Source organism: Clupea harengus, chromosome 13, assembly GCF_900700415.2.
Source record: "Clupea harengus chromosome 13, Ch_v2.0.2, whole genome shotgun sequence".
Taxonomy (NCBI): Eukaryota; Metazoa; Chordata; class Actinopteri; order Clupeiformes; family Clupeidae; genus Clupea; species Clupea harengus.
The window spans coordinates 28,872,567-28,930,249 of NC_045164.1; the positions used below are offsets into that span (position 1 = coordinate 28,872,567).

At 39.6% G+C, this 57,683-nt stretch overlaps 2 protein-coding genes and 1 long non-coding RNA gene across 6 annotated transcripts in view; all 3 read right to left on the reverse strand.

The window, feature by feature from the left end:
• The window catches only part of psme4a (proteasome activator subunit 4a), a 50,196-nt gene extending 44,808 nt beyond the window's left edge, over nt 1-5,388 (reverse strand). For 3 of the 4 annotated variants that reach the window (XM_031578507.2, XM_031578505.2, XM_031578504.2), the window contains exons 1-4: nt 4,784-5,388; nt 2,695-2,835; nt 1,955-2,071; nt 1,066-1,122 (exon numbers count right to left, since the gene is read on the reverse strand). In XM_031578507.2, the coding sequence (XP_031434367.1) occupies nt 1,066-1,122; nt 1,955-2,071; nt 2,695-2,835; nt 4,784-4,980 (512 nt within the window). In that variant the 5' untranslated portion in view covers nt 4,981-5,388. The remainder of the gene's footprint in view (nt 1-1,065; nt 1,123-1,954; nt 2,072-2,694; nt 2,836-4,783) is intronic. The other variant, XM_031578506.2, reaches the window with a different exon arrangement.
• A 9,464-nt stretch (nt 5,389-14,852) lies between these two features.
• LOC122133443 lies at nt 14,853-34,147 on the reverse strand. The gene is made up of 4 exons (XR_006152760.1): nt 33,865-34,147; nt 18,401-18,652; nt 17,749-18,027; nt 14,853-14,911 (listed from the first exon to the last, which is right to left on the reverse strand). It is a non-coding gene; the product is annotated as an uncharacterized LOC122133443 (long non-coding RNA).
• Nucleotides 34,148-40,377: 6,230 nt separating this feature from the next.
• Nucleotides 40,378-45,346, reverse strand: LOC116223148. Its single transcript, XM_031578732.1, has 4 exons — nt 45,082-45,346; nt 41,209-41,487; nt 40,638-40,683; nt 40,378-40,465 (listed from the first exon to the last, which is right to left on the reverse strand). Exons 2-4 carry the CDS (start codon nt 41,471-41,473, stop codon nt 40,441-40,443), a joined length of 336 nt encoding a protein of 111 aa, XP_031434592.1. The 5' UTR covers nt 41,474-41,487; nt 45,082-45,346; the 3' UTR covers nt 40,378-40,440.
• Between the last annotated feature and the right edge of the window lie 12,337 nt (nt 45,347-57,683).

The following is a 57,683-nucleotide window of genomic DNA, read 5'->3' on the forward strand; positions in this document are numbered from 1 at the left end:
AAGGCAGGCACTTTTTAAACACTGTGTGCAAACATTTTTTTTTTTTTAGATCACGTTTTTAATCGCGAACGTTGCGGTTAGAAAATCGCGTTCTATCATATCGCGATTAAATCGCCAATGCAATTAATCGTTCAGCCCTAGGTCAGAGCACCTTTCTGAGATACTGTAGCCAGTATAAGCTGCTATATCTCCCTGGAGAAACTAGTTGATTCAAATTGATGATGTGTTCACCTGTGAGAGTGGTTTCATTTGAGAATCTCATTTTAGGGAAAAGGGGTCAGTAGGAGGCGCCATTTTATATGTCATGAAGTCCTCCGCAGACCCAACATGGAGGGCCACAGAGAGGGGGGGGCCACAGAGAGGGGGGGCCACAGAGAGGGCGCCACGGGCAGGCAGACATGTGCACTGGAACTCTACACTGTGCTGGGAGGGTTAGTGTGTGTGTGTGTGTGTGTGTGTGTGTGTGTGTGAACACAGGTGTGTTTGTGTGTGTGAGTGTGTCTGTGTGTGTGTGTGAACACAGGTGTGTTTGTGTGTGTGAGTGTGTCTGTGCCAGGTATGTGAGAGATGTGTGTGTGTTACACAAACCCTGTTGACCCACCAGCATAAAAGTGGACAGCACCCACCAAAAGAAAAACATGTGCCACCCGAGTGCAACTGTTTAGTGACGGCGTTAGGGGGGAGAGTGTGTGTGTGTGTGTGTGTGTGTGTGTGTGTGTGTGTGTGTGTGTGTGTGTGTGTGTGTGTGGGGGGCCTTAAAAGCAACAAGTGTATTACCAAAGGCCAACAAGATGCTACAGGCCACAGCTGTTAGTGATGCTTCAAATCCAAGCAGGTCTGTGCCTATGAAGCTACTTGTTGATGTTGTTGTTAATGTTGTTGTTGTTGATGTTGTTGTTGATGTTGTGTGTGGTGGTGGGAGGTATCAAGTCTTGCGAGATTATTCCATTCACACATGCAGTGAGAAGGGGGGGGGGAAGAAACAACAGCAAAAAGAAGACAGACAAACAATCGCCTCGGAGGGGAAACGACAAACTGGAGGCACAGAAGACGTCTCATCCTTACCACCTCTGGGCAAGCTTAACCAATATATGTCTAGAGGTAGAACGTGGCCGCAGAGAACTGAATGTGAGAGGAGAGAGAGAGAGGGGGAGGAGAGCAGAAAACAAGAGCAGACTCAGCTTGAAAGAATATATTTTTATCAGACTTGAGTGATGACTGTGTGGGCTTAACAAAAACAAGACAGCGCAGCCTACATATCGAACAGCTCTCATCTGATTGCAAATGGCACTCCGACCCTCAGCGCTTTTTCTGTTTAGTGAACATACAAAAGGGGCCTTGTGAACATAACATGCTTGCATTCCCCACGTGAGCTGATGTCCCTCGCTTTGTTGTGACACTCAATGTCCCCAAAGTGTGATGGTGAAGGCCACCACTACTACATGGCAAGAGGGGGGGGGGGGGGGGTCCAATGCCACCTATGCATTATACGAGTGGCCAGTGTAATACTATCATCAAAGTGGCCAGCTGATGATCACTATAGTAACTACGCCGACGAACCCATGACAGGCCTTTACACGGCCGATGGCAGCACTGATCGAATTACACAAGGAAGTGCTTGGCCACGAACGTTACAAATGCCTTACTTCAAATGCCTTACTTCTTGGGATTTAAATGTATTTACAGAACAACCCACTCCACCAGCCTACTTCCTCTGACGTTATAATCAATAGAGGGACGTCCAGAAGAAATAAAGATGAGGGGGACTGAGGGACAGATTCGCTTGGTTGTTTATTATTATGCTTCATGTCATACTCGTACTCTCATTGACCGGGTTAGGCTTAGCCTAGTCTAACCCTAATTAGCCTAGTCTAACCCTAATTAGCCTAGTCCAACCCCAACCCTAGAGCCTGCGGCTCTCATTAACCAATTCTCCCTCAGGATGAACACATACCTGGGGAACCAGTTAAGGCCCAGGTGTTCCGTTTTGGAATAGAGGATCCTCTCATGAAGCTCGTACAAAGGTTGCCACGGCAACTCCAAATCCTCTCTTGAGAGCAGGTCTTTCTTCCTGTTGTGAAGAATTGGAAAAAAATCAAATCAAAAGGTAAATTCATCATTTCACGTTTGCTCACTCCTTACAGCAAAAACAGACAAAAATACCATAGCCTGCAATTGGTCCTATATATATAAAAAAAAAAAAAGTACCTTTGATATTTGTGATGAATGCCAACTCTTACTTTTTATGTAAATGGACCTAAAATATACTTGCTACATTGGGCCACAAACCTAAAAGAGGTTTTTGCACGGTCTTTGGCCAAAAATGCAAAGCTACACATATTAAAAAAACTACTTTCAGTTGAAGGAAAGAGCTGCTTCCAAAATGAACGATCATAAAACTGATAAAGCTGCCATAAAACTATAACACTACACTGTTTTGCACTATACACTCTACATCCTACACTGTACATAACTGTATTGTATTGTTTGTTTGTATTGTATTGTCTGTAATTATTGTAAATATGAGAGAGCTGTAAGACACCAGAATTTCCCCACGGGATTAATAAAGTATTTATCTATCTATCTATCTATCTATCTATCTATCTATCTATCTATCTATCTATCTATCAGGTTTTCTCAAGTCCTTATCACAAAGCCTTCTGGGAAATGAAGTCCAAGAGAGGGCCCACTTACTTGAGCAGGTTGATGAGGAGGCGGGCGAACCCCTGCATCATGCTGATCTCCAGCCTGGGGATGGTGACCAGCTCGTACAGCAGCTTGATGAAGAGCACATGGTCCTCTTTGCTGAACTTCCTGCCGTACAGCCGGAGGTATCTGTGTGAGAGAGGGCAGCAACAGCAGCCTAAGATGAGGTGGAATGGGACCAGCAAGCACTATTTGCACCGCTACACTACAGGTTTGAAATACTTAAGCAGCTCAATATAACATAGAAACAGGTGCTGCTCGCTAAACAAACACTCAAACTTGCTATAGCTGTACTCGGGATCACTGTGTGCGTTAGGGTTAGGGTTAGTGACTACATATTTTTGCATTTTAAATTTAGAAAAAGTTATTCAAGATGTTCAAAACACGTTCTACTACATTTTCCAATGAATTAATTGACATGCAACTACTGTGTCTTTAAAAATAAGGTGTTTATAGGCTTACGTTCTAAGATCAAGAGATTGTGGTGAATGCCGTGGTTAAATTGCTAAATAAGTATGCAAGGACAGCTCATCCCTCAGTAGAAGAGCATTCTAATGGATGTTCTCCACTTGAATCAAAGATGAGTTCCCTGATTCACGTCGTCCCCCCCCCCCCAAAGGGGTCAAAATCACAGCCTCTTAACCTTGGGGAAATGCACCACACAAAAGTGAGCTGAACAGTGTCTCTCAATAACAAAGCAAAACAAAAACACAGCAATACTGCGCCATCAAATCCCAGACCAAGAAATTGGGTCAATCTTCCAAGTTCATAGTTTCAACCTTTAAGCCTCTGATGACTCATTTATGCCAGCCAGGTATTAGTTGGGCAAGGGCAAGGGCGAGGGCAAAGGCAAGGGCAAGCCATAACGCACCGGCAAAATGTTGAGTCATGGCCAACATTCTCACCATGCTCTGGCACGGGGGTAGAGTTGTGACGCCACAAATGTTCCGGTTGGCATGGTAGCCTGTGATACCTCACTGCTTGTTATTGATGTCCCTTTCACAACAACAACATTTTCTGAGGACCACCCAATGGCAGAGCACATGACAGCGAGCTCATCCAGCACAGGCATCGGGTAAACTGTCATCACTGGAACTGCTCACCGATTGCATCATATCTATGACTTTTGTTTGTCTCATCTGAGATGTTTTGTGAGATGACCACGTGCAGGTGGTTGTTTACTTTCAGAAAACTATTTTCTAGAGAGCAGGAACTATAAGTAGCATGTGACCTCCTTTGAACTATTAATCGTGCTTGAGGTCTTGCTGTGCCCTTTCAACAAGATTATGAAATATACCTTGCGTATCAGTGGCAGTGACACAACAGCACATTCATTCTAGTCACATGGCAAAGCACATACAACTAGAAAATAGACCCCATACTTATCACTGGGACTGCACACTTGTTCTATACCTTCAAACATTAATTACAAGAGGACACTTTCTGGTATATGTAAGGACTAGTTTACAACTGCTTGTTGCAAACATTTTAGATTGTACACAACCGCGACAACTAAAGGCGACAACTACAACTATCAACTTCCTCAGAAGATTGAAAACAGTGACAATATGGGGACTCAATGCACGTCACCTCCATTTGACATCTCTCGAATACTCTCACCAATGAAAAACATTGTATAGTTGTATTCATTCTTATCTTACGTCTAAGAACCACGACTAACTCGTTTTGTTTACCAAATTCCTGTGTAAGGATAACAACCGCCAGCATGACGACCAAAAACAAGCCACTATTGACTGCATTTTTCGAGCTAGCCCGTTAGCCATCATTCAGGAAGTAGACACGGGTAGCTTACAGAAATAGCGGTCCTTGATTACGCTAAGAATAAGCTTAAGCACTCGTAGAATTAGACTTGCCTATTTTAACCAGGGCGAGATATTTATACAATTGGCCTGATGTATCCTGCTAAACACGACATTTGCACTTTGCCGTCATCTAAAATGACACAGCTAGCTAACGTTAGCTATTGCTACCCAAATAACCATAACCCTATTCATGCATGCAGGCAAAAGTATCCACCGACACTCTAGGTAAAAGCAATGGTAAAGATAATACTCACGTAGAAAGTTTTCTTGTCCAAAACAATACACCCGGCCATATTTCCCTAAGATAAACAGCTCGTCCCAAGTTTTCCTTGATTCTGGCGAGAAACTCGTTTGACTCTCCATCTAATTTGTCTGCATAAGGCAGAAGTTTGTTGTAAACAATGTCTTTTTGAGGGACAAAACCTAATGTGTCAGACACCTCTTTTTTCATATTACAGTTCCCCCAGACGAATTAATATTGTTGATTAGATATAGCGACAACTCCCAAGCCACACTCAAAATGAAATGTGTGCGATAGCTTAATGAGGGCCAAAATCAGCCAGCAAAATGTATCCGATCTTGTCACTATGTCATACTGTTTTCCATTTCTAGTCTTAGAAAATATATCATCTATCCCTATAAACTTCTATGCCAACTCGTTTAAAGCCAAATAACCCTGATATGGACTTTTTCGAAGCGTGCATTTGCACCGACTGTCTTTCTTCTGACCTCCAACACTAATAGTTGTTTGTCTGATACCTTTCACTCGTTACCTCCCCTATGTAGGCTGAGCTGCTGGTACACATGCATTCGGCTCACCCAGACACATAACTACGTCAGATTAGCTGCGCCAAAAGGTAGAAGCATCAGAATAAAAGTCCTGTTGTTAGCCGAATGTGTCAACTCGATGTGTTACCTTTATAAACAAATACCTTGAAAAATAGACTACTAAATGAAAGTTCCAGTGTGTGATTTTAATTAAATTAAATTATGAAATGGTCTCAGGGCGCTTTACAAAGCCAAGGGCCTGATCTCCCTTAGAGCAAGCACAATGGTGACGGGAGCCAGGGAAAACATCCTTGTTAAAATCTCCCACTATGAGGAATTTATCAAAGTTTATAACCAAGGTGGATAGGGAGTCGAAAAATCGGATACAAATTCAATGTAGGGGCCATAACAGTGTACATCGGTTTGGGCATAGTTTCTGTGGACGCAAAACGCTGCGCTGTGTTTTCACTATACACAGATGGTATGCTTTCTTTCATAATTGGCCACTTGGCACAATATTCTCAGTTTCATTCGCACTCAGTCTTTTATAACGATAAAGACACGTGTGTGTGTGTGTAACGGAGTTAGAAATGTAAATAGATAAGAGTGTGCGTTTCGCCATAATTAAGCGTGTTTAGTTAGTGTTTTAGAGCCACCTTTGGGGATGTGATGTACTGCAGGTCTGCAAGTTACATTCGTGTGCTGTTGCCATAGTAGTCCAGGCAAAGTAGCATTTTACGGGAGACTAATTGTAAAATATTTTTTTTCAGCATAGATCATTTCTATGAGGTGTCCAGAACAACATACTAAAAGTCCTAAGAAATCCTAATTGAGGAGGAAATATGTTTAATTCTCATCAATCTGAGATGTGTGCTAATAATGCCAGGCAAAAATACACCTCAAAAATTTCCTTTACTCCTATCAAAATGAAACTTTACACAATGAAAGTACCCATGAAAAGTAAAAATGTTTGTATTACAAGTTTCTTTGAAAATGAATTTTAATATGCAAATGAGCTATACACTAATCAAATAGTGTTATGTGGCACGGTGGCTCAGTTGCTTGCACTGCTTGCACTGCCGCCTCACAGCAAGAAGGTCATGGGTTCGATTCCCACATGGGGCGCTGTTGGCTCTGGGGGGCAGGTCCTCCCCAGAGTGCACAGTGCTCAAGTGGGCTATCTCCCCGGCCTTTCTGTGTGGAGTTTGCATGTTCTCCCCGTGTTCACAAGGGGTTTCCTCCACTAAGGACCCCAACAGAAAAAACATGCAAAATAACAGAACACATGTCCATCCCTGACCAAAGATGGACAGTTCATTTCACTTGGTCCCCGGGCGCTACAAGCTGCCCACTGCTCCTGGGGGGTCCTTGAGGAAGGACAGTCCAGGATGGGAAAAAGCAGAAAATAAATTCACCGCGACCTCAGGCTTACCTGCGTGTGTCCTGTGTCGCCTCCATATATGCACGTGTGTGTTCCAGTGTGTCGTGTGTGCCATTAAAAACCTGACAAAGGTCTTAATTATATGCCCAAAATACATCACAATAGGCTTAATTTTTTCCTTTACTCCTACCACAATACAACTGTACATAGTAAAAGTATACATGAAGAGTAAAATGTTTTGTATTACAAGTTTCTTTTGAAATTAATTTGAATATGCACATGAGCTCCACACTTATTGAATGTGTCCATAGGCAGAAACACCTTCATACAGTGCCCTCCACAATTATTGGCACCCCTAGTGAATATGAGCAAAACAGGCTATAAAAAAATATGTCTTTGCTGTTTATCCTCTTGGTCTTTCACTCAAAATATTCACAAAAATCTTACCTTTTCATTGAAGTAAAAGTATTGAAAGAAAAAAAAACTGTTGACATTAAATAAATATTTTTCCCCAAAACATGTGTGCCACAATTACCCTGTGAACCAGGGTTTGTCGTTGTTATAACTCACCCTGGTGCGTGATGGTAAACAGCTGTCCTCACAGAAGCTGATATATGATGTCACAGCTTCTGTGTACTCATCCAGACTGTTGGTAGCGGTCCTGAAGACATCCCAATCAGTACAGTCCAAGCACGCCTGAAGATCCTCCACAGCTTCACTGGTCCACTGCTTAGATGTCCTCACAACAGGTTTGCAGAATTTTAATTTCTGCTTGTATGCAGGGATCAAATGGACCATGACGTGGTCAGAGTGTCCCAGTGCAGCCCGGGGGACGGCATGATAGGCACTGCTAACTGTGGTGTAGCAGTGATCCAGAATGTTCTCCTCTCTGGTCGGGCATTTAATATATTGTCTGTATTTGGGGAGTTCGCGGGTGAGATTTCCTTTGTTAAAGTCGCCGAGGACAATAACTAGGGAGTACGGGTTAGTCCTCTCCACACACAGTATCTGGTCGGCGAGCATGCGCTGTGCAACCTGCACGTTGGCTTGCGGTGGAATGTAAACACCGACCAGAATAAATGAAACGAACTCACGGGGGGAGTAGAATGGTTTACAGTTGATAAAAAAAGATTCCGGAGCAGGAGAACAGTACTCTTGAATCACTGTCACATCCTTGCACCAGCCACTGTTAGTGTAGAAACAGATTCCTCCACCTTTCGTCTTGCCGGAAAGTTCTGTGTGGCGGTCCTCTCTGAAGAGTTGGAAGCCTGCCAGCTGCAGCGCAGAGTCTGGTATTAATCCACACAGCCACGTCTCCGTGAAGCACAAAACGGAAGAAAGGGAAAAGTCCCTGCTAGACCTGATGAGAAGGCACAGTTCATCCATTTTGTTGCTAAGTGAGCGGACGTTGGAGAGGAGTATACTCGGTAGAGGCGACCGAATGCCTCTCCTCCTAAAGCGCACCAGGGCTCCAGCGCGTTTACCTCTCCGTCTCCATCTCACTGTGTGTCCAAGGCCTTTGATTTGTAGGTCTGATAAATCCACGGAAGAGGCGAGAAAGTTGGGAAATAAAACAGATGGTGTTGAGTCCCTGATATTTAGTAGCTCTTCTCTCGTGAAAATAATCTGCGATATTATTATTATCGCCATAGCAACACAATAACAAAATAAGAAAATAAGGGGAAAAATCCAAGTTGAGTCGTAATAAACAGAATTAAAGACTCAAAACAATACAGTGGCTGACAATACAACAAAATAATCCGAGTTGATTCGCAAAAAAAACAGAATTAAATATTAATTAGAGACTTAAAACAAACATAGAAGTGTGCACCGACACACCTAGGCAGCCATACGAGGCGCCATCACCATGACAACACACCCATCTGTAGCTTGATCATCAGTGACTCATGTAAACACCTGCATTCAGCCATGTGTTCTTCCTTAGTGACTACTGAAGTTTACCCAGCTAAAGAAACCCTCTTTTTCAGTCTGCATGTATTTCATGATGGTTCTTGAAACTATCCATTGGTGCTTCTACAGTAACACCTTACCTGAAACCCCCTTCATCAGACTAACGTAACACATGTTTTATAACATATAAATATTTAAATGTTTTACACTTTACTTTCCTGTCTTGTTCTCTTTTGTTGGAGTCTTTTGGTGAAAAAGCCTTTTCCCTAAATGTTTACCTTGCTTGGAAGTCGCTTAGAATGAATGTGTAACAAATAGCTCATAGTAGCCCATGGTAAAGACATTCCCAAACTATCTCTCAAAAATCTGTCATTTAGTTTGAGTAAAGCACAACTTGAAGTCAACAAACTAAAACCCATGCCTTTAAATGTTAATAAAAAGGTGATGGATTTCTTCTTCTTTAATTTCCATCAATAAATTACTTGTCTTCTTTGCAGGTCAAGGTTGCTGGTAATTGGTCGGTGTATATTTCAGTCATTGCATATATCAAGTATTTTTGTAAACTTTTTCTCCGATAAGCCTGTTCTCTTGTGTGTGTCCTCTGAGCATCATTGCATCATTGAGTTTTAATGGCGTCGGCCTTTGTACAGAAATCCTTTTTATTTGTTTATGTTTTGACTGTGGGTGGGAATGGAATGCTCAGCTTAAGTAGAATTTAAGGGCCTTTTCATCGTGTTACTGACTTTAAGAATACAACAGGAATAAACACAGAACACAGAATGATAAAAAAAAGCTTTATTTGTGGTGGTGATCTTACTAAACAAACAGGAACAGACTTTTATCTACATATAGGTTCACCAGCATACATAATATAAACATGGAGGTAAATAGGCCATATAGCCACCATGAGAATGATTGGGAGCCTACATTTCATTCACACCCATCAGTAACCTTATCATCACTTACAAATGTGAGTTCAGTAATCTGACTCCACTCTGTGCTGTTAATATAATGCATCTTCTACCTAACCCATTAGCTTCTTGAAATCAAACCTAACCAACCAGCTGCAGGAGCTTTCTGGAATCTAAACTTGCAAGCCAAAGGATTATGGTTAGGAATTCCATATGTATGAGCACTGTTTACACGTCTGATGGTCCTCAGGTGGGCTTGGTCATAGCTCAGCCTGCAGAAAGTGCAGAGAGAAGGAGTGTAGTAGGGGGGTGGGGGTGTGAACTGAAAACTGATGTGGAATTAGAAGACAGGTGGGATTGGGAACTCTATTGAAGTTACCCAGCTATAGAAACCCTCTTCTTCAGTCTGCATCAGGTTATTAATCCAACCTACATCACAGAACATATCACAAACATCAACACTGTCAACTGTTACAGCTTTCAGCATAATTAGCGAATATGCCAACATTCATGCTGCTATATTAATGAGATGATGAGACGCTGTGTCATGATTTATTGTAATAAAGACCAAATTTACATAATTACATCAGTTTTCTTAAATGGAGGTTTCAGAGAGAGATAGTTTCTACATCTGTGAAAGAGAGAGAGAGAGAGAGAGAGAGATAAAGAAAGATAAAGAGAGAAAGAGATAGAGAGAGAGAAGGAGAGAGAGAGAGAGAGAGAGAAAGAGAGGGAGAGGTTTTCCATCAGCCACATGCTTTTTCTTTGTTTTTGAGTTGTTGAATTTTTTCATTTAGTTACATTGGAGATACAGGAGAGTCCAGATTATTCTAGTTTGTGTAGTTCATCAGTCAATGGTTCTTGAGCAGGATCTAATTTATTATTATTATTCCCCTGTAAAGGTTTTTAAAAACAATATCATATTTTCAATTTGAATATTTGCTGTGAGGTTCACCCTCATATTGAGAGATTTTTCACAGAAATTTGAGAGTTTGGAGAGAATGAGGAGAGGTGTTTGTTTATTGTTTCAGATGATGTTTCAGGATTGTTGTTCTTTTTTAGACATGATAAGACTTGGATCTGTGACTGCATGAGCTACTGCACTACTGCTGAGAGGGGAGCAGTAGGCAGTGGTGGACAGTAACGAAGTAGATGTAATTCGTTCCTGTACTTAAGTAACATATAGATGTATCTGTACTTAACTCAAGTATTTCTATTTGGTGAGACTTTATACTTTGACTGCACTACATTTCAAAGTGAAAATTCGTACTTTTTACTCCATTACATTTAGTCAAACCACATCGTTCCTTTTTGCCAAAGCGAATCAAATAATGAGAGGTCAAAGCGAGTGCACAATCACACCAATCAGGGCTCAGCGCGCGATTTGCTCTGCTCTGCTCGTTCGGTTTTGTCAGTTTCGTTTATTCGTTGAGCGCAAGCTATGTTGAATTCGTTACAACGCCACTGCAGCATGTTGAGGATGTTTTATGCTCATGCTTACTTAATGCTACATGAATGATGGAAATCATGGAAGAAACAGCTGACACTTACTTGCCTGAACACCCTTGGCCTTATTTGGGCGAACTTTTTGAATTGGAAGAAAGGAAGGACTCATTTTATTTTAAGTGTCTTCTCTGCCTCCAGCCCTTTAGTGTGGTGGAGCAGCCATCATTTCAAGATCTCTTGCAAGATCTTCAGCCCAATGCCTCCCTGATGTCAAGGACCACCTTGCGACGCAAGATAGAGTGTTTTGTTTTGACTTTCGTCTGTGTTTGTACCTAGGGTTGTGTAGGGAATATCACTACTATCACTAGTCTTCAGCACAAACTAGTATAACACCACATTCTCTGATTTTGTGGAACTAGTTCCTGTAATGATATTTATCATTCTTTGAAACATAAATCAGGATTTATGAGTTTAAGGGTAACACAGACATACAGATATGATATAGTAAATGAACTTATGTTTTACTCTACATTTTTTAGAATTAAATGTGCAACTAAGTTACAAATAAATGTAAAATTAAATAATTGTTCTCTAGTGCTGTTATTTCATAACCACTTGGTCTTACCTAATGGCAATAGATAGCTTTCAATGTTTTGTGCTTATACTCTTTTTAATAGACAAATGTAAGACACTATTTAAAGAGTGGCATTAGTATTTTCACCTTATATCAGTTGATTGAGCAGGAGCTCTGATGTGAAAATGATAAAAGGCCATTAGAACCATAATTCATCAAGGTACTTTTACTTTTAATACCTAAGTATATATGAAGACAAATACTTTTATACTTCTACTTAAGTGGAAATTCAAAGTGCATACTTCCACTTTTACTGGAGTAATATTTTACACAAGGTATCTGTACTTCGTCCACCACTGGCAGTAGGTGAATCTACCCAGAGTCACCTGTCCTTCCACCATAAGGAATGAACAGACCCAGGCTTTTACAGAGCTGCAGTAAGGGTTTGATATTTCTGTTTACAATACTGTCATTGCTCTCAAGTGGTCATTCAAGATGTTTGCTTTGATTTATCTTTAATTCTTACTTTAAGATTACAACAGGCGTAAACCCTATTCATGTGAACAATAATGATCAAGGAATGATCATCTTTCTTCTCTTTATATTTTTCTAAACCCAGAGCAAATGTCCTCTGTTTCTGAAAAGTAGGTCTCCCTGATGTTGTTGTAGTTATTACATTCTGTCAGTAAAAGACACTCATCATCCACCCCATTAATACAGTGAGTGCAGAGCCTGTTTTCTCGAGGTAGTCATGTTTTTTTGTGTCTACCCTTTTCAATGACAATACTGTATTCCCTCCCGCCCTCCCCATGTCCTCTTTCTTTCTTTCTTCCCCGTCTCTGACACTCAACACATCTTTGAGCTGTAGACAATCTTCATATGAGGTGCTGTTTAGGCCATCAATCTCGGCTGCTCGCACAAACACTACTTTTTTTAAATAATAATAATAATTTATTTTATTTGTAATGCACTCTTCATTCAAAAGAATCTCAGAGTGCCAACATATTAAAAACGAACTATAATAATACAATAAAATAAAAATGAATTAACATAAGCATAATAGAAAACTTTTTAACATTTTAACATACGATTTAACACAAGGCCAGAAATGCCTTCCTGAATAAAAATGTTTTTAGTCCAGCTTTAAAGGAGTCCAGCGTCTGCGTTGCCCTTAGGTGGTCAGGGAGGCTGTTCCATAAGCGTGGCGCTGCCGAGCAAAAGGCCCGGTCGCCCATGGTGCGGAGCTTTGTTTTGGGGACGCGGTGGAGCGAGCTGTTTGAAGACCTGAGGGTGCAGGTGGAGGTTTGGGGAGTAATTAATTCTTGCAGGTAGGGAGGTGCATGCCCATTTATGCATGTATGGGTGAGTATAAGGACTTTGTAGTCAATCCGGAAAGAGACAGGGAGCCAGTGTAGTGAGTGTAATATTGGTGTTATGTGCTCATATTTCCGGACCCTCATCAGGATCCTGGCAGCGCTGTTTTGGATGTATTGCAGCTTCTGGATGTTCTTGCCAGTGATCCCATAGAAAAGCGAATTACAATAGTCCAGTCTTGAGGAGATAAAGGCGTGGACAAGCTTCTCTGCATCTGATAGGGTTAAAGTGGGGCGGAGTTTGGAGATGTTTCTTAGATGATAAAAGGAGGTTTTGCACAGGTGTTTTATATGGTCATTAAAGGTCAGGTGAGGGTCAAACCTAACTCCGAGATTAGTGACTGTGGAGGAGAGGGGGATGACCTGGCTGTCGAAGGTGAGATGAGTTAAGGAGGATGACTGAACCTGGTGTGGAGTGCCAACAAGAAGGGCTTCGGTTTTGCTACTGTTTAGCTGGAGAAAGTTGTTGCTCATCCATGCCTTTATCTCCCCAAGACAGGCGGTGAGACATGACATGGCTGCAGTGGGGCTTGGGGCAGTTTTGATATAAAGCTGTGTGTCGTTAGCATAACAGTGGAAAGACATCCCATGTCTGCTGATGACATGACCGAGGGGGAGCATGTAAATAATGAAGAGGACAAGCGCTAACTGCTGCTTGTCAACTACATGTTGTACACACCCAAACACAAATCCCCCCCACCCCACATATACTGTACATACTTGAAAAAACACTCAAATCATTTTTGATGTCTTTTCCCCAGTATGTGTCATCTGGTGGATTCTAAGTGTATTGCTACTCCTGAAACCCTTCCCACATGTAGTACACTGATATGGCTTTTCCCCAGTGTGAATCATCTGGTGTTTCTTGAGACCACCCATTTGAGTAAAGGTCTTTCCACACTGAGAACACTGATGTGGCTTTTCTCCAGTATGTGTCATCTGGTGTGTCTTGAGATGAGTCATTCCACTAAAAGACTTTCCACACTGAGAACAATGGTATGGCTTTTCCCCAGTGTGAATTCTCTGGTGTGTCTTGAGATCACACATTCTACTAAAAGACTTTTCACACTGAGAACACCAATACGGCTTTTCCCCAGTATGGATCCTCTGGTGTCTGATGAGACTACCCATTTGACTAAAGGCCTTTCCACACTGAGAACAATGATGTGACTTTTCCCCAGTATGGGTCATCTGGTGGATTCTAAGTTCTTTGCTACTCCTGAAACCCTTCTCACATGTAGTACACTGATATGGCTTTTCCCCAGTGTGGATCATCAGGTGTGTCTTGAGATGAGTCATTCCACTAAAAGACTTTCCACACTGAGAACAATGGTATGGCTTTTCCCCAGTGTGAATTATCTGGTGTGTCTTGAGACTACTCATTTGACTAAAAGTCTTTCCACACTGAGAACAATGATACGGCTTTTCCCCGGTATGGATCCTCTGGTGGCTCTTGAAATTATCATTTGTACTGAAGGACTTTTCACACTGAGAACACCAATACGGCTTTTCCCCAGTGTGAATTATCTGGTGTTTCTTGAGACTACTCATTTGACTAAAAGTCTTTCCACACTGAGAACAATGATATGACTTTTCTCCACTATGGACCCTCTGGTGTGTCTTGAGATGACCCATTTGACTAAAAGTCTTTCCACACTGAGAACACTGATGGGGCTTTTCTCCAGTATGTGTCATCTGGTGGATTCTAAGTTCTTTGCTACTCCTGAAACCCTTCTCACATGTAGTACACTGATATGACTTTTCTCCACTATGGACCCTCTGGTGTGTCTTGAGACTACTCATTTGACTAAAAGTCTTTCCACACTGAGAACACTGATGGGGCTTTTCTCCTGTGTGTGTTCGTTGATGAATTGCAAGAGCGGAAGGTGCAGCAAAGGTTTTGAAACATTGGGGACATTCATGTTGTTTCTTCCTTGCGTTCGATTGCTGATGTCTGATGACATTCTTTCTTCTTTCCTCTGTACTCCTTTTGCTAGAATGGATCCTTTGAACGTCTCCTATAACATAATAAGACATTTTTTAAATAATATCCTCACTCTACTTTATTTGTTACATTAGCACTACAACACTGAAAACACATGTATTGTATTTTTTGTAAAGTGTTTTTCAATGACTGGCTATTTGCTAGAATAGTACTTGGAAGTCCTTTAGGATAAAATTATCCACTTACAGACTGCACTGTAAATGTAAACAGAGATTCAGAGACATGTAGAGATCTGGAGCAGGGCTCTACAGTGCGAGTATTTCACTCGCATTTGCGCCTAAAAATAGGTATGTGCGAACTTGAAAAATAATTTACGAGCATAGTGCGCGAGTGACGGGTATTGTTGTCAATACACGGAACAACGGTGCGAAGAAGTGAAGCATACCATATATTTCATATGGAAACAAGTGACGGGGTCGCGACTGCACAATGTGAACATAGCATGATGACACGTTTAACTTCATGCAAATGAGAGCGACTATTCGCAACCAATGGGCCAGAGCCATATAAAAAGAGGGTTACGACGATCTCGCCGACATGTGATCACTTAGTATAAGTAGCTCGCAAAAAAACCCTGCTGGCAACCTGTTTGAATGGTCTTCCACGGGACAGACAGCAGCACCACCTCGATTTACTGATATTTTCGGTATATTAACACATAATATCAATTAGTTACTGGTGTGTTGTATCATGTTTATGTCTGATACTTTATTAACATTTATGTATTACATTAACTTATAACACTAGGCAGCAATATTGTGAAGCAGAGCTAGAAATGGCTTTGCTAGCTCCCATACTGTAGCTCACACCAGCAACTGCTCAATTTAAGACAAGAAAGGGGTTTGGTAACTTAGCTAGTAACTGTCAATGATAACTAGTTATTAGAATATATTAGCCAACGTTCAGTTAACTTCAAAGGGGCAGTCGAGTGTATAGGTTGTGTCAGCTTGGATAGTTCGCTAGTAATTTTCGATTTAAGCCTCCCGTTAGCCTTGGCAAACTTTTAGCTAGCTAACTTTAGCTAACTATGAGGTAGCATATCCTAGCTAAGTTATACTAGCTATCGATAGCTAGCTAGTAAACTCATTGCAGAATGGACTATAGGACAGGCCACGCATGACATTAATCAAGAAAAAATAAATGAATATGTGATTGGTTTAAATATCCTTGTCTATTTGGGCAATTGTTATCATCATTGACACCACTTTCAACTGTCAAAACTATCGGTCTAGCTAAATCTGTTGGTTATCAAATTGCACAGCAATTCATATGGAGGATATGTGGTTGATTTAACTCTAAGGCCAGGTAGGCATAGTAGTTGTAATGTGCTATCACATCATTTGAAAATCTAGACTTGATATTCTCTTATATTTGAATGATAATTCTGTTAATTAAGTATTGCCTTAAAATGATTATTTACATTGAATTAATTGGAATTCAGCTGTAGGCATATACTAAGAGATCTGTATCTTAGAGACTAATTGCATCCACAATTTAAGTACTGCAAGCTTGACTATTATGCAGTTGTAGACACAACACAGGGGGTCCCTGGGCCTGAGAAGGGAAGGAAAGGAGTTTAATGTGGCTATAATATGGACTTTTAAATGTGACTAAAACTAGACTAAAATGTAATGAGTTTTCATTGACGAAAACTAGACTAAAACTAAGAAGGATAAAAATGACTAAATGTGACTAAAACTAATATGCATTTTCGTTTTAAGACTAAGACTAAATCTAAAATAGCTGCCAAAATTAACACTGAGATAGGGACCCCTTAATCTGCAATTCATTGCTGCTAGCTCTAATCAGATGTACTAACTAGGCTAATAAGAGAAGACTAACTTTGTATGCCAACAAACACCAATAACTAGAACTAATTTGACAGACTATAAACCAACAGACTTCTGGTTATGATACACGTGCTCTCTAGCTAGCTACAGTGAAAGTGTTGCTTTTGTTAGATACTAGACGTACAGTCTAACTCTAACTGCATTTAGAATCTAACAAGCTATATCTTACAATAAACTTTAGGTAAAGCTGGCTATATAAAATACTACTAATAGCAATTGATAAGAGGTCCACTAAAGTGTTGAAATATGAACAAATGCAGTAATTTGATCAATTTACCAGCTAACTTGCTTCGGAAACACTGAATATGAATGGGGTTGAACGTTGGAAAATACAATGTTTTGAACTGTAGGTCGCAAATGACATGCTTTACTTCCGCATTAAAAAAAACCGCTGTGCTCCTAAATTTCTTTGTGTGCTCCTACATTTTTTCATTTAGGAGCACATGTACTCCTTGGGGAAAACCTTAGCGTAGAGCCCTGTGGAGACAAAATGATGGCAGACATTTTAAATGTTTTAAATTTAACATACTCAAAATGATTTCCCATAATTAAGGTACTCCCATGGTATCTCTATTCTCTCAATAGGTCTTACATTTCATTAGGTTAGGCACAAGATAAAGCCAGGGGGGTTTATTTTTGTTTTTCAATACATTTGTAACTAACCTTAGTTCCAATGGGTTGAACTATTAATACATCTATTATTATTGTCATTATCATATTAAATTGTATGCCAGTTATCCAGCTGATGTTACAGTCTCTTCAATTTTACTCCTTAAATTATAATTGGTAGAACCCCTTGGGGTGCCTGTGCAGCTTCATATTGACACAAGTTCACATTTACAGATATTAACACACGCTAGCAGCAACCAGATGTTTCCTTAAGCTAGAGACAAATAGTTAAAAAGTTCCCTTGCAGCTTCATATTAGCATGATGTCATATTCAATTCATTTTAACTATCACATTGTTCTAGTTCATGATACAAACTAATGTGCAACTTACCTGTAGGAGTAGAGTCATGGTGACCATATTCTCTCAAATCAGATGTTTCCTCCTGTTTAATTTCCACTGGTGAATACTCATCTTCTTTGTGGGTCAAGATTGGTGATGTGTATATTTCAGTCTTACAGTCAGCTTCCAGTCCAGGCTTTTCTTCCACTTTCGGAATTGCAGAAAGATACTCCTGCAGGAAATCATCAAATTCTTCTTCTTTGATCTCTTCCTTCACTGACATGAGCAGTTGTGGTGTTTCAGTATGTCCTGACATTTCAGACTTCAGTTCTGTTTTTCAAAGAAAATCAAGTCAAACCCTCATTCAATTCAAGACATTTGCATATAGTGAACATGTGCAACAAAAGAACTACAGTGTAGTTGTACTGTTGGCGATTTACACTTCTACAGTATGCTTCCAAAGAATGACACACATAATCATTCCGAGCATCCCAGTACCAGTCAGTTCAGTTCTGTTTTGTAAAGGAAATCCAGTCTAACATTCCTTCAATGCACGGAAAATATAGTTAAATAAAGAACTACAGTAGAGTCGTATTTTTGTTGAATTACACTCATAGAGTATCTATCCAAGCATCCCAGTGTTAAACCAAACAAAATTGAATTACAAACATACAGTATCTATCAAAATTATCCCAGTATCTACCTTACGAAGGTGAGTTCAGTATCCATCCAGAGCATCCCAGTGTCTACCTTACAATGGTGAGTTCAGTCTCCCCTATGTGGTGTTAATATAGTGCATCCTCTGTCTGATCCATCAGCTTCTTGGATTCAAGCCTAACCAATCAGCTGCAGGAGCTTTTGGAATGCAAATTAGAATGGCAAAGGAGTATGGGAAGGAATTCCATGTGCATTGTTCACGTGTGATGGTCCTCAGGTGGGCGTGGTCAGGTTCAACCTGCAGAGACAACACAAAGGAGGGTAGATGGGTCATTCCTGGATGTGTGAACTGAAAGGTGATTGGGTAGGGAGGGGTAGGTGGGGGTGGGTTCGAGGTGTGAACTAAAAGGTCAAGGGGTAGGTGGGGCGGGCTGGTAAACTGAAGACGTGCGTCATTGTCAAGCACAAGGTTAGAATAAGGTCACCACACACACACACACACACACACACACACACACACACACACACACGCAAGTTACCGGCATCATTGTGAAGCACATGCTCAGCTCTTTCATACGATACCTGTGTGATGTCACACAATAACGATTTTGTGAGTAATTCAAACAAGAGTAATGAGTGTGTGTGAGTGTATGAGAGAGAAAGTGTGAGTGTATGAGAGAGAGGGTGAGTGTATGAGAGAGAGAGTGTTAGTGTGTGAGTGAGTGAGTGAGAGTGTAAGTGAGTGACTGATTGTGTGAGTGTGTGTGTGTGTGCGCGCGTGCTTTGTGAGTAATTCAAACAAGAGTAATGAGTGTGTGTGTGAGTGTGTGTGTGTGTGTGTGTGTGTGTGTGTGTGCGCTTGCTTTGTGAGTAATTCAAACAAGAGTAATGAGTGTCTGTGAGTGTGTGTGTGTCTGAGTGTACACCGCATTCCACATTATTAGGCAAATTGTATTCATTTTTTTGCTTTTCAATTAAACTCATGGATGGTATTGTGTCTCAGGGCTATTTGGATGATTGAAATCAATCCCAGACACCTGTGATAATTAGTTTGCCAGGTGAGCCCAATCAAAGGAAAACTACTTAAGAAGGATGTTCCACATTATTAAGCAAGCTACATGTTTCAGGCAAAATGGGGAAGAAAAAGGATCTCTCTGCTGCTGAAAAGCGGCAAATTGTGCAATACCTTGGTCAAGGTATCACAACATTGGATATTTCCAAAAGAATTGCGCGTGATCATCGGACGTTGAAGAAATTTGTCACCGATTCACAGCACAAGGGGGTTCGTTCAGACAAAGGCAAAATAAGGAAGATTTCTGCCAAACAAATGCGTAGGGTTAAGAGAGCAGCCACTAAAATGCCATTGAATAGCAGCAAACAGGTGTTTGAAGCCGCTGGTGCCTCTGGAGTCTCGCGAACTTCAAGATGTAGGATGCTCAAGAGGTTTGCAAGTGTCCTTAAACCTGTTATTCGGCCACCCCTAAACCAAGCTCACAAGCAAAAAAGGTTGCAGTGGGCTCAGGACTACATGAAGACTAACTTTCAAACTGTTTTGTTTACGGATGAGTGCCGTGCAACCCTTGATGGTCCTGATGGATGGAGTAGTGGATGGTTGGTGAATGGCCACCATGTCCCAACAAGGCTGAGACGTCAACAAGGAGGTGGCGGAGTCATGTTTTGGGCCGGAATCATGGGGAGAGCTGGTAGGCCCCTTCAGGGTCCCTGACGGTGTGAAAATGACCTCTGCAAAGTATGTAGAGTTTCTGACTGACCACTTTCTTCTGTGGTACAAAAAGAAGAACCATGCCTTCCGTAGCAAAATCATATTCATGCATGACAATGCACCATGTCATGCTGCAAAGAATACCTCTGGGGCATTGGCTGCTATGGGCATAAAAGGAGAGAAACTCATGGTGTGGCCCCCATCTTCCTCTGACCTTAACCCTATTGAGAACCTTTGGAGCATCATCAAGCAAAAGATCTATGTGGGTGGAAGGCAGTTCACATCCAAGCAGGTGCTCTGGGAGGCTATTATGGCATCCTGCAAAGAGATTAAAGCAGAAACTATCAAAGAACTCACAAGTTCAATGGATGCAAGAATTGTGAAGTTGATATCAAAGAAGGGGTCCTATGTTAACATGTAACTTGACCTGTTAAGATGTTTTTGATTCAAACTTTTTTTGATTTCAGTAAATATGACCTCCTAATGCTGCAAATTCAACAAATGACAATTTTTTTGTTCTTTACAACCTATAAAATATCTTGAAACTCTGAAACTCTGCATAATAATTTGGAACACTGCATTTTGAGTTTTTTATTTTTGAAAAAAATACGGTTATCATTAGGAGGTTTGTTCAATAAAATTTGAATTATACTCTAACAGTTGATGACTTGAAAATGATACTGACTGACTGTGCATTACTATTTAGGAAAAGTGTAATTTGCATAATAATGTGGAACGCGGTGTAAGTGTGTGTGTGTGTGTGTGTGTGCGCTTTGTGAGTAATTCAAACAAGAGTAATGAGTGTCTGTGAGTGTGTGTGTGTGTGTGTGTGCGCGCTTGCTTTGTGAGTAATTAAAACAAGAGTAATGAGTGTCTGTGAGTGTGTGTGTGTGTGTGAGAGTGTGTGTGTGTGTGAGAGAGTGTGTGCGCTTTGTGAGTAATTCAAACAAGAGTAATGAGTGTGTGTGTGTGTGTGTGTGTGTGCGCGCGTTTGTGTGTGAGTACTCTTGTTTGAATTACTCACAAAGCAATGAGTGTCTGTGAGTGAGTGAGTGAGTAAGTGTGTGTGTGTGTGTGTGAAGTGTGAGAGTGTGAGTGCTTTGTGAGTAATTCAAACAAGAGTAATGAGTGTGAGTGAGTGTGTGTGAGTGTGCGTTTGTGTTTTGTGAGTGATTCAAACAAGAGTAATGAGTGTGTGTGTGTGTGTGTGAGTGTGAGTGTGTGTTTTGTGAGTGATTCAAACAAGAGTAATGAGTGTGTGTGTGTTTTGTGAGTGTGAGTGTGTGTTTTGTGAGTGATTCAAACAAGAGTAATGAGTGTGTGTGTGTGTTTTGTGAGTGTGAGTGTGTGTTTTGTGAGTGATTCAAACAAGAGTAATGAGTGTGTGTGTGTGAGTGTGTGTGAGTGTGTGTGATTCAAACAAGAGTAATGAGCACGTGGAGATGGATGCAGAGATGGAAGCAGTTTATGACGGCTGAAATTTCATGTCATTTCAAAACCAGATTACTAGCAAGTAGCATCATTGGAAGGGGCTTGTCATCTAGTTTATTCTGCAAATCACCACAAGGCCATGAGTACTTCAAGAGAGAACCAATAGTAAGGGTGTGAATTTCCATTGAATTTGGATGCACATTGCGTCCGACATGTTGTTAAAGTTTAGCATCGAAAAACATTTCCTAATTTTACCCTCGGATCCATGATGATGAACTCTTAACCACACATGCCATTTCTTAACATTTAGCATTTCAGCTAACATTTAACAAACACTTCTACTTTAAGCTACTTAGAAGAGTCCAAGAAGATTGCACATGTTATTAACCCCTAGAAGAAAGAGGTCTGGTTGTGACTAGGGACTATACTCAGTATTGGTCCGATACTAGCAGGATAGGATATCAGAAAAAACGGTACTTTTTAGGAAGTTAAGGCAACTTGTCGGATTGGGATATACCCATGCCAGATTTCATATACACAGAATTAAAAAGAAATTCATGACAAGTGCAATAGGCTGTTATGAAACATGTCAATCTTATGATGGGGGTTTCAGGTAAGGTGTTTCTGTAGAAGCCCCAGTGGATAGTTGCTGGATCCATCATGAAATACAAGATACTCCACTGTCACCTACAGTCAAGATACTCCACTGCCACCCACAGTCAAGATACTCCAGTCATGATTTTGAACGAAGAGTGCGTTACAAATAAAATGCATTATTATTATTATTATTATTATTATGATGATGCAGAGTGCATCATATTTCCATAACTGGAAGATACACGCTTGATGATGGGGGCATGCACACAAGTATAAAATAGAATACAATATAGAAATGTATTCACATTTCTAAAGAAACACTCATGATATGTTGTAAAGTATTGGGCACACACAATAGCATTTAATAGTAATCGTGTTCCATTGTGTTGAGGTCAGAAATTAATTGATGTGAATTAACATCTAAATCACGCACCTGAAATATAAAATTTCAAAAGAAAGAGGGTCTCATCACTTCCATATGGTTGTCTGACAGAAAAGAAGGAGCAGTTGTTTGTAGAAGAGAAGAGTGCACAAAATAGTGGATATCTATCTATCTATCTTTAACTCCTTATCACCCTGCCAGTCTCACACTCCATACTGTATTTCTATCTCTCTATCTTCCAATCTATCTGTCTTTACCCAACTCTCTCCATTCAGACAGACACACACACACACACACACACACACACACACACACACACACCTCCCATTTCCCTTCTCCTTTGTCTGCATGCATTGAATTGCACTAAATGTTTTCATCTTTTACTACTTATTTTGAATTCTGAAATGTGTTCGCCTTGCATGCATTGGTATACCCTATTCTACAGAAGTCCATCCATCTTAAAATGTGTAGATGAAATATAGCTTATACGCTGTATTCAGCTAGACTAGTTAGCAGCACAACAGGCATATTGTGTTCCACATATGACCCAACATAGCAGCGTTCAGTGAGCAACTATAGGCAAATGAGCTCGAGCGACTTCCGGTTACGATTTTTCAAAATAAAAGTCCCTTATTAGCCCCGTGTTTTCTTAAACTATCAGAGATATTAATTTCATAGTAACATCAAAATGGGTTAAAAACGATTCACTGATGTTACAAAAGTATGGTTTTCTTGTTTTAATATAATGAACAATGACTAAACAGACAATATTGTATTAAGAAAAAGTAAAACACACCCCATTATGCTGATAAAAGGATTATGCCTTCATTAAAGTTGGTTGAACTTGTTCAGAACTGTAAAGAAAGGGTAAAATATGTTTAGCAGTCATTATTCTGGTCATTCACTGTGAAAAAACACTTGACACACAGATCACACAGGTGAAAAGGGATTATCTCCAATGCCAGGGTATTGCCATGTGACACGTATCACTCTTTGCTGAAAAAACTAAAGATTGTGTCTCAATGAAAGGGGGGTGGAATATGTTCAGGACACTCCAAACATTAAATAAAATGTGTGAAGTAGTTCAGATTTGCGTCCCTGAAGGCTCCACAATACTTTAAACATAGGTGATCAGACAGGCGAAAATGCATTATCTTCAATGGCAGGGCCATGTGACATGTATCACTCTTTGCTGAAAAAACTAAAGATTGTGTCTCAATGAAAGGGGGGTGGAATATGTTCAGGACACTCCAAACATTAAATAAAATGTGTGAAGTAGTTCAGATTTGCGTCCCTGAAGGCTCCACAATACTTTAAACATAGGTGATCAGACAGGCGAAAATGCATTATTTTCAATGGCAGGGCCATGTGACATGTATCGCTCTTTGCTGAAAAAACTAAAGATTGTGTCTCAATGAAAGGGGGGTGGAATATGTTCAGGACACTCCAAACATTAAATAAAATGTGTGAAGTAGTTCAGATTTGCGTCCCTGAAGGCTCCACAATACTTTAAACATAGGTGATCAGACAGGCGAAAATGCATTATTTTCAATGGCAGGGCCATGTGACATGTATCGCTCTTTGCTGAAAAAACTAAAGATTGTGTCTCAATGAAAGGGGGGTGGAATATGTTCAGGACACTCCAAACATTAAATAAAATGTGTGAAGTAGTTCAGATTTGCGTCCCTGAAGGCTCTACAATACTTTAAACATAGGTGATCAGACAGGCGAAAATGCATTATTTTCAATGGCAGGGCCATGTGACATGTATCGCTCTTTGCTGAAAAAACTAAAGATTGTGTCTCAATGAAAGGGGGGTGGAATATGTTCAGGACACTCCAAACATTAAATAAAATGTGTGAAGTAGTTCAGATTTGCGTCCCTGAAGGCTCTACAATACTTTAAACATAGGTGATCAGACAGGCGAAAATGCATTATTTTCAATGGCAGGGCCATGTGACATGTATCGCTCTTTGCTGAAAAAACTAAAGATTGTGTCTCAATGAAAGGGGGGTGGAATATGTTCAGGACACTCCAAACATTAAATAAAATGTGTGAAGTAGTTCAGATTTGCGTCCCTGAAGGCTCCACAATACTTTAAACATAGGTGATCAGACAGGCGAAAATGCATTATCTTCAATGGCAGGGCCATGTGACATGTATCACTCTTTGCTGAAAAAACTAAAGATTGTGTCTCAATGAAAGGGGGGTGGAATATGTTCAGGACACTCCAAACATTAAATAAAATGTGTGAAGTAGTTCAGATTTGCGTCCCTGAAGGCTCCACAATACTTTAAACATAGGTGATCAGACAGGCGAAAATGCATTATTTTCAATGGCAGGGCCATGTGACATGTATCGCTCTTTGCTGAAAAAACTAAAGATTGTGTCTCAATGAAAGGGGGGTGGAATATGTTCAGGACACTCCAAACATTAAATAAAATGTGTGAAGTAGTTCAGATTTGCGTCCCTGAAGGCTCCACAATACTTTAAACATAGGTGATCAGACAGGCGAAAATGCATTATCTTCAATGGCAGGGCCATGTGACATGTATCACTCTTTGCTGAAAAAACTAAAGATTGTGTCTCAATGAAAGGGGGGTGGAATATGTTCAGGACACTCCAAACATTAAATAAAATGTGTGAAGTAGTTCAGATTTGCGTCCCTGAAGGCTCCACAATACTTTAAACATAGGTGATCAGACAGGCGAAAATGCATTATCTTCAATGGCAGGGCCATGTGACATGTATCACTCTTTGCTGAAAAAACTAAAGATTGTGTCTCAATGAAAGGGGGGTGGAATATGTTCAGGACACTCCAAACATTAAATAAAATGTGTGAAGTAGTTCAGATTTGCGTCCCTGAAGGCTCCACAATACTTTAAACATAGGTGATCAGACAGGCGAAAATGCATTATTTTCAATGGCAGGGCCATGTGACATGTATCGCTCTTTGCTGAAAAAACTAAAGATTGTGTCTCAATGAAAGGGGGGTGGAATATGTTCAGGACACTCCAAACATTAAATAAAATGTGTGAAGTAGTTCAGATTTGCGTCCCTGAAGGCTCCACAATACTTTAAACATAGGTGATCAGACAGGCGAAAATGCATTATCTTCAATGGCAGGGCCATGTGACATGTATCACTCTTTGCTGAAAAAACTAAAGATTGTGTCTCAATGAAAGGGGGGTGGAATATGTTCAGGACACTCCAAACATTAAATAAAATGTGTGAAGTAGTTCAGATTTGCGTCCCTGAAGGCTCCACAATACTTTAAACATAGGTGATCAGACAGGCGAAAATGCATTATCTTCAATGGCAGGGTCATGTGACATGTATCACTCTTTGCTGAAAAAACTAAAGATTGTGTCTCAATGAAAGGGGGGTGGAATATGTTCAGGACACTCCAAACATTAAATAAAATGTGTGAAGTAGTTCAGATTTGCGTCCCTGAAGGCTCCACAATACTTTAAACATAGGTGATCAGACAGGCGAAAATGCATTATTTTCAATGGCAGGGCCATGTGATACGTATGACACTTTGCTGAAAAAACTAAAGATTGTGTCTCAATGAAAGGGGGGTGGAATATGTTCAGGACACTCCAAACATTAAATAAAATGTGTGAAGTAGTTCAGATTTGCGTCCCTGAATGCTCCACAATACTTTAAACATAGGTGATCAGACAGGCGAAAATGCATTATTTTCAATGGCAGGGCCAAAAAAAAAAGTATTGTGGAGCCTTCAGGGACGTAAATCTCAACTACTTCACACATTTTATCTAATGTTTGGAGTGTCCTGAACATATTCCACCCCCCTTTCATTGAGACACAATCTTTAGTTTTTTCAGCAAAGAGTGATACATGTCACATGGCCCTACCATTGAAGACAATGCATTATCGCCTGTCTGATCACCTATGTTTAAAGTATTGTGGAGCATTCAGGGACGTAAATCTGAACTACTTCACACATTTTATTTAATGTTTGGAGTGTCCTGAACATATTCCACCCCCCTTTCACTGAGACACAATCTTTAGTTTTTTCAGCAAAGAGTGATACATGTCACATGGCCCTGCCATTGAAGACAATGCATTTTCGCCTGTGTGTAGGCCTATGTTTAAAGTATTGTGGAGCATTCAGGGACGTAAATCTCAACTACTTCACACATTTTATTTAATGTTTGGAGTGTCCTGAACATATTCCACCCCCCTTTCATTGAGACACAATCTTTAGTTTAATCAGCAAAGTGTCATACGTATCACATGGCCCTGCCATTGAAGTTAATGCATTTTCGCCTGTGTGTAGGCCTATGTTTAAAGTATTGTGGAGCCTTCAGGGACGTAAATCTCAACTACTTCACACATTTTATCTAATGTTTGGAGTGTCCTGAACATATTCCACCCCCCTTTCATTGAGACACAATCTTTAGTTTTTTCAGCAAAGAGTGATACATGTCACATGGCCCTACCATTGAAGACAATGCATTATCGCCTGTCTGATCACCTATGTTTAAAGTATTGTGGAGCATTCAGGGACGCAAATCTGAACTACTTCACACATTTTATTTAATGTTTGGAGTGTCCTGAACATATTCCACCCCCCTTTCACTGAGACACAATCTTTAGTTTTTTCAGCAAAGAGTGATACATGTCACATGGCCCTGCCATTGAAGACAATGCATTTTCGCCTGTGTGTAGGCCTATGTTTAAAGTATTGTGGAGCATTCAGGGACGTAAATCTCAACTACTTCACACATTTTATTTAATGTTTGGAGTGTCCTGAACATATTCCACCCCCCTTTCATTGAGACACAATCTTTAGTTTTTTCAGCAAAGAGTGATACATGTCACATGGCCCTACCATTGAAGACAATGCATTATCGCCTGTCTGATCACCTATGTTTAAAGTATTGTGGAGCATTCAGGGACGTAAATCTCAACTACTTCACACATTTTATTTAATGTTTGGAGTGTCCTGAACATATTCCACCCCCCTTTCATTGAGACACAATCTTTAGTTTTTTCAGCAAAGAGTGATACATGTCACATGGCCCTGCCATTGAAGATAATGCATTTTCGCCTTTGTGTAGGCCTATGTTTAAAGTATTGTGGAGCCTTCAGGGACGTAAATCTCAACTACTTCACACATTTTATTTAATGTTTGGAGTGTCCTGAACATATTCCACCCCCCTTTCATTGAGACACAATCTTTAGTTTTTTCAGCAAAGAATGATACATGTCACATGGCCCTGCCATTGAAGTTAATGCATTTTTGCCTGTGTGTAGGCCTATGTTTAAAGTATTGTGGAGCCTTCAGGGACGTAAATCTCAACTACTTTACAGATTTTATTTAATGTTTGGAGTGTCCTGAACATATTCCACCCCCCTTTCACTGAGACACAATCTTTAGTTTCATCAGCAAAGAGTGATACATGTCACATGGCAATACCCTGCCATTGAAGATAATGCATTTTCGCCTGTGTGATCTGTGTGTCAAGTGTTTTTTCACAGTGAATGACCAGAATAATGACTGCTAAACATATTTTACCCTTTCTTTACAGTGTTCTGAACATGTTCAACCAACTTTATTGAAGACATAATCCTTTTATCAGCAGATTGTTGTGTGTTTTACTGTTTCTTACTACAATATTTACAATGATGCCTGTTTAGTCAGTGTTCCCTATATTTAAACAAGAAAATCATACTTTTGTAACATCAGTGAATCGTTTTTAACCCATTTTGATGTTACTATGAAAGTAATATTAATTGTCAATTTTCAGCTACATCTTAGTCATTATCAAAGTATCCTGTACGCTTAAAATTAACTCACTATATCTTACCTTGTTTTAAATCAAGTTAATATAATGCACAGTTAACAAAATACCATTATAAAGTCTGATCTAGCGAGTAGACAGATTAGGACTTTATAATGACAAATAGGCTACTATAACTTTCAAACACGCTTTTAACTATTTTCCCGATCATTAGGACAAATGGAACAATAAAACTCGTTGCATATAAAAGGTTTTTATATTACCCAGTCGATTAACAGGGTTGTTTGTTGTAAAAACCTTTCATTTGATACAACAAACTCATTTTACTTAGCAGCGTTCAGTGAGCAACTATAGGCAAATGAGCTCGAGCGACTTCCGGTTACGATTTTTCAAAATAAAAGTCCCTTATTAGCCCCGTGTTTTCTTAAACTATCAGAGATATTAATTTCATAGTAACATCAAAATGGGTTAAAAACGATTCACTGATGTTACAAAAGTATGGTTTTCTTGTTTTAATATAATGAACAATGACTAAACAGACAATATTGTATTAAGAAAAAGTAAAACACACCCCATTATGCTGATAAAAGGATTATGCCTTCATTAAAGTTGGTTGAACTTGTTCAGAACTGTAAAGAAAGGGTAAAATTATGTTTAGCAGTCATTATTCTGGTCATTCACTGTGAAAAAACACTTGACACACAGATCACACAGGTGAAAAGGGATTATCTCCAATGCCAGGGTATTGCCATGTGACACGTATCACTCTTTGCTGAAAAAACTAAAGATTGTGTCTCAATGAAAGGGGGGTGGAATATGTTCAGGACACTCCAAACATTAAATAAAATGTGTGAAGTAGTTCAGATTTGCGTCCCTGAAGGCTCTACAATACTTTAAACATAGGTGATCAGACAGGCGAAAATGCATTATTTTCAATGGCAGGGCCATGTGACATGTATCGCTCTTTGCTGAAAAAACTAAAGATTGTGTCTCAATGAAAGGGGGGTGGAATATGTTCAGGACACTCCAAACATTAAATAAAATGTGTGAAGTAGTTCAGATTTGCGTCCCTGAAGGCTCCACAATACTTTAAACATAGGTGATCAGACAGGCGAAAATGCATTATCTTCAATGGCAGGGCCATGTGACATGTATCACTCTTTGCTGAAAAAACTAAAGATTGTGTCTCAATGAAAGGGGGGTGGAATATGTTCAGGACACTCCAAACATTAAATAAAATGTGTGAAGTAGTTCAGATTTGCGTCCCTGAAGGCTCCACAATACTTTAAACATAGGTGATCAGACAGGCGAAAATGCATTATTTCAATGGCAGGGCCATGTGACATGTATCGCTCTTTGCTGAAAAAACTAAAGATTGTGTCTCAATGAAAGGGGGGTGGAATATGTTCAGGACACTCCAAACATTAAATAAAATGTGTGAAGTAGTTCAGATTTGCGTCCCTGAAGGCTCCACAATACTTTAAACATAGGTGATCAGACAGGCGAAAATGCATTATCTTCAATGGCAGGGCCATGTGACATGTATCACTCTTTGCTGAAAAAACTAAAGATTGTGTCTCAATGAAAGGGGGGTGGAATATGTTCAGGACACTCCAAACATTAAATAAAATGTGTGAAGTAGTTCAGATTTGCGTCCCTGAAGGCTCCACAATACTTTAAACATAGGTGATCAGACAGGCGAAAATGCATTATTTCAATGGCAGGGCCATGTGACATGTATCGCTCTTTGCTGAAAAAACTAAAGATTGTGTCTCAATGAAAGGGGGGTGGAATATGTTCAGGACACTCCAAACATTAAATAAAATGTGTGAAGTAGTTCAGATTTGCGTCCCTGAAGGCTCTACAATACTTTAAACATAGGTGATCAGACAGGCGAAAATGCATTATTTTCAATGGCAGGGCCATGTGACATGTATCGCTCTTTGCTGAAAAAACTAAAGATTGTGTCTCAATGAAAGGGGGGTGGAATATGTTCAGGACACTCCAAACATTAAATAAAATGTGTGAAGTAGTTCAGATTTGCATCCCTGAAGGCTCCACAATACTTTAAACATAGGTGATCAGACAGGCGAAAATGCATTATCTTCAATGGCAGGGCCATGTGACATGTATCACTCTTTGCTGAAAAAACTAAAGATTGTGTCTCAATGAAAGGGGGTGGAATATGTTCAGGACACTCCAAACATTAAATAAAATGTGTGAAGTAGTTCAGATTTGCGTCCCTGAAGGCTCCACAATACTTTAAACATAGGTGATCAGACAGGCGAAAATGCATTATTTTCAATGGCAGGGCCATGTGACATGTATCGCTCTTTGCTGAAAAAACTAAAGATTGTGTCTCAATGAAAGGGGGTGGAATATGTTCAGGACACTCCAAACATTAAATAAAATGTGTGAAGTAGTTCAGATTTGCGTCCCTGAAGGCTCCACAATACTTTAAACATAGGTGATCAGACAGGCGAAAATGCATTATTTTCAATGGCAGGGCCATGTGACATGTATCGCTCTTTGCTGAAAAAACTAAAGATTGTGTCTCAATGAAAGGGGGGTGGAATATGTTCAGGACACTCCAAACATTAAATAAAATGTGTGAAGTAGTTCAGATTTGCGTCCCTGAAGGCTCCACAATACTTTAAACATAGGCCTACACACAGGCGAAAATGCATTACCTTCAATGGCAGGGCCATGTGATACATATGACACTTTGCTGAAAAAACTAAAGATTGTGTCTCAATGAAAGGGGGGTCGAATATGTTCAGGACACTCCAAACATTAAATAAAATGTGTGAAGTAGTTGAGATTTACGTCCCTGAGTGCTCCACAATACTTTAAACGTACGTGTCACATGGCCCTGCCATTGAACATAATGCATTTTCGCCTGTCTGATCACCTATGTTTAAAGTATTGTGGAGCATTCAGGGACGTAAATCTCAACTACTTCACACATTTTATTTAATGTTTGGAGTGTCCTGAACATATTCCACCCCCCTTTCATTGAGACACAATCTTTAGTTTAATCAGCAAAGTGTCATACGTTTCACATGGCCCTGCCATTGAAGTTAATGCATTTTCGCCTGTGTGTAGGCCTATGTTTAAAGTATTGTGGAGCCTTCAGGGACGTAAATCTCAACTACTTCACACATTTTATCTAATGTTTGGAGTGTCCTGAACATATTCCACCCCCCTTTCATTGAGACACAATCTTTAGTTTTTTCAGCAAAGAGTGATACATGTCACATGGCCCTACCATTGAAGACAATGCATTATCGCCTGTCTGATCACCTATGTTTAAAGTATTGTGGAGCATTCAGGGACGTAAATCTCAACTACTTCACACATTTTATTTAATGTTTGGAGTGTCCTGAACATATTCCACCCCCCTTTCATTGAGACACAATCTTTAGTTTTTTCAGCAAAGAGCGATACATGTCACATGGCCCTGCCATTGAAGTTAATGCATTTTCGCCTGTCTGATCACCTATGTTTAAAGTATTGTGGAGCCTTCAGGGACGTAAATCTGAACTACTTCACACATTTTACTTAATGTTTGGAGTGTCCTGAACATATTCCACCCCCCTTTCACTGAGACACAATCTTTAGTTTTTTCAGCAAAGAGTGATACATGTCACATGGCCCTGCCATTGAAGACAATGCATTTTCGCCTGTGTGTAGGCCTATGTTTAAAGTATTGTGGAGCATTCAGGGACGTAAATCTCAACTACTTCACACATTTTATTTAATGTTTGGAGTGTCCTGAACATATTCCACCCCCCTTTCATTGAGACACAATCTTTAGTTTTTTCAGCAAAGAGTGATACATGTCACATGGCCCTACCATTGAAGACAATGCATTATCGCCTGTCTGATCACCTATGTTTAAAGTATTGTGGAGCATTCAGGGACGTAAATCTCAACTACTTCACACATTTTATTTAATGTTTGGAGTGTCCTGAACATATTCCACCCCCCTTTCATTGAGACACAATCTTTAGTTTTTTCAGCAAAGAATGATACATGTCACATGGCCCTGCCATTGAAGTTAATGCATTTTTGCCTGTGTGTAGGCCTATGTTTAAAGTATTGTGGAGCCTTCAGGGACGTAAATCTCAACTACTTTACATATTTTATTTAATGTTTGGAGTGTCCTGAACATATTCCACCCCCCTTTCATTGAGACACAATCTTTAGTTTTTTCAGCAAAGAGCGATACATGTCACATGGCCCTGCCATTGAAGTTAATGCATTTTCGCCTGTCTGATCACCTATGTTTAAAGTATTGTGGAGCCTTCAGGGACGTAAATCTGAACTACTTCACACATTTTATTTAATGTTTGGAGTGTCCTGAACATATTCCACCCCCCTTTCATTGAGACACAATCTTTAGTTTTTTCAGCAAAGAGTGATACATGTCACATGGCCCTACCATTGAAGATAATGCATTTTCGCCTGTCTGATCACCTATGTTTAAAGTATTGTGGAGCATTCAGGGACGTAAATCTCAACTACTTCACACATTTTATTTAATGTTTGGAATGTCCTAAACATATTCCACCCCCCTTTCATTGAGACACAATATTTAGTTTCATCAGCAAAGAGTGATACATGTCACATGGCAATACCCTGCCATTGAAGATAATGCATTTTCGCCTGTGTGATCTGTGTGTCAAGTGTTTTTTCACAGTGAATGACCAGAATAATGACTGCTAAACATATTTTACCCTTTCTTTACAGTGTTCTGAACATGTTCAACCAACTTTATTGAAGACATAATCCTTTTATCAGCAGATTGTTGTGTGTTTTACTGTTTCTTACTACAATATTTACAATGATGCCTGTTTAGTCAGTGTTCCCTATATTTAAACAAGAAAATCATACTTTTGTAACATCAGTGAATCGTTTTTAACCCATTTTGATGTTACTATGAAAGTAATATTAATTGTCAATTTTCAGCTACATCTTAGTCATTATCAAAGTATCCTGTACGCTTAAAATTAACTCACTATATCTTACCTTGTTTTAAATCAAGTTAATATAATGCACAGTTAACAAAATACCATTATAAAGTCTGATCTAGCGAGTAGACAGATTAGGACTTTATAATGACAAATAGGCTACTATAACTTTCAAACACGCTTTTAACTATTTTCCCGATCATTAGGACAAATGGAACAATAAAACTCGTTGCATATAAAAGGTTTTTATATTACCCAGTCGATTAACAGGGTTGTTTGTTGTAAAAACCTTTCATTTGATACAACAAACTCATTTTACTTCCTCGTTTCGTTTTACTTCCTGGGGTTATTGTGGGTTATCGTTGCTAGCAGAACGGAACTATTTTACTTCCTCGTTTCGTTTTACTTCCTGGGGTTATTGTGGGTTATCGTTGCTAGCAGAACGGAACTACCCAACATGTATCGTGGAAAACTTTTCCAAAACCGAACTTTTAAACGGAACTTTTACCCACGGAGCTGTTAGGCATCTAGGAGCTCATGAGCTCCCCTCGTAAACTTTACACACACCAGATATTTATATTGCATAGCCCAAGTTCTCATGGCATATAAGTATTCTATCACTACTTGACTTACCGAATAAAAAGTGAGCTCCACACAAAGTTGTTAGGCGTTGGTCAGTCGCGGTAACAGTCCCATACGCTCGCTTTTAAACTTCTCCTACAGTTGTCTTCGGTTCCTTTTAAACGCCTCGGGATTTAGAAGTATTACGATTAACGTTCGACTGCAGGGAATGCAGGCTATTACACAATAATACCAACAATTTCTACTGACAAAACCAATCAGTGAGCTTCGGTTTACAGTGAGCTTCGAGTTCCTTTTTTCTTCTTCTTTTCAGTCTGTTAGCAGGTTGCATTTTAAGCACATTACCGCCATCTATTGGACTGGGGTGTGAATACCATTGGGAACATTGGAAAACAGAAAACTAAAGCCCAGGTGCTAACCTCAGTGGGCTGTTTAATGCCAACCCACCTTTTGCCACTTCAGCTTTTCTGCATATGCCCTGCATTAAAAAAGTACGTGTTTAATATTTAAAAATGTCCCCATGGTAAAAACATGGCCCAGACTGATGTTTACCTATTAAACTAAAACCACTATTGTTAACAAAGTTTCCTCTTGCCGACTCCAACTGCATATACTATTGTGATTTGACCTACTTTTTAATGATGCATAAATGTCTACCTTTATCTTCCTTTTGCCATATTTCCTGCCCTATCTTGTTCATGGCGTCTTTAATAATCATTTTTTTATCTCTGATCTACTGAGGGGAACATGCATTTCATCTTCAGAGCTTGCTTTGCAAGTGCGTCTACTGTTTTGTTTCCCTCAGTGCCAACATGTGCTGGGATCCATGTCAATTCTTTGTAAATATTCTGCTGTTTTAAAAGACTAAACATTAAAAGATGTTTTTAAATTTAAAGGTCCTGCTTCCATGAAGATTTCCCACTCTGAATACTCGATAAAGCCGGCAATTAGTCCGACCAACCCCCTCTGACCACTGTACAGCTATTAGCCAGCATGTATATACAGACCAACCCCCTCTGACCACTGTACAGCTATTACAATAGCCAGCATGTATATACAGACCAACCCACTCTGACCACTGTACAGCTATTACAATAACCAACATGTATATACAGACCACTCTGACCACTGTACAGCTATTACAATAACCAACATGTATATACAGACCAACTGACCACTGTACAGCTATTACAATAGCCGGCATGTAAAACACCAAATCCGTAAAATCGTATGGAAAATGCGAATAAAAAAAGAAAACTGTGATTTATATGTACCTTAACTTGTATTTCTTTGCAGACAGTATGAACACAAGATATTTCATGTTTTGTCTGGTCAACTTATAAATATACATCCATTCCTGCCATTCAGGCCTGCAACACATTCCAAAAAAAGTTGGGACAGGGGCAATTTAGGGGTAGTAATGAGGTAGAATGATTAAATAATGATGTGATTTGAAACAAGTGATGTCAACAGGTCATTGTAATTATGATTTGGTGCAAAAGCAGTATTCAGGAAAGGCCTAGTCCTTAAGGAACACGGATGGGCTGAGGATCGCCAGTTTGCCAACAAATGCGTGAGCAAATAATTGAAATGTTTAAAAACAATTTTTCTCAAAGACGGATAGGAAGGGATTTGGATATTTTACCCTCCACGGTAAATAACATAATTCAAAGATCCAAGGAATCTGGAGGAAGCCTTATGTTAACCGTGTTCAGAAGTGCCGTCGACAACATCACATAGTGGAAACGTGTATTGTGGTCAGACAAATCAGTATTTCAGGTCTTTTTTGGAACAAATGGACGCTGTGTGCTCTCGACCAAAAAAGAAAAGGACCGTGCAGACTGGCTTTCTAGTTTGCATTCCAGAAAGCTCCTGCAACTGATTTGAATAGGTTTGAATCCAAGAAGCTAATGGATCAGATTGAAAAAGCATTATACTGTTTTTACAGCACAGAGTGGAGTCAGATTAATGTACTCACATTTGGAAGGTGGCACTGATGATAAGGTTACTGATGGGTGTGTGTGAAATGTAGGCTCCCAATCATTCTCATGGTGGCTATATGTACTTTTTACTGGCATGTTTATATTATGTTTGCTGGTGAAACTCTATGTAGATAAAAGTCTGTTCCTGTTTGTTTAGTAAGAGTATCACCAAAAATAAAGCTTTTTTTATCATTCATATGAATCGTGTGTATTTCTGTTGTATTATTAAAGTAAGGTACACAATGAAAAGGCTCTTTAATTGTAGTCCAGCTGAGCACTCCACTTCCATCCTCAGTCAAAGGATTCAGAGTGAACTGGGGTAAATGTCTGGGATTCTGGTGCAAATGATAATGCCCTCTGTGTATTTAAAACCATATTAAAGGTTCTTAGGTCACCTGGTTCCTACTCAGTTGTGTTGGTTTTTTAAGTGAGGCTTCACACTGGTTTGTCGGTCTGAAATTACCCTTATATCATTATTAAAATACAAACACACAGGCTTTCTACAGTTTACCAACCTATCCTATTCTAAATAATCACCTTTCAGTTCACACCCCAAATGATTATGGGAAGGAATTCCATGTGTATGAGCACCGATTACACGTCTGATGGCCCTACGGTGAACAGGGCCATAGCTCAGCCTGAATAAACTCCACACAGGAGGGTAGGTGGGGGTGGGGTGGAGGTGTGAACTGAAATGTGATGGAGTATGAGAGGGTTGGGTAAGGACAGAGAACAATCCTAACATCAGACCTTTCATGTGTTCATGGTTTGACTGTGGGTGTCAATGGAGTTTCCAGCTCATCCAGCTCATCTTTATTCTGCTTTAGCTTTCCACCACAAAACACACAGGAACAGATGCTTATGCACATAGAGAATACACATGCAGGTCTCATGAAACACACATGCAGGTCAACGAGTAACACAGACATCAGAGGAATGAATGGAATAGATGTCTACATTTCAAGCACACACATCTGTAGCCTGATCATCACTGAAATCATCATGGAAACATCTGCATTCAGCCATGTGTTCATATTTAGTGACCATGGAAATTATCAGACAAAACAAAAACATTCATTCCTGCCTGGCATTGACATTTTGCATTTTCTCCATGAGATACATTTACGTAATTTCAACCAATTTCCTTAGGCACCCCCACTTCGCAAACAATGAACAAACAAAGTTGACACCTTTTCGAGCTGCATTTTACAAAGTGATGCTATAACGTGATGTTATGACTCACTTTGGTAACCGTGCCAGCAAGGACATTTTTTTTGTATCATGTCCAGATTGTGGGTGGGGAGTGGAATTCTCAGCGAAAATACATTATCTATTGAACAGGTGTTGATATATTTTGGAAATTAAGATATAGAAAGTGAGTTCCAATGTCCACATGCATAGGCCTATCCTTGTTAATGAATAGGTCAATGTCATGGAACGTAAACCATTACGTAATCTGTTTAATTGACTGTTTTATTGCATACTGCAACGTTGCATTTAGTAATAAACAGCTAACATTTTCCCCACTAATTCTTAGGATTTTTCCCCATTTGATGTTTTTAGTGGTTTCATTTCTATTTAACACAACTAGTGTTCTACATAGATAAGAAGAGTATTCTCTATGGAAGACTGCAACAGCAGATCTGATGCTGGATGAGGAGGATTCCATCTTGGGTTGAAGGTCCATTGAAGCTGCATCAAATACCCAGACCTGCAGAGCAGATGTCAATGCAGGTCGATTTGCAATAGAGACCCGAGTCAGGAGCTGGGTCCCTCTTGAGAATGCTGTCATGACCCGAGTCAGGAGCTGGGTCCTTCTTGAGTATGCTGTCGTGACCCGAGTCAGGAGCTGGGTCCTTCTTGAGAATTCTGTCAATACCGAGCCGCAACATAGATTGGAGCCTGACCACAGAGTTTACAAAAACAGGTTGATTTCAATAAAAAAAAAAATTGTGGATAATAGTAAATGCAAAGCACCGAAAAAAAAAAGTGTGCACCAACATCAAACGCATTGTGAGAATGCAAAGCCACCTTCTAAAGCCCAACAGCTTACTTTTACTTTTCATGACATCACATGTGTTACTGTACAGTATATTGCAAATGTATGTGTCTAATTTGTGTTTAACCATATTTAATTAATTTCTAACAAAATCATTTGTGAAATTGTATATATGCTTGTCAGACAATCTTTACAACCCACCCAAGAACACAAAACAACAATAATAATAACGATGTTATTAGTATTATTGCTTTTATGCTCATTTCAGCCATACTAGAATGTTATGGAAATACAAGATGCATTGTAAATCAATATGCATGAATTTGGAGAAATGTTTTTTTACTGAGTTTAAAAAAAGTACAACAGATATAGATCCAGGGAGGTTGTTAACGTATAACATCACACTAACTTCAGCATGGTCGTCAGGCCATCACACATGACATCAAACGAATGGGACATTAAGCAGTGGCAGTGGTTGGGACAGACTGTGCATAACCTTATACCACCATTAGGATGCCAAAAGAAGCAGCAATAAATTGTAGTTTCACATCAAGGTGTAACTTCTGTGCAATTAAAAACGCAATAAACAATTAAAGTTGCAATATCAGGGGGAATGCAGTAAATTGCTGATTCTACGGAATCATACGAAACTGGAACTGATGTGTGACCTAATGGACAGTGATATATGAGCTACATTTGAATCCCTTCCCACGTATAGTACATTGATATGGCTTTTCCCCGTGATGGGTTCTCTGGTGTCTATTGAGATGAGACATTCTACTAAAAGACTTTCCACACTGAGAACAATGATATGGCTATTCCCCGTGATGGATTCTCTGGTGTTTCTTGAGATAACCCATTTGACTAAAGGTCTTTTCACACTGAGAATACTGATATGGCTATTCCCCGTGATGGATTCTCTGGTGTTTCTTGAGAGTACCCATTTCAGTAAAGTCTTTTCCACACTGAGAACAATGATATGGCTTTTCCCCAGTGTGGATCCTCTGGTGTGTCTTGAGAGTACCCATTTCAGTAAAGTCTTTTCCACACTGAGAACAATGATATGGCTTTTCCCCAGTGTGGATCCTCTGGTGTCTGATGAGACTACCCATTTCAGTAAAGTCTTTTCCACACTGAGAACAATGATATGGCTTTTCCCCAGTGTGGATCCACTGGTGTGTCTTGAGATTACCCATTGTATTAAAGTCTTTTCCACACTGAGAACACTGATATGGCTTTTCCCCAGTGTGGATCCTCTGGTGTGTCTTGAGAGTACCCATTTCAGTAAAGTCTTTTCCACACTGAGAACAATGATATGGCTTTTCCCCAGTGTGGATCCTCTGGTGTGTCTTGAGAGTACCCATTTCAGTAAAGTCTTTTCCACACTGAGAACAATGATATGGCTTTTCCCCAGTGTGGATCCTCTGGTGTCTGATGAGACTACCCATTTCAGTAAAGTCTTTTCCACACTGAGAACAATGATATGGCTTTTCCCCAGTGTGGATCCACTGGTGTGTCTTGAGATCACCCATTTGACTAAAAGTCTTTCCACACTGAGAACACTGATGTGGCTTTTCTCCAGTATGTGTCATCTGGTGGATCCTAAGTTTACTGCTACTTTTGAAACCCTTCCCACATGTAGTACACTGATATGGCTTTTCCCCAGTATGGATCATCTGGTGTGTCTTGAGAGAAGACATTCTACTAAAAGACTTTCCACACTGAGAACAATGATATGACTTTTCTCCACTATGGACCCTCTGATGTGTGATGAGGTTACCCATTCTACTAAAAGACTTTCCACACTGAGAACAATGATATGGCTTTTCCCCAGTGTGGATTCTCTGGTGTTTCTTGAGATCACCCATTCTACTAAAAGTCTTTCCACACTGAGAACACTGATGTGACTTTTCCCCAGTATGGATCCTCTGGTGTCTGATGAGATCACCCATTTGACTAAAAGTCTTTCCACACTGAGAACACTGATGTGGCTTTTCTCCAGTAAGTGTCATCTGGTGGATCCTAAGTTTACTGCTACTTTTGAAACCCTTCCCACATGTAGTACACTGATATGGCTTTTCTCCAGTGTGGAACATCTGGTGTTTCTCCAGTTCACCCATTTGACTAAAGGTCTTTCCACACTGAGAACAATGGTATGGCTTTTCCCCAGTGTGGATTCTCTGGTGTTTCTTGAGATAACCCATTTGACTAAAAGTCTTTCCACACTGAGAACACTGATGTGGCTTTTCACCAGTATGTGTCATCTGGTGGATCCTAAGTTTACTGCTACTTTTGAAACCCTTCCCACATGTAGAACACTGATATGGCTTTTCTCCAGTGTGGAACATCTGGTGTCTCTCCAGTTCACCCATTTGACTAAAGGTCTTTCCACACTGAGAACACTGGTGTGGCTTTTCCCCACTATGGACCCTCTGGTGTGTCTTGAGATGACCCATTTGACTAAAAGCCTTTCCACACTGAGAACATTGATGGGGCTTTTCTCCTGTGTGTGTTCGTTGATGAATTGCAAGAGCGGAAGATGCAGCAAAGGTTTTGAAACATTGGGGACATTCATGTTGTTTCTTCCTTGCGTTCGATTGCGGATGTCTGATGACATTCTTTCTTCTTTCCTCTGTACTCCTTTTGCTAGAATGGATCCTTTGAACGTCTCCTATAACATTAGAAAACATTTTTAAAATAATATCCTCACTCTACTTTATTTGTTACATTGCACTACAACACTGAAAACACATGTATTGTATTTTTTGTAATGTGTTTTTCAATGACTGGCTATTTGCTAGAATAGTACTTGGAAGTCCTTTAGGATAAAATTATCCACTTACAGACTGCACTGTAAATGTAAGCAGAGATTCAGAGACATGTAGAGATCTGGAGACAAAATGATGGCAGACATTTTAAATGTTTTAAATGTAACATACTCCAAATTATTTCTCATAATTAAGGTACTCCCATGGTATCTCTATTCTCTCAATAGGGCTCACATTTCATTAGGTAAAGCACAAGATAAAGCCAGAGGGGTTTATTTTTGTTTTTCAATCAATTTTTAACTAACCTTAGTTCCAATGGGTTGAAATATTAATAAATCTATTATTATTGTCATTATCATATTAAATTGTATACCAGTTATCCAGCTGATGTTACAGTCTCTTCAATATTACTCCTTAAATTATAATTGGTAGAAACCCTTTGGGGTGCCTGTGCAGCTTCATATTGACACAAGTTCACATTTACAGATATTAACACACGCTAGCAGCAACCAGATGTTTCCTTAAGCTAGAGACAAATAGTTAAAAAATTCCCTTGCAGCTTCATATTAGCATGATGTTATATTCAATTCATTTTAACTATCACATTGTTCTAGTTTTTCATGATACAAACTAATGTGCAACTTACCTGTAGGAGTAGAGTCATGGTGACCATATTCTCTCAAATCAGATGTTTCCTCCTGTTTAATTTCCACTGGTGAATACTCATCTTCTTTGTGGGTCAAGATTGGTGATGTGTATATTTCAGTCTTACAGTCAGCTTCCAGTCCAGGCTTTTCTTCCACTTTCGGAATTGCAGAAAGATACTCCTGCAGGAAATCATCAAATTCCTCTTCTTTGATCTCTTCCTTCACTGACATGAGCAGTTGTGGTGTTTCAGTATGTCCTGACATTTCAGACTTCAGTTCTGTTTTTCAAAGAAAATCAAGTCAAACCCTCATTCAATGCAATACATTTGCATATAGTGAACATGTGCAACAAAAGAACTACAGTGTAGTTGTACTGTTGGCGATTTACACTTCTACAGTATGCTTCCAAAGAATGACACACATAATCATTCCGAGCATCCCAGTACCAGTCAGTTCAGTTCTGTTTTGTAAAGGAAATCCAGTCTAACATTCCTTCAATGCATGGAAAATATAGTTAAATAAAGAACTACAGTAGAGTTGTATTTTTGTTGAATTACACTCATAGAGTATCTATCCAAGCATCCCAGTGTTAAACCTAACAAAACTGAATTACAAACATACAGTATCTATCAAGATTATCCCAGGGTCTACCTTACGAAGGTGAGTTCAGTATCCATAATACAATAATATAATACAAGGTTAGAATAAGGTCACCACACACACACCACACACACACACACACACACACACACACACACACACACACAAGCAAGTTACTGGCGTCATTGTGAAGCACAAAGTTAGAATAAGGTCATCACACACACACACACACACACACACACACACACACACACACACACACACACACACACACACACACACACACACACAAGCAAGTTACTGGCGTCATTGTGAAGCACATGCTCAGCTCTTTCATACGATACCTGTGTGATGTCACACAATAACGATTTTGTGAGTAATTCAAACAAGAGTCATTTGTGTGTGTATGTGAGTGTGAATGTGAGCGAGCGAGCGAGCGAGCGTGTGCTTTGTGAGTAATTCAAACAAGAGTAATGAGTGTCTGTGAGTGTGTGTACGTGTGTGTGTGTGTGTGTGTACGTGTGTGTGTGTGTGTGTGTGTGTGTGTGTGTTCGTGTGTGTCTGTGTACCTGTGTGTGTGTGTGTGTGTGTGTGTGTGTGTGTGTGTGTGTGTGTGTGCGCTTGATTTGTGAGTAATTCAAACAAGAGTAATGAGTGTCTGTGAGTGTGTGCGCTTTGTGAGTAATTCAAACAAGAGTAATGAGTGTGTGTGTGTGTGTGTGTGCGCGCGCGTGCGCGCGTGCGTACGTGCGTGCGTGCGTGCGTGCGAGTGCTTTGTGAGTAATTCAAACAAGAGTAATGAGTGTGTGTGTGTGTGTGTGTGTAAGTGCTTTGTGAGTAATTCAAACAAGAGTAATGAGTGTGTGTGAGTGTGAGTGCGCTTTGTGAGTAATTCAAACAAGAGTAATGAGTGTGTGTGTGTGTGTGTGTGTGTGTGTGTGTAAGTGCTTTGTGAGTAATTCAAACAAGAGTAATGAGTGTCTGTGAGTGAGTGAGTAAGTGTGTGTGTGTGTGCACTTTGTGAATAATTCAAACAAGAGTTGTGAGTGTCTGTGTGTGTGAGTGTGTGTGAGTGTGTGTGTGTGTTTTGTGAGTGATTCAAACAAGAGTAATGAGTGTGTGTGTGTGTGTTTTGTGAGTGATTCAAACAAGAGTAATGAGCACGTGGAGATGGATGCAGAGATGAAGGCAGTTTATGACGGCTGAAATTTCATGTCAAAACCAGATTACTAGCAAGTAGCATCATTGGAAGGGGCTTGTCCTCTAGTTTATTCTGCAAATCACCACAAGGCCATGAGTACTTCAAGAGAGAACCAATAGTAAGGGTGTGAATTTCCATTGAATTTGGATGCACATTGCGTCCGACATGTTGTTAAAGTTTAGCATCGAAAAACATTTCCTAATTTTACCCTCGGATCCATGATGATGAACTCTTAACCACACATGCCATTTCTTAACATTTAGCATTTCAGCTAACATTTAACAAACACTTCTACTTTAAGCTACTTAGAAGAGTCCAAGAAGATTGCACATGTTATTAACTCCTAGAAGAAAGAGGTCTGGTTGTGACTAGGGACTATACTCAGTATTGGTCCGATACTAGCAGGATAGGATATCAGAAAAAAACTGTACTTTTTAGGAAGTTAAGGCAACTTGTCGGAATGGGATATACCCATGCCAGATTCCATAAACACAGAATTAAAAAGAAATTCATGACAAGTGCAATAGGCTGTTATGAAACATGTAAATCTTATGATGGGGGTTTCAGGTAAGGTGTTACTGTAGAAGCCCCAGTGGATAGTTGCTGGGTCCATCATGAAATACAAGATACTCCACTGACACCCACAGTCAAGATACTCCACAGTCAAGATACTCCACTGACACACAGTCAAGATACTCCACTGCCACCCACAGTCAAGATACTCCACAGTCAAGATACTCCACTGCCACCCACAGTCAAGATACTCCACAGTCAAGATACTCCACTGACACCACAGTCAAGATACTCCACAGTCAAGATACTCCACTGCCACCCACAGTCAAGATACTCCACAGTCAAGATACTCCACTGACACCACAGTCAAGATACTCCACAGTCAAGATACTCCACTGCCACCCACAGTCAAGATACTCCACAGTCAAGATACTCCACTGCCACCACAGTCAAGATACTCCAGTCATGATTTTGAACGAAGAGTGCGCTACAAATACAATGCATTATTATTATTATTATTATTATTATTATTATTATGATGATGCAGAGTGCATCATATTTCCATAACTGGAAGATCCACGCTTGATGATGGGGGCATGCACACAAGTATAAAATAGAATACAATATAGAAATGTATTCACATTTCTAAAGAAACACTCATGATATGTTGTAAAGTATTGGGCACACACAATAGCATTTAATAGTAATCGTGTTCCATTGTGTTGTGGTCAGAAATTAATTGATGTGAATTAACATCTAAATCACGCACCTGAAATATAAAATTTCAAAAGAAAGAGGGTCTCATCACTTCCATATGGTTGTCTGACAGAAAAGAAGGAGCAGTTGTTTGTAGAAGAGAAGAGTGCACAAAATAGTGGATATCTATCTATCTATCTTTAACTCCTTATCACCATGCCAGTCTCACACTCCATACTGTATATCTTTCTATCTCTCGATCTTCCAATCTATCTGTCTTTACCCAACTCTCTCCATTCAGAGAGACAGACAGACAGACAGACAGACAGACAGACAGACACACACACACACAGACAGACAGACAGACACACAGACAGACACACACACACACACACACAGACACAGACACAGACACACACACACACACACACACACACACACACACACACACACACACACACACACCCTTCTCCTTTGTCTGCATGCATTGAATTGCACTAAATGTTTTCATCTTTTACTACTTATTTTGAATTCTGAAATGTGTTCGCCTTGCATGCACTGGTATACCCTATTCTACAGAAGTCCATCCATCTTAAAATGTGTAGATGAAATATAGCTCATACGCTGTATTCAGCTAGACTAGTTAGCAGCACAACAGGCATATTGTGTTCCACATGTGACCCAACATGTATCGTGGAAAACTTTTCCAAAACCAAACTTTTAAACGGAACTTTTACCCACGGAGCTGTTAGGCATCTAGGAGCTCATGAGCTCCCCTCGTAAACTTTACACACACCAGATATCTGTATTGCATAGCCCAAGTTCTCATGGCATATAAGTATTCTATCACTACTTGACTTACCGAATAAAAAGTGAGCTCCACACAAAGTTGTTAGGCGTTGGTCAGTCGCGGTAACAGTCCCATACGCTCGCTTTTAAACTTCTCCTACAGTTGTCTTCGGTTCCTTTTTAACGCCTCGGGATTTAGAAGTATTACGATTACCGTTCGACTGCGGGGAATGCAGGCTAATACGACAATAATACCAACAATTTCTACTGATAAAACCAATCAGTGAGCTTCGTTTTACGCTCGAGTTCCTTTTTTCTTCTTCTTTTCAGTCTGTTAGCAGGTTGCATTTTAAGCACATTACCGCCATCTACTGGACTGGGGTGTGAGTACCATTGGGAACATTGGAAAACAGAAAACTAAAGCCCAGGTGCTAACCTCAGTGGGCTGTTTAATGCCAATCCACATTTTGCCACTTCAGCTTTTCTGCATATGCCCTGCATTATAAAACTACGTGTTTAATATTTAAAAATGTCCCCATGGTAAAAACATGGCCAAGACTGATGTTTACCTAAAACCACTATTGTTAACAAGGTTTCCTCTTGCCGACTCCAACTGCATATCCTATTGTGAATTGACCTACTTTTAAATGATGCATTAATGTCTACCTTTATCTTCCTTTTGCCATACTTCCTGCCCTATCTTGTTCATGGAGTCTTTATTAATAATTTTGATCTGATCTACTGAGTGGAACATGCATTTCAATTATATTCAGAGCTTGCTTTGCAAGTGCGTCTACTGTTTTGTTTCCCTCAGTGCCAACATGTGCTGGGATCCATGTCAATTCTTTGTAAATATTCTGTTGTTTTAAGAGACTAAACATTAAAAGATATTTTTAAATTTAAAGGTCCTGCTTCCATGAAGATTTCCCACTCTTAATACTCGATAAAGCCGGCAATTAGTCCGACCAACCCCCTCTGACCACTGTACAGCTATTACAATAACCAGCATGTATATACAGACCAACTGACCACTGTACAGCTATTACAATAACCAACATGTATATACAGACCAACCCACTCTGACCACTGTACAGCTATTACAATAACCAGCATGTATATACAGACCAACAAGGACGTAACCATAGTATAGACATGGGGGGGGGGGGGGTCCAAATGAATACCCTTACATGAAAATTTGCACATCTAGAACATAGTTTAAGTTTTTAAGTGCATTGTCTACAATTCCATATTTATATATGAAAATTTGCACATTTAGAACATAGTTTCGAGGACTACATTGACCATTTGAATTCACATCTAAAGGAATAGTGTAATATCTTAGAGGCAGTGACTGCCCCTCCACTTTGTTTTGGTGAGTTGCTTACTGTTTACTGACCTTAAACACACCTACAAATTACAATTATGCCTTTTCCAGTAGTACTTTCAGCATGCCTCTCTCTCTCCCTGTCTCTCTGTGCATTGTGGCCACATGTCATTTTATCAGAAGAACAGCGCCTGACCTTCATGATCTATCATTTAATATTCATGAAGCTTTTATGAAGCTACTCGTTTTATTTGCTTACACATTTAGCTCGGTATCAAGTTACTTACTGTCTGAAAAAAAGGCGTATGCTCGGCTGCTGGTCCAGTTTTCTCCGCTTTTTAAGTAACCTTAATTCCTCCATTACTCTACCTCCTCTCCACCAATTTAACTAACGTTACTTTCTTTGCTCTCCACTGAATGACGAAAAAGTGTTAAATAACCATGACAAAGCATAACGACGCGAGGTGGATTAAAACGAAATCAATCAATCAAGTGTACAATTAGGAGGGGGGAGTCATTAAATTAAAAATAAATAAATAGGACATAACAAGAGACCGATCCATTGAGAGGGTTCATAAAAGGAGAACGTATATTTGCAGACATATTTTCTGCTGTATATTGGGGGGGACAGATTAGTATTCTCTCAGTATTGGGTGGGACACGACCCCCCCAAAGAATGCGTGGTTACGCCCTAACAGACCAACCGCCTCTGACCACTGTACAGCTATTACAATAGCCAGCATGGAATCATCGGCCTCATCCGAGATGGAGATCAGTCTGCATACAGGAGGGAAGTTGAACAGCTCGCCCTGTGGTGCAGTCGCTACAACCTGGAGTTGAACTCGCTCAAAACTGTGGAGATGATAGTGGACTTCAGGAGGAGCCCCCATCACTGCCCCCCCCCCCCCCCACCATACTGAATCCTTCAGGTTTCTGGGTTCCACAATCTCCCAGAACCTGAAGTGGGAGCCAAACATCAAATCAGTCATCAAAAAGGCCCAGCAGAGGATGTACTTCCTGTGCCAGCTCAGGAAGTACAACCTGCCTCAGGAGCTGCTGGAGCTGCTGATCCAGTTTTACACTGCAGTCATTGAGTCTGTTCTCTGCTCATCCATCACTGTCTGGTTTGGATCGGCCACTAAACTGGACAGAAACAGACTACAACGGACAGTCAGGACTGTAGAAATGATTATTGGTGCCGACCTGCCCACCATCCAGGACCTGTACACCTCCAGAGACAGGAAACGGGCAGGGAAAATCATTGCCGACCCCTCACACCCTGGACATAATCTGTTCCAGCTCCTCCTCTCTGGCAGGCGCTACAGATCTCTGTACACCAAACCACCAGACACAGGAACAGTTTCTTCCCCCTTGTCGTCACTCTAATGAACAGTTAACAAATTATTATATTTTATTATTATATTATATATGATATTTATTTATTGTATCCTAAACTGTTGTGTTATACTGCATATTTTCAGTTTAAGTACACTGAGAGCAACTAAACCTTGAACAAATTCCTTGTATGTGACAATGTACTTGGCCAATAAAGATGATTCTGATTCTGATTCTGATGTACGTATATACAGACCAACCCACTCTGCCCACTGCCCACAACTGGGTTGGAAGTGTGAACTAAAAGGTCATGGGGTAGGTTGGGTGGGCTTGTATGTATGTTTTCTAATAGTGTATAACTTGATATGAGGGATAAATATAGTATTAGACCTGCATTTAAGCCTCCAATCTTCTTTATAGCTTTGTGTGTTTGTGTTTGTGTCAATTCAGAATACTTTTCATTAGTTTTGACTGTGAATGGCAGTGTAATATCTTGCTCAACTGCAATGTCTGCACGCCTATGATGAGGTACCCTACATTAAGAATACAACAGAAATAAATACAATTTACATGAGTCAATTCATAGAACTTTGTTGTATTTTATAGACGTCCAATAAATAAACAGGAAAATACTCTTATCCACATACCCATACACCAGCATACATTAAATTATAAACCTGCAGGTGAAGAAGCCATATAGACACCATATACCCAATTAATGGGTGTCTACTTTTCATACGGACCCCTCAGTGTAATGTTAATAAAAAGGTGATGCATTTCTTCTTTTTTAATTTCCTTCAATAAACGACTTTTCTTCTTTGCAGGTCAAGGTTGGTGATATTTGGTTGGTGTATATTTCAGTCTTTGCATATATCAAGTATTTTGGTGAGGTTCTTATCTGATAAGCCTGTTCTCCTCTGTTTCCTCTGATAAGCTTTAGTGACGTCGGCCTTTGGACAGAACGAGTATTTTCATTTTTCTGGGACAAAGAACTACTTGCACTGTATGTGTGGGGTGGAGGTGTGAACTGGAAGGTGATTGGGTAGGAGACGGTAGGCCAGTATACTGGAGAAAGCCTGTGTGTTTGTATTTTAATAATGATATAAGGGTAATATCAGACCGACATACCAGTGTGAAAGCCTCACTTAAAAAACCCACACAACTGAGTTAAATAGAAACCAGGTGACCTAAAAAACTTCATTATTGTTTTAAATACACAGAGGGCATCAGAATCCCAGACATTTACCCCAGCTCACTTTGAATACTTTTTATTTGCTCATGTTACACTGTGGGTGGCAATGCAATGCTCAGCTGAAGTTGTATTTAAACGTGTACCTTCCTTAAAGAATGCAACAGAAATAAACACAAATCAAGTAAATGATAAAAAAGGAAAGGATAAGAGGGGGTGGGCTGATCAACAGTAGAGTATTTTGCTCAGCTTTGATTTAGTTTGCTATACTTAGAAAACAACAGAATTATAAAGTTTCACAGATCCTCTGGTGTCTCTTGAGATGAGACATGTGTCTAAAGACCTTTCCACACTCTGAACAGTGACTTTTCTTCAGTATGTGTGATCTGATGGGTGGTGAGATGTGATCTATTCTTGTAATCCTTCCCACATTCATCGCTTCACAAAGGAGGAATAATCATTTTTCTTCTCTTTTTTTGTAAACCCAGAGCAAATGTCCTCTGTTCTTGAGAAGTAGGTCTCCCTTATGTTGTTGTACTTATTATATTCTGTCAGGAAAAGAAACTCATCATCCACTACCCCATTGATACAGTGAGCGCAGAGACTGTTTTGTCGAGGTAGCCATGTTTTTCTGTGTCTACCCTTTTCAATGACAATGCTGTGTTCCCTCCCGCCAAGTGGTAGCAGCCATATTCATAGCAAGACTCCAACTAAAAAACCTAGACCAAATAAAAAAGTTTTACAATACAACTAATCTTCAACATCAAGCTACTGTATAAGCAGTGCCATGTTTGATCTGGTCATTGGCCATCAGGGTTTTAGCAGTGCCTGCCTCTAGTGCTCCCCTGCAGTGCATTTTCAGCCACGATGGCATCATACTACGTCTTCATTGCACACCAATGTCTCACACACTTTTGCCCAATAAAATATTTTGTATATGAAATGTTTCATTCTCAGTTAGCGGTATTATTTGTTTATTTGTTTGTACTTTATATTTGATACTAGTTTGTGTAATTTATCAATCAATGGTTCTTGAGCAGTATCCCTTTCAATTGGTTGTTCTTTTTTAGACTTAATGTGACGTGGCTGTGATCTCAGAATGCAATTTGAGGCCTTACAGTAGAGTACCTGATATGATTTGGATCTGTGACTGCATGAGCTACTACACTACTGTTGAGAGGGGAGCAGTAGGTGAATCTACGCAGTCACCTGTCCTTCCACCATAAGGAATGAACAGACCCAGCCTTTTACACAACTCACCTTTGTCAGGTAGACACTGGGATGCTCTGGATGGATACTGAACTCACCACTTGAGAGCAATGACAGTATTGTAAACAGAAATGTCAAACAGTCTTGCACAACTAGAATATGTGTACTATTCGTATTAATAATACAACATGAATAAATACATCATTTTAAAAGGCTTTATTTTTGGCAGAAATCCCACTAAAAACAGAGGAGCAGACTCAAACCTAAATAGAGATTTATCACTAAACATTTTAAATCAAATATGCAGGTGACAGAGGCATCATAAGAATGAATGGGTGTCTTATTTTCAAAACATCGGCATCCATAGTTTGTTCATCAATGATTCATGGACTTCTGAAGTTACCAAGCTATAAAAAACAAACATCAAATGAATGGATGTCGATACTTTAAACACACACACACAAGCACACACTGGGGCAATCCACTGATTTTTACAAAATGTGTATGGGATAAGAACGCACCTTCAGTTTATAGACCTTTACATAAGGGACAGTCATACATGGGGTGTCTTCCTTTTCTTCAGAACAGTCAAGACGATCCAGATCTTCAATCATTTCATATGATAATACATATCATAGTTTTTTTATTGAAGTCCATATATGAAGGGGGGGAAATATTGCACCTTATGACATTGATATGGGTTGTCATGTATCATCTTAAATGGCTGGCAGGAAATATGTATCTTTTCATCATATTGTGTAGGAGAGAACCATGATGGGGGAATACTCTATGAGAGAAAAATGTGTTTAGTTGTTTCATTCACTAAAGTATCCTCACTGAATCAATGGATGAAAACTGTAAAGCTTTATTTGAAACTGAGCTGAAGTGACCAGAGGTGACCTGTGTGTACAGATGACCAAAACTTTTAAAACAAGCCATTAATAAACCGTCTATGTTTTTCCCAATGCCAGCGTAAATTTACATATCTGGCTGACTATGAAAGATTTTCTCAAACCAAACGGAGCACTGTACAATGTTTGATTAACATGGCATTAATAAAAATCTATATTATTTCAGCTGATGTCAGCATTATGTTTACATATCTATCTGGTTATGGAAGTTTTTTCCAAACCATTTACTGACATTGCGCCTTACATTTTAATGAACACCGAATGTAAAACACGATTATTCACAATGTGTTCACTATTCCTGGCCTTACTTCCTACTCACTCAAATAACACTCCAATATGACTGAAGTTGAAAACAGATATTTACTTTGACACGCTATCGACGAATGGCTGAATGCAGATGGACACAGCAATATTTTACATGGACACAACAATACGTTTAATCTTATCTGTCTTGCAATTTCACAATTTAATTACATAATATGTCAGAAGATGATTTAACTTTTAATGAGATAACAGACATAGATCAACCTATGTTGTGAATATCAATCAAATTTCTAACATAAAGTTTACTTCAATGTAGTTGTCAATCCTACACACACTTTACACTAAACGACATGAGGAAGTGGCAGTGGCTGGGACAGACTGTGCATTACCGTATACCACCTTTAGGAGGCTGAAAGAGGCAAAAAATACCAAGCTCTTAGTAGCCCATGGTAAAGACATCCCATAGTATCTCTCCAAAAATCTGTCAATTTGTGTGGTTAAAACACAACTAAAGGCCAACAAACTAAAATTCGTGCCTTTAAATGTAAATGAAAATGGGGATGAATTTCTTCTTTAATTTCCACCAATACATGACTTTCTTCTTTGCAGGTCAAGGTTGGTGATATTTGATTGGTGTATATTTCAGTCTTTGCTAATATCACGTATTTTGGTGAGGTTCTTGTCCCCAGTATGGACCCTCTGGTGTCTGATGAGATTAACCATTGCAGTAAAGGCCATTTCACATTGCGAACACTCCAGTATGGATCCTCTGGTGTGTTTTGAGATTAGCAATTTGACTAAAAGTCTTTCCACACTGAGAACACTGATATGGCTTTTCCCCAGTATGGATCCTCTGGTGTTTCTTGAGATCACCCATCTGACTAAAGGCCTTTCCACACTGAGAACATTGATGGGGCTTTTCTCCAGTATGGATCCTCTGATGTGTCTTGAGATGAGACATGCGCCTAAAAGTCTTTCCACACTGAGAACAATGATGGGGCTTTTCTCCTGTGTGTGTTCGTTGATGAATTGCAAGAGCGGAAGGTGCAGCAAAGGTTTTGAAACATTGGGGACATTCATGTTGTTTCTTCCTTGTGTTCGACTGCTGATGTCTGATGATTTTCTTTCTTCTTTCCTCTGGACTCCTTTTTCTAGAATGGATCCTTTGAACGTCTCCTATAACATTAGAAAATATTTTTAATATCATATCCACAATTCTCAATCATTGATATTCTCGATGTGTTACATTTACACTACACAGTATAACACTGAAAACAATGTATTTTGGATTGACTGGCTATTTGCTAATTTAGTATATCACTTGGAAGACAAAATTATAGTAGGCATTTTAAATGTTTTAAATGCAACAGACTGCAAATAATATCCCATTATTATAGTATTCCCATGGTATCACTATTCTCTCAACAGGTCTAACATTTCAGTAAAGCCGGAGAGAAAGCCAGGGGTTTTTAAATCAACTTCTAAATAACCTATTTATAACAGTATAAATGTCTGAGTTCCAATGGCATGAAATACTTTAAAATCTATTATTATTATATCAAATATATATATATATTATAATATATATATATAACTAGCTGATCTAGCAGTTTCTCCAATTTAGCTCGTAAAATTATAATTGGTAGAAAAGGTAGAAACCCTTGGGTGCCTGTGCAGCTTCATATTGACACAAGTTCATATTAATATGAGTTAATATTAACACACACTAGCAGCGTCCAAATGTGAAGATGGTTCCCTAAGCTAGAGACAGATAGTTAAAAAGCTACAATAGGCAAAACCCTCTGGGTGCCCTTGCAGCTTCATATTAACTTCATATTAACTATCATATTTGTCAAGATTTTCATTATACAAAGAGCTTCTTCCAAAAAAATTTATATCTTTTAATTATTGACTAGAATTGTACATCATGTGGAAGTAATTTAGGACAAAACAAGTGTAAAAAAAACTAAATGTAAACAGAGATCCAGACACAATAGTTAGTTGGCTTCTCTTGATACAAAATAATCTGCAACTTACTTGTAGGCGAAGAGTCATCAAGATCACAGTCTCTTAAATCCGATTCATCTTCCTCTTTAAATCCCATCAGTGTAGACTTTTCTTCTTTGCAGGCCAATGTTGGGGATCTTTCTGATTCAGTCTTACAGTCATGTTCCAGTCCAGGCTTTTCTTCCACTTTCTGAATTGCAGACAGATACTCTTGCAGGAAATCATCAAATTCTTCTTCTTTTATCTCCTCCTTCACTGACATCAGCAGTTGTGATGGTTCAGTACATCCTGACATTTTAGTTGTTTTGCAAAATAAATCCTTTAACTTTCCTTCAATTCAAGACTAATATAGTGAAGATGTGCAACCAAGACCTGCAGTATAGTTGTACTGCCTGTGAGTTACACATACACACTTCCAGACCACCCCAGTGTCTGCCTTAAAAAGGTGGCTCATCCAATCAGCTGCAGGAACCTTTGTGATGCAGAATGCCAAAGGATTATTGGAAGGAATGCGTATGAGCACCGTTTACATATCTGATGGCCCTAAGGTGGGCGTGGCTATAGCTTAGCCTGCAGAATCTCCACACAGGAGGGTAGGTGGGGGTGGGGTGGAGGTGTGAACTGAAAGGTGATTATGGAGAAGAGGATAGGTTGGTAAACTGTGGAAAGCCTGTGTGTTTGTATTTTAATAATGATATAAGGGTAATAACAGACCTACATACCAGTGTGAAGCCTCACTTAAAAAAACACACACACAACTGAGTTAAATAGGAACCAGGTGACCTAATAAACTTTATTATTGTTTTTAATACACAGAGGGCATTATCATTTGCACCAGAATCCCAGACATTTACCCCAGTTCACTCTGAATGCTTTTTATTTGTTCATGTTTTGACTCAGGTTGGCCATGTAATGCTCAGCAGAAGTAAAAAGTAAGGGCCTTTTCATTGTTTACCTTCCTTGAAGAATACAACAGGAATAAACACAAATCAAGTAAATGATAAAAAAGGAAAGGATAAGAGGGGGTGGGCTGATCAACAGTAGAGTATTTTGCTCAGCTTTGATTTAGTTCGCTATACTTAGAGTACAACAGAAATATGAAGTTTCACAGATCCTCTGGTGTCTCTTGAAAGCAGACATTGGCTAAAGTTCTTTCCACACTCTTAACTGATGTGACTTTTCTTCGGTTTGTGTGATCTGATGGGTGGTGAGATGTAATCTATTATTGTAATCCTTCCCACATGCATCGCTTCACACATAGAGACGATGCATGGGTGCCTATGTCTCATACAGACCCCTCAGTAGCCTGACCATCAGTGATTCAGTACTGGTGAAGAAAACATCACAATTAAACAGAACTAAAATAATAGATTATGATAAAGTACACGCAGGGTCATATCCTGGCACCAGCATCCCAGACATTTAGCCCTGTTAACAATGAACACTTTACATTTTTTATTTTCTTTTGATTGTGGGAGGCAGTGGACTATCTTGCCGTGCTAGAATGTCTGCACTCCTATGCTTAAGTACCCTACATTAATAATAGAACAGAAATAAATACAGTAAACATCATTAAAAAGGCCATTTTTATTTTTGATTATTTTTCATTAAAAGGCCACTTGCTATGAGGTTCACCCTCATATTGAGAGAGATTTTTCCACAGAAATTTGAGAGTTTGGAGAGAATGAGGAGAGGTGTTTGTTTATTGTTTCAGATGATGTTTCAGGATTGTTGTTCTTTTTTAGACATGATCTGACTTGGATCTTGGATCTGCCCAGAGAGTCACCTTTCCTTCAACCATAAGGAATGAATAGACTCAGGCTTTTACACAGCTGCAGTAAGTGTTTGACATTTCTGTTTACAATACTGTTATTGCTCTCAAGTGGTCTTACAGGATGTTTGCTTTGATTTATCTTGAATTCTTACATTAAGATTACAACAGGAGTAAACCCTATTCATATGAACAAAAATGATCAAGGAATGATTTTATTTCAATCTCTACCACATCACACGTTTCAAATATGAAGAAATAATACTTCATCATGTAATTCACATTTTGTTTAAAACTCATAAAATCCAAAATATTACAGTAAGTGATACTCCATCATGTGTTATCAGGGAAGCACATCATATGCTATCCTCTGGTACCTGGTACTCTGGTACTGATGTGTTTTTTTCAGTCTTTGCATAGATCAAATATTTTTGTAAGGTTTTTGTCCGGTAAGCCTGTTCTCCTGCTTGCGTCCTCTGATGAACATTGCGCTTTTTTGTATACTGCATGGATGAGGCCTTTAGGATGTATTTTCTGATTTACCTTGAGACTAGATATTCTATTAAAGGCCTTTCCACACTGAAGACACTGATAAGGCTTTTCCCCTTCATCCGTGATCTGATGGGTGGTTAGATGTGAGTTACTCTAGTATGTACTTTCTGATGTGTCTTGAGATTGCGTTTGGCATTAAAGCACTTCCCACACTGAGAACACTGATGTAGCTTTTCCCCAGTGTGGATTCTCTGGTGTTTCTTGAGATTACCCATTTGACTAAAGGCCTTTCCACACTGAGAACACTGATGTTGCTTTTCCCCAGTGTGGATCTGCTGGTGTCTCTTGAGATCACCTGTTTGACTAAAGCACTTCCCACACTGAGAACACTGATGTAGCTTTTCCCCAGTGTGAATCTGCTGGTGTCTCTTGAGATTACCTATTTGACTAAAGGCCTTTCCACACTGAGAACAATGATACGGCTTTTCCCCGGTATGGATCCTCTGGTGGCTCTTGAAATTATCATTTGTACTGAAGGACTTTTCACACTGAGAACACCAATACGGCTTTTCCCCAGTATGGATCCTCTGGTGTGCCTTGAGAGTAGACATTTGGCTAAAGGTCTTTCCACACTGAGAACACTGATGTGGCTTTTCCCCAGTATGGATCCTCTGGTGTGCCTTGAGATAAGACATATGGCTAAAAGTCTTCCCACACTGAGAACAGTGGTGTGGCTTTTCCCCCGGTATGGATCATCTGGTGTATCTTGAGCTGACCCATTACAGTAAAGGTCTTTCCACACCGAGAACAATGATATGGCCTTTCCCGAGTGTGGATTCTCTGGTGTGCCTTGAGATTACACATTTGGCTAAAGGCATTTCCACACTGAGAACACTGATATGGCTTTTCTCCAGTGTGTGTTCGTTGATGAACTGCTAGAGCGGAAGATGCAGGAAAGTTTCTGAAACACTGGGAGCATTCATGTTTTTTCTTCATTGTGTTGGATTGCTGATGTCTGATGACTTTCTTTCTTCTTTCCCCTGTACTCCTTTTGCTAGAATGGATCCTTTGAACGTCTCCTATAACATAATAAGACATTTTTTAAATAAAATCCTCACTCTCCTTTATTTGTTACATTAGCACTACAACACTGAAAACACATGTATTGTATTTTTTGTAATGTGTTTTTCAATGACTGGCTATTTGCTAGAATAGTACTTGGAAGTCCTTTAGGATAAAATTATCCACTTACAGACTGCACTCTAAATGTAAGCAGAGATTCAGACACATGTAGAGATCTGGAGACAAAATGATGGCAGACATTTTAAATATTTTAAATTTAACATACTCCAAATTATTTCTCATAATTAAGGTACTCCCATGGTATCTCTATTCTCTCAATAGGGCTCACATTTCATTAGGTAAAGCACAAGATAAAGCCAGAGGGGTATATTGTTGTTTTTCAATACATTTGTAACTAACCTTAGTTCCAATGGGTTGAAATATGAATACATCTATTATTATTGTCATTATCATATTAAATTGTATGCCAGTTATCCAGCTGATGTTACAGTCTCTTCAATTTTACTCCTTAAATTATAATTGGTAGAAACCCTTGGGGTGCCTGTGCAGCTTCATATTGACACAAGTTCACATTTACAGATATTAACACACGCTAGCAGCAACCAGATGTTTCCTTAAGCTAGAGACAAATAGTTAAAAAGTTCCCTTGCAGCTTCATATTAGCATGATGTCATATTCAATTCATTTTAACTATGACATTGTTCTAGTTCATGATACAAACTAATGTGCAACTTACCTGTAGGAGTAGAGTCATGGTGACCATATTCTCTCAAATCAGATGTTTCCTCCTGTTTAATTTCCACTGGTGAATACTCATCTTCTTTGTGGGTCAAGATTGGTGATGTGTATATTTCAGTCTTACAGTCAGCTTCCAGTCCAGGCTTATCTTCCACTTTCGGAATTGCAGAAAGATACTCCTGCAGGAAATCATCAAATTCTTCTTCTTTGATCTCTTCCTTCACTGAAATGAGCAGTTGTAATGTTTCAGTATGTCCTGACATTTCAGACTTCAGTTCTGTTTTTCAAAGAAAATCAAGTCAAACCCTCATTCAATGCAAGACATTTGCATATAGTGAACATGTGCAACAAA

Excerpts from the sequence above, each read along its gene's own strand:
- LOC116223148 (XM_031578732.1), bottom strand. The coding sequence starts at position 41,473 with ATGTCAGGACATACTGAAACACCACAACTGCTCATGTCAGTGAAGGAA. Across the intron at positions 40,684-41,208 it reads CCATGACTCTACTCCTACAG|ATCTCTACATGTCTCTGAAT; the intron begins GTAAGTTGCACA and ends TTTTGTCTCCAG. Across the intron at positions 40,466-40,637 it reads TTACATTTACAGTGCAGTCT|GAGACGTTCAAAGGATCCAT; the intron begins GTAAGTGGATAA and ends CTAATGTTATAG.